We start from the raw sequence: 52,219 nt of genomic DNA, 5'->3' as shown, positions 1-52,219 counted from the left end.
AAAAGAAAAAGTCGCCACTTTTGCCGCCAGCGAAAAATTGGCTCTTGTTGAAGTCGTCGAAAGACACTTCAACATTGTCGAGAATAAAAAAAAGGGACGCGGCTTCAGTGGCTGAAAAGCGTGAAGAGTGGCGCAAAATAGCCACTGAATTTAATACCGTGTCCTGCCCTCACCCCAGGGAGTGGGAGGTCCTAAAAAATTGCTGGGAAAACCTGAAAAAAAGGCGATAAATAAATCATAAGGCGAAAGGCTTCAAAATCAGCACTTTTTGGGAACATGTATGTGCATTTTATTATAAATCTTGTAATGTGTACACAATATACCCAACTTGTAGACAATAAACCCAATTAATGTAATAATTTAAGCTTAACTTCTTAAAATAAAGTAAAAAAGTCAAAATAAGTTGCAAACAATATTAATGTGAATTAATTTATGATTACAATTAAAAGATTTTAATCTTTTTATATGCTTTATAAATATTCACTCTGTAGATTGTTTGTCCAACATGACTTATAATAACAACCTTACTACAACAACAAGATTAATTATAATTATTTACTTATTGCAGGTGGAGGACCACCAAAAAAGATCATTGACGATCCTGCCATTGAACGCGTGCTGCAGTTAATTCAGACAAGAGTGTCAGGCTTTGTTAATGAGTGTGACTCTGATAACATTCAGGTTATAGGTAGGTATTAATTTTATTGAAATACTAGCTGATGCCCGCGACTTCGTTCGCGTGGATGTAGTTTTTTAAAAATCCCGTGGGAACTGGGGATAAAAAGTAGCCTATGTGCTAATCCAGAGTATAATCTATCTCTATTCTTAATTTCAGCCCAATCCGTCCAGTAGTTTTTGCGTGAAGGAGTAACAAACATACACACACACACACACACATACAAACTTTCGCCTTTATAATATTAGTGTGAAGTGTGATAAGTATGTATAGTCCTTTGTTCCCATGTTTCTTTAAACGTTGTTGTTTGACAAAGATACCATGTTTTGTTGCGAAGCTGTCTTTATTTTTGTATGTTTATTACTTTTTTAAATGTTAACACTTTCTGTCAAAAGTTGACAGCGTTATGAAAGAAAGAGACAAAACAGTGTTTTAGCTAAAATAGGTTTATTAAGCGATTCGTGTTTTTATTAGTAAGGGGGTTAATTTTGATTTTTCTTGATTAAAAAGTATTAACAAAAACTCCTTTTTTATTTCAAAAAACATCACACTATCTGCTCGTTAGTAAATATGAAATGACGAGCTATATCTTTTAAATCTACCATTTAGTGTAAAATTATAGCAGGGTATACTGTAATAGGCTTCTTAGTATGTTTCTTTTGGGGCCACAGTTGTACAAAGGTTTTTTAGCAGGCTAAATAACTTTGGGCCTATGACACTTAGGAAAACCGTCTTCCCACCGGACAGCTTCTGATTACACTCCAAAAACATTTCAAAACGTTCTATGTAATCACTAAACTACTCACTTTCTCATAATCCATATTTTTGATATACATATTTCCTGCCATCTTTCACCTTCACTGTTTCCCTCTTCCTTAGTCCTGGCTGAGTGGCCTTTTAGAATCGCCTCAATCGCCTCGGCAGCCCACCCATCCGTCGCTGTTGGGTCGACTCCCGACCCTAGACCTCCTGGAGTTCGCGGGAGAGCTGCCAGACTGGATGGCCTTCTCAGCCTTATTTGACAGTCTGGTGGACTCCCGCTGGGATCTGACACCCAGCCAAAAAATGGCCTACCTCCTGGCCTTTCTTGAAGGGGAGGCCACTTGAACGTAGCCGTAGAAAGGGCTATGAGGATGAAAATTAAAGTTATAGTCTGTTATTGAAGCTGCGATCAGAGGATATTCCCGAGTTAAAGTCGTGGCTCGAGCGCAGTAAATATAAATGGTTGTCACACGATGTCACTAACGAACCGTGTACAATTTTGAGTCACGAAGTATTGAGTAAAATAATTAAACTAACACAAAATGCTGTCTATGAAACCAGTGATATTACCAATCACGAACAAGTCACATTCTGTTTTCGTTACGTGGACTCAAAGCTTAATATACATGAAACATTTTACGGACTCTATGAAACGCCGTCAACCAAATCTGAAACAAATATGTTAAATGGCCCATCCATTGTGATGACCGGAATGCCATCAAAGCTAAGTGAAAAATGTTACTTTCCAAGCTGTATTTTAATGCTTTAAATAACCTGAGTACTTTATAATTAAGAATGATTTTTCAGGTTCTATCAAAAATTTGGTATCCCAGGAGTCATGGGTTGCATTGATGGAACACATGTAGCAATAATAAGGCCACATATTCACGAGGAAAGATATTTTAACAGGAAGGGATTCCATTCCCTAAATGTCATGATTGTAAGATTTGTTTGAATAATGTTTTAAAATAATGTGATATACCTATCAATTAATTCTTTGCTAATTGTTCAATTTACAGATCTGCGACTCTGATCTTAATATCTTGGCCATGGATGCTAGCAACCAGGCTCTTCTCACGATTCAAGTCTGTGCCAGTGTCACCCACTCAGTCAGCACTTGAGTAAGCTATCAGAAAATGGGGAACAAGGATTTTTATTAGGTAATAATTATTTTATGAAAGGTATTTAAGCCGTATATCCCCCAGAATGGTCATGAGTTAATATTGGTTGGATTTTCAGGTGACAGTGGCTATCAACGAATTACCAACTGAACTTAAATCTAAAATAACGAAAAACAATATAAAGTAAAGTTGTAAGAATAATGTAAATGCAATAAATAAATAAAAAATAAATATCCTCTGAGGAAAACGATGATCACCCCAATTCTCAATACCATAGAGGGAACACTACAGCTCAATTTTTATTTGATGCATGTGACTGCACGCACAGTTGAACACTGTATAGGAGTTTTGGAAGTATTGGAAGTGTAAACGAAGCATTACGGAGTAGGTGGTTAATCTGTGGTGTTGCATTATCTTTACTCCTGTCAAAACGTCTATGTTCTCTCTGCCTCCGACTGACCACCGACTCACTGCGTTTTTTTTTATGTGCTCCCAAATAATTAAAATCAAGTTTGATCTATTTTTAATCTTTTCTTTTCACGGCCCACACCCTTCAGAAAGCACATTTCAGGTAAAGTAAATAAAATCCTGTTTGATACAGTATTTTAAAAAAAGAGTGTCCTAGACAAATAAACTAGAGCAAATATTGTAGTTTAATTGATAGGTGTTTTATTTAAAAACTAGAGGATGCCCGCGTCTTCGTCTGCGTGGATTTAGATTTTTATAGATCCCATGGGAACTGTTTGATTTTCCGGGATAAAAAGTAGCCTATGTCCGTCCCCGGGATATAAGCTAACCCTGTACCAAATTTCGTTAGAATCGGTTACACTGTTGGGCCGTGAAAAGGTAGCAGACAGACAGACACACTTTCGCATTTATAATATTAGTATGGATTACTTGGAGCACGTGCTCTGCATTACAATCTAATCACCGGAGGCAAGATTGTAAATGCGCCTTGTGATAATTTTCGGATGCTTGTATCCATGAAAGTGACAGATTTGGGGGCCCCAATGTTATGGTATGGGGAGGAATCTCTATGTCAGGCAGAACCGAGCTGGTAATTCTAAACGTAGGCACAATAACAGCTCAACGTTACATCGAGGAGGTCATATAAGACCCCATGTGGTCTCATATGCACAGAGAATCGGCGCAAGATTCCATCTGATGCACGATAATGCTCCCGCTCATACAGCTAGGGCCACCAGAGGAGAGGAGGCTGGTATTACACAGGCCTGCAAACAGTCATCTCAATCCCGTTGAACACATGTGGGATTTACTGAAACGCAGTGTTCATAAACCAACCCCACGCACAATGAAAGACAGCTAATAAACGTTTTAAAATCGAGCTGGGAACTAATTCCTCAACAAGCAGTGATACACCTGGTGGAAAGTGTGCTTTCCAGGCTTCAAGAGTGCATTAGAAAACGAGGAGGGCATACCAGATACTGAGGTAGACCAAAAACATATCAAGCAGCACTTAGTTTTTTTTTCACAATTTTTTTTTTCTCTCACTGATTTATTTTTGCTAAAATGTTAATTTTTAGAAAAGGTGGAGTAAACTTTTTTTTTTTATTGTTTCCATTATTATTTCTTGCTTTCTACAATAAAAATCAATTAATTTATCCAATCAAATCATTAATCAACCCTTAAACCTCAAGAATTCAGGAGAATACTGTAAAAACTTGGTAGCCTTTAAAATGAATAATAATGGCATTATTGAGAAAAAAAAACAGCAAAAAAGTACACAAAAGAAATTATAGATGGAACCGTCGAAAAACTAATGAGTTTTTAAAGATATAAAAATGTTTAAAAACCACTATTACAATATTAAACATCAGTATAAGTCATTTCGAAATTGTATCGAAAATCTGCGAACAGACGAAGTTGTCCTAGTACAGGGATGGCGAACCAATGGCACGCGTGCCATTGCTGGCACGCGACGAAATAATTTCGGCACGTCACTGATTACGAGTTTAAAGAAAAAAGTATAAATTATGATTATGATGTAGCATAAAGGCGCGATTCCGCACAACGCTGCAGACGGCAGACGGCAGCAGCAGACGGCAACTGCATGTGCTGCGACGGCAGACGGCATTACTTGACAGTATGAATTTGTATGAGACCGATTCCGATGTACGACTGCAATTACCGCGCGGCAGGTCGTAACTTGTATTGACGCGTAGCGGCAGACGGCACTGCCGTGCATACACAGTACTGCCGCTGCCGTCGAACGAAGATGGACGTGTTAACTGACGATGAAAGTGAAACTTTTATTAATTTAGTATCTCAACATCCATGTTTGTATGATTCCAAAGATCCAAATCATAAAGATTCACGTATAAAAGAAAATATTTGGAAAGAAATCGCCGATACACTCAATAAAACTGGTAAGTATATTTTTATTAATTTTATTACAACTATTGTGTGCGATTTACAATGTTTTCTTGCCACGATACTTCACCAGCTTGGGAACAAAAATATTCTTTTAATGTATCTCGAATTGCTAAGCCTCCGGCATTCGCAAATCCACCAACATTCGCCATTCTAATCATATTGTCAGATGGTATTTCTTCTTCACGGTGATATCTTGGAATCTGCTGGTTTTCTAGATAACCATCTCGTAGTATGTTGTGCAAACAACAGGCAGACATTATTAAGTCGTCACAAGTTTCAGGTGAAATCGGTATTGGTATGTAAAATACTCTAAAAACCTGAGATAATAAGCCAAAAGCGTTTTCGACTACACGTCGAGCACGACATAGCCTGTAGTTGAAAATATCTTTCTGCTTGTCATGTCTCGCAATTCTTTGAGAATATGGCTTCATCATAAATGTATCGAGAGCAAAAGCCTCATCTCCAATTAAGAAATGTGGCAAAATATCATTTGTTCCAGGCAATTTTTTTGGTTCTGGAAAATTGAATGTATTATTTTGTATTTTTTTTCCCACTTCTGACTTTTTAAATATATTACTGTCTCCTTCTTTCCCATATGACCCCACATCAACTGCAATGAATTTGTAGTTTGAGTCGGCTATTGCTAACAACACTATAGAGAAGTATTCTTTGTAGTTGAAAAAAAGAGATCCACTGTGCTGCGGTGCTCTTATACGAATATGTTTGCCATCGATGCTTCCGACACAATTTGGCATGTTCCATTTTTCCCAAAATTCTCTTCAATTCTTTGAAAATCGTTTTTAGTAGGGGGAGGCATACAAATTGCAACAAGTTTAAGTCGAAGCAAATGTAATACTCGTTTTACCATTCTTGATATATATGACCTTGATATACGATATTGAAATGATAAGGAAGCATAACTTTCTCCTGTTGCCATGAATCTGAAACAAAATAATTACATGATAACAAAATTTGAGATTTTGTATTTAAATTGCAGGTGATGGTTGTAAAAAACAATGGAAGACAATTCGCGATGGGTACATGCGCTTCAAACGAAAAAATAAACTGCCCACTGGGTCAGCAGCTCCGAAAAGTAATCGAACAAAATGGAAATTATACAGATTAATGTCTTTTCTGGATAATGTCTTACAAGAAAGGTCTAGTATTGGTAGCGTAGGTTCGGAGTCATCACAAAACTGGACCGAAGAGTCAGCACAGGATAATATCCAGCAAGAGATCGATACAATGCATTCTGAAGTAAATATCGAGCAAGAGAATGCTATCATGAACACCGAACGTGATATGGCTGCTCCTTCTACCTCAGCTGACCGGCAAACAAGAATAATTAATAAACGTCCTCGAAGCAATAGAAATGAAATTGTATCATATATGAGAGAGAGAGAGAAATCTCGATATTCGCTGTTGAAAAATATGTCTCGACCTGATGATGAATTCAGCTCGTTTGCTAATCATATTGAACATGTTTTAAAAAAATTACCAACACAATTACTTCAAATAAAAGCAAAACAAGAAATCTTTGCCATTCTCACAAAGTATGAGATACTGGGAGCAGAAAACAGTATTATATCGAGTCCTTCAACACCGTCTACTTCGACAGTTAATATCTCCGAACCGAGTACTTCTGATGACAGTCGATACACAATTGTAAATAATTATTCTCCAGTTAGCACTTATTCGGAACCAACTGATTTGACATTTACTGCAAATACGTACACAGCAAATGTGTCTGATGGTAATCGGTATACAATTTTAAACAATTATTCTACAATTAGTACTTCCAAACCGGAACCAACGAATCATACATTGCCAGATTTGTTTAATAATTAGTTTCATTAACACCATCATAACAACAACAAAAAAAAAAACTTGAGATGTGTCGAGGGACACCCGGATGGAACTACGTCCCTACACCTGGTAAATAAAAAGTCATTACGTAGTAGTAAATAAAAAGTCACTTACCTCAGCGTTATAAATAATTTTTCTTCTGGCGTTATTGTGTTCTTCAGTGTTTTTGGTTTAAGATCGTCGTAAATTAAAGAAAGTACAAAATTAAACTGATTTTTATTTAGCCGGCAATAACTCCTGAAAAGTTCTTCACTGATATTCAAGTGTCTCTTTATCAAAGTTTCATAAGAGCCTTCTTCTAGCCTATTTCTGTAGAATGGGAGTATAGGTCTACTGCTTGAGTAATACAATAATAACAAGTCATCGTCGTCTTCTTCTTCTTCCATTAAAATTTGCAGCAATTGATTATTCATAGCTCAGATTCACAGAGACACAACCACAACTCAATAATGCCGCGATGTAACTGCTGCCGGTTTCGGAATAGATACGACGGCAATTGAAGTCCGACAGCAAGTGACGTCAGCCGTCTGCTGCTGCCGCCTGCCGTCTGCAGCGTTGTGCGGAATCGCACCTTAATACCTATGAATCTTTAAGCAAACGCGCGCGAGCGTTCGGGTCCGGTGCGCGGGGTGGAGGTGGGGCGTAGTTGCTATGCTAGCGCGGGGAATGCGGCGGTGGCGCGGGGCGCGGGAACGCAGCGCGGGGGCTTGACTTGAGTAAATAATAACAAACGAGGCGCAGTGCCCGCGCAAATTGTTTGTTTACGCAAAAAATAGTTGAATTTCATTGTGACAGTGAACTTTAAAGTTTATTTAAGTTATTATTTGCTGTAATTTAATATGGCTAGTTCAGCAAAGAAACTAAAAGTGCAAAATAGCAAGGATACTAGAGAATTTCAGACTTGGTGGACTGGTAAATTCGGCGTGATTAATAAAGGTGACAAAGCAGTGTGTGTTTTATGTTCTGGCACCATGGTATGTAGAACATCTTCCGTTAAACGGCATTTTGAAACAAATCACAAATCAATTTGTCAAAAAAGCGAAGCAGAGCAAAAGGAATTAATTGCGAGTGCTTTGAAAGACAGAAACAAACAGTCAACATCAACAGTTGGCAAAAATTGTCATACAAGTGCGGCAAGTTACACGGCTGCAAATGTCATTGCTCGGCATAGTAAACCCTTTCAAGAAGGCGAGTTTTTAAAGGAAGCCTGGTTAGCATGCGCGCCTTCTCTTTTTGCTGATTTCAAGAATAAAAATAAGATAATTCAGCGCATCAAAGATACTCCTTTGTCCAGAAACACAATAAAGGAAAGAATCTTAAAATTGGCTGAAAATGTTACAGAGCAACAAAAGCTTGACATTCACTCTGCTTCATTTATATCGCTATGCCTCGACGAAAGCACTGACGTCACAAAATCTGCACGTTTAGCTGTTTTTGCTCGATACTGCGTAGGAAACGTCATTAAGGAGGAATTAATTGCGATAAAATCGTTACCAACAACTACAAAGGGCGCAGATATTTGTACGGCAGTTAAAAATTCGATAGTTGAAAAAGAAATTGATATAAAAAAAAGTTGTTTCTGTAACAACTGATGGTGCTCCGAGTATGGTGGGTAAAAAAATTGGTTTCATAAGTTTATTTCAAACTGAAGTAGGACATTCGATTCTTCAATTCCACTGCATCATTCACCAACAAGCCTTATGCGCTAAGAGCGGTTTAACATCTCTTGATAATGTTATGGCAGTAGTTACGAAAATAGTCAACCTCATCTCTGCTCAGGCTTTAAACAAGCGAAAGTTCGACGCTTTGTTGGATGAAGTCAACTCCGTGTATAATGGCTTACTCATATCTTTATAATAAAGTTCGGTGGCTGATGCCGGGTTTCTGAGGTACTTTTAACGACGGTTTATCTGTTCAATAGCGCTATTGGTCCGATAACTCGAGACAGTGCGTTTCTGAACAACGTAATGCAAGATAAACTCCGTTTAAACCTAGGTTAACTTAACTGACCAATGTGCGCCGTTTATCGATTCCATAAAGTTATTTGACGTTTCATCTGGTTCATGGTTTGTGTATTTTTAGGTTAAAAAGTATTTGTTCGTTAGTTTACTAATTTTATTGAAAAGAGAAATTGATAAATATTACAATAATGAATACGAGTAGCTCTTCAGAGTCTGATAAGGAAGTACTGGAGTTTATTCATCAAATATCAGTACCTAGAAACTTGAGATCTAGGAGGAATCCTTTCGAAATGTTTACGGAAGATGAATTAAAGTAAAATATCGCTTTAATAAGAACACTGTGGTGCACATAAGTGATATGATTAGCTCTGCTCTGGCTCCCGTGACGCATCGCAAATATACACTGTCTGTGTTGGAACAAATTTTCACGATTTTATGCTACAGGTACATTCCAAGTAGTAATTGCTTAATTATTAATGTTCACAAAACCACCGTGTCAAGAATGGTTTGTATCTTAGTTGTCGTTCATAAATCATACCTACATCTGCTGATAAAATAACGAGTTAGTATAATTTATTACCAAAACTGTGTTTAGCCACGTATTTAGCATAGAAAAAAAAACTTATAATAATCCAACTAGTATTGATGATAAAATAAAAGAATGCATTTCAAACTTGATCCCTGTTACAGACCCATCTAGCGACAGAATAAGAAAGTGGTTATCGGTTTCATAGTTATTGAACGGATGGTTGGGTATTCAGAAACGCATGGACAGTTAACTGACGTTTATCCTACACATAACTTTATTGAATCAATAGCTAATGAGAACATAACTGGCGAGTTCAGAAACCGGGCATAAGGAAATCAGTCATGATTATTACAATAAAAATATTAGATATTTGTGTATGTCAATGTAGTGTTTGTATTCTTGATGGTGGAAACTACTTCCAAAAGGGGATCTGTAGTATTGAAACCAATGGCAATTGTCCACTATAATAATTTTATGTCGGGTGTGGATCTTCAAGATCAGATGTTGGCTTATTACCCAGTCCAAAGAAAAACGCTACGCTGGTACAAGAAGCTGTTTGTGCATATGCTGCAAATGAGCTTCAGTAATGCATTGTACTTGTACAACAAATTTTCGACAAATGATAAAATGAATCTATACGATTTCCGTTTGAAGATACTGGAAAAGCTTCTACCTGATCGTAATGAAGTAAATCGAAGAAATGTTTTGAAAGTGAAACATGAACTCACTAAAATAGAAAAGACCCGAGCGAGACAAAAGAAGGTAGGAAGTGTCATGAAAGAAACTATCGAAGTGGCCCGAAAAGAATGCAAAGGCTGCAAAGCACAGAAAAAGAGAGTGCAAACATTTTATGAATGTAAGCAATGTGAAGGTTCTCCAGGCTTCTGCACAAAATGTTTCTGCCTGGCACACTCCTAAATTTTTCGAAACTGCATTTTTTATATTTAATTTTTTTGATGTCAAGAGATCACTCATTTTTGCCAAGGACAATTTTTTTTATTTGTATTTTATTTTAGTTCTTTTGTACTTTCTTTGAGTAACTCACTGTCATTCAAAAAGTAAAAATTTTCAATTTTAAACTTAAAGTTATAATAATTTTTGATTTAATTGTATTGCTACTTTGCTCAGATTTTTTAAAGTCTTCCTAAATAAATAATTGTCCAAATGCATGTATTTTATAATAAAATACATGCATTTGGACAATTATTAAAAAAAAAATAGTGAATAAAATTTTTATTCACTATTTTTTTTTTTTAATTACTACCACACCACCACCAGACCACCACATGATGATGACACGTTTGAATTGTACGTCATGTATGCGTGTATGTATGGTCTGTGTGTGTCCTATGTGTGTGTTCTGTGTTTGTGTTGTGTGTCATATGTTACAAGATGTTGGTCAAAGAAAGTAAAATAAGTTAAACACCCGTTTTGATTAGTTTCCTTAGATTATTTTGATCAAGATCCTGGAATTTGACCAAAGAACACGGGTTTGTCAAAATCTTGTGACATATTAGTACGCAAAAACGCACTTGCGGAACAAATATCTATGATAATATAAGTGAATGAACCATTGCCATCCCTAGCTCTCGGATCCGAGTATTGGGCACCCAGCGTGCTGTGTGCCGACCACTCGGATCCGAAAAATGTTTATTTTTATTAAATAATAATAATAAAAATGTACATTCATACATATTTTCAAACATTCATAAATCAAAATTCGCCATAAAAAGTTTTGGTTCCCGGCTATTATTTTCTATCCATTGTTTAAGCACTTAATGTGTAAATCGATTACCACGATGAAGTGATAGTGAAAAAGCATATTTTCTTATAATATCTTCTGCTTCTCCTGATAACTGTGCCTATGTCTATTAGTTGTATTAGAAATTGAGTAGTTTGATTAAGCATTATACATATTTTTGTCTTTTGCATTGACAGTCAGTTTCAAATTCAATCAAAAGAAACAAAATATGATGTACAAAACTAATCTTAGGTTGCAATGTGTTTAAAAAACACCTTAATCCTTGTCTCTGGGTAAGAGATGTAATACAATGTTAATTAGGGTGCATTCTAGGTAGTTTTGTGATCTGTGTGGTAATGCAACTTATGTAGACAGAGGTTACCATTTAACATCAGGTAGGCCATGTGCTACACATGTCCCGAAGTTAATCAAACATAAAATTGAAAATGATCAATTTCTCAGAATACACCTACCAATCAAGTGGTTTTTATTTTAGAAATCACCACCACCATCAGTACCAGCAAGCTTCCAGCCGATATCTCCATCTACCAGAGGGCATACTAGAGGAGGTAGTAAGTTTGTTTTACCACTTCATAATTTGACCCAATAATTATCTGCGGCGGGTTTCTCAGAACATACAAATTCAAATATGTAGTTTGATTATGCATAATAAAAAATTATACCCAAGTAACCGAAGATATAATTATTGCTCAGCAGACCCTGTGGCACAATCTGGCAAGCGAATGTGTGCATTTGCTGAGACAATTTTTAAATTGATAACTATCAATCAGCAAATCCATACTTATTCGGCAGACCTGTTAAGGTTACGTGAGTAACAATTATTGAGCAATTCTACTTAGAGAAAGGCCCCATACAATGATGGAATTAGATAGCGTCCATTCAACAATTGAACAGTATATCTAACCATTTACGCGCCGAGTTACATAGTTCGAATGCAGCAAGTTCGCCCGAGAAATCCTTACTATGTCAAATAGATTCAATTTGACTTCTTCCAGAACTATGAAGAACTTGCATCTAATTTCAGGTCTATAAGACCTCGTAAAAAGAAGAGGGATCCAGCTGTAGTGGACAAGGGCGCTCAAATATTTACCAGTGTTTAATACAAGCTGCGACATAACGATGAATGGGCCATCATACCCCAAAAAAAAAAGCTACTTGCCGAGAAATACCGCAACAACTCTACAATCGAGCCCCTAAAATTTCGGAAAGCAAACATAAACATTTACAAAAGTTAAAGTCTGTCATATATGTATGTATAGATGAAAACTTATTTTATATGCCATCATTTCTACCTTATACTGAACGAGACTTACACACAATTACCTCTTTGGAGTAATATAATGGTAGGTATATAATATAATATATATTGGCTTGGATATCAGGTCACGTAGGCATAAGTGGCAATGAGAATGCAGATACGTGTGCTAAACGAGCAACTGAGATATAGGTGCCTTATATCATTTTAGGAATCAAAACCCTGGACCTCTGTTCTCTCGCTAAATCTGACCTCATTGACACGTGGATATATGGATGGATTCAAAATCAGTTAAAGGTAAATTGTTCGGATCAACCTGACATTCCACGTCGTCCCTGGTTCTTTCTTTACCGTAGTTCGCTGGGTTTCATCAGTGATTGACCTGCGGATTGGCCATGCATGTATTTTGTTCATCTGGCTAAATTAAGAATCAGAGACAACTCTTTGTGTGAGTGTGGTCTCGGTGAGAGGTCGGTCACTCACATTGTTTTCTCCTGCCCGAAACTTCTCCACAAAATGATGTTTTCTCTCTTGATATCCCCCGTCCCATTAGTGTTGATTCCTTATGTTAGTGTTTGTCGGCATGTTAAATGTGTCTGTAAATATGTTAATATTAACAAAATAAAAGTGTAATATATGTATATTTTAGTGTGTATATTTTGTATATATTTTCTAGATCCCTTAGATGCCCTCCCTTATGTTTACAGAGGTAGTTTGCGTCCCGGAAATTGACTTAGGCGACATTAAAAAAAATCTATTCACTTTTCCTTCTTTTTTCTATTAGAAGATACGCCTGCATGGTGTCCAGACCTCAACGCTCCGCTACGAACATCGGCCGCGGCGAGCGGGATCTTCCAGGATCATCGGGACGTGGCACCATTACTGGAACCAACCATAATGAAAGTCTGTGGCATCGTAGCGCCTAAACGAATGAACCGATTTTAATTTACTTTTTTTGTTTGAAAGGTGGCTTGATCGAGAATGTTCTTAGCTATAATCCAAAAAAATTGGTTCAGCCGTTTAAGAGTTATCAGTTCTTTTCTAGTTTTCTTGTAGAAAAGAAGGTTAGATAACCCTTAGGTTCATAATATTTTGTCAATAGACAAATGTCAAGCTGTCAAGATGGACGTTGCCTAAATACATAATTATTTATTTGAAAATGATGTTTTGGAAAAATTCAGATACTTTAGATCGTAGGCGCGGAATAGTCCAAGAAAATCGGTTCAGCCGTTTGAAAGTTCTCAGGTCTTTTCGGTCTTTTCTAGTTACTGTAACCTTCACTTGTCGGGGGTGTTATAAATTTTTAATTTACACTTGTATTATTTTAATAAGACTAGTTTTTAGTTAAACAACATTCTATACAATGCCGCTATTGGGGAGTGTGATTGGCCTTCATTCAGTTCCAACCCTCGCAGTTACCATGGAACTCCAAGTAACAGTGGATAAGATTACAATACATCTGGCCCATCAGCAGTTAATCGAGCGATGACAATTCAACTCTCGATGAGATATTGCACGACGTTCAGCAACCACAAACATTCCCAACTGTAATATTTTCCTATACAAAGTCAAAAATTATTTATTTATCCCACCTGTATCGAGTCATAGGTAAGCTCACGTTAACCTATGATGAATTTAACACAACACTTTGTCAAATTGAAGCGGTCCTACATTCCAGACCGCTCTGCTTATTAAGTAATGACCCCACTGATCCAATACCAGTCGCTCGATCCGCGCGATCGCTGCACTCGAATCTGGATATACATATTTCGGAGATATTTTGCATATGGACCTCTAACGAAGCTAAGTTCTGGTGTGCAGGTCAGCCGCGCGTTCGCACTGCTCACCTAGCCGCAGGCGTCGCGAGAAAAACAATGCTAGATTCTCACAAAGGGCTTGGAGAGTAGCTAGATGTCCAATAGAGATACTATCATTCCTCTTCACAAATAAGAAAATCGTTTCCCTCCTGTCGTAGTCTGTTGACTCACTGACACATGATGGAAGAAACGTTGTGATCATCAAATGACTCATGATACACATGATGGTGCACATAGACGCGCGCGCCTTAGCGGATGTTAGCGCGACCGCACACTCAATAAACTTGGTTACAGGTAAGACTGTGGCTGAGGTAGTGAGGTCGGAAGGTGAATGAACCAAATCAGGAATGGACTGAGGTACAAAGAAAAAGATATCGGAATAGAAAGGAGGGTGTTAGAGGGAAAGCGGCTATCCAGGTTAATGACAAGTTTAGGCCTGCTGATATAAAGATTCCGTTATTTGTGTCTAACGTTCATAAGGATACGTTAGAAAAAGACATTGTGGAGTACATATTTCTTAAAACTAATGAGAATGTAATAATACAAAAAAAATAAAAATGAAGACTGAGAGGGGCTATAGTGCTTATAAAATAACTAGCTGATGCCCGCAGCTTCGCCCGCGTGGATTGGTCAGATCCCCTGCAGCATCAGGATTGAAGAGTTGGACTCCAAATTTTTTATGAAACAATGTCGCAAAGTTCCTCTATCGATTAAAAAAGAAATGACGCAAATCGGTTAAGAAATCTCGGAGATTTCGATGTACATAGGTAGAAAAACACAACACCCTTTTTGAAAGTCGGTTAAAAAAGTAGCCTATGTTACTCCCTGGTCAATTCTCTACTTGTCTGTGAAAATCCCGTCAAAATCGGTTAAGCCGTTCCCAAGATTAGCCTTTTCAAACAGACAGACAGACAGACAAACAGACAGACAGACAGACAGACAAAAATTTTAAAAACGTGTGATTCAGTGTTGGTATCGTTCAAATAACCATATGAGCTTAATATGAGGTAGTTATTTCGAAATTACAGACAGACACTCCAATTTTATTTATTAGTATAGATGGTAACACGACACAAGTTGCACATCTTTCTCAACGATGAAATCTGGCCTGACGGGGGAACTTGTCGTCGATTTATGCCGTACAGAAATCGAGGTCAAAATATTGATAAGAACAGAAACATCCCTGATTTGTAATGTATAACGCAACGATGGTAACATATAATTGCAAAAGTATAAAGCGCTCTGTGGAAGGTGTTCAGCAGCTGTGCAGCTTTGCTGATATAATTGCTCTCCAGGAGACGTGGTTGCTACCCTTTGTCCTATCATATCTGGCGAGCATTCATGAGGATTTCGGAAGTACGGGAACCTCTGCGGTGGATACGAGTGTTGGTGTTCTCAAAGGAAGGCCTCACGGTGTTGTTACTCACTTAGTTGTCTGTCTGTCCGTCCGTCTGTGTCCGTCATTACTTGACAATCAGAAAGACAGCTCTCGACAACTGTCACCAAGCAGTTCTACGCCTAGCAGACATGCTACAAGCAGCGTGTCTAGCTGTAGGGGGTCTTAAGCTAAAACGTACTCATAAGTACGCGGATCGAGTGTCATACGGGTCGCTTGCGCGTGCCCTTGGCACCGCGCTACAATAAAGAAAAGCAAAAAAAAAATCCTAAATAGCTTATAACAATATTCGTATCGATTTCTAATTTTTCTGAAAATACAGCCCATGTCACTCTGGAAAAATGCGAAAGAATTTTAAAAATTTTCACCTTGCCACTGGCGGAATGCACAGCCTGGGCGCCGCAGAGGCATCCATTATCGTTCATCTTGCGGCAGAGATCTATTACCAAGCGTGATAAACGCATCGATCACAAACAGCTATGTCCACACTGTGCCTTTTTTCTTTAATCATAGGTATGCGTCAGCGCAGTCAACAGCGCACGTGGGGCATGCCCTTGACGAATGCGTCATTGACAGTTGAAAGCACAGCGCGCGCTCCGCAACGTTTCTGGTGGATTTCTGTGCCACAAAGCGTTCAACAACAAGATGGCGGACGACGAAAAAAATATAACTTTGTAGTTTATCAAAGAAATCAGAAGCTTTCCACAACATTGGGATCAAAATAATAAGCTTTACACAAATAAAATAAAGAGAAACGATGGATTACAAGATTTGGCAAGGAAATGTATCACGGACATCGATGCTGTAAAAAAAAAAGATTAAAAGTCTACGCTCGTATTTTTCCAAAGAGCATTAAAAAAAAAATTATAAAAAAAATATTTGTGAAAATGATATTAATTATGAAATATTTTACATAGGTACAATTTTATGTAAGACAGAGATACACTCAATACGCTGCGGCACGTAGTGTTACACTCCTCAGCTGTATCCTAAAGGGCTGACTAAGGGGCAGCTCTGACTTGACCACAATCAAAGACCTTAAGTGTAAGGTCTTTGACCACAATCGAGTAAGGTGGCTTAGCCTCACGACAGTTCGGTCTGAAACCTCAAAGAGGTTAAACGTCTCTCAATTTCGATATCAGTGTTCTATTTCCATGTATTAAATATATTTTTATCAAGTGTAATTAAAGTATATTTTTATTTGAGTAAAATATATCTTTTTTAACCCCCGACCAAAGGGGTGTTATAAGTTTGACGTGTGTATCTGTCTGTGGCATCGTAGCGCCTAAACGAATGAACCGATTTTAATTTACTTTTTTTTGTTTGAAAGGTGGCTTGATTGTGCTTCTGTTCTTAGCTATAATCCAAAAAAATTGGTTCAGCCGTTTAAGAGTTATCAGCTCTTTTCTAATTTTCTTGTAGAAAAGAAGGTAAGATAACCGTTAGGTTCATAATATTATGTCAATTGACAAATTTCAAGCTGTCAAGATGGACGTTGATACATAATTATTTATTTGAAAATGATGTTTTGGAAAACTCAGAACTATTAACACCCATACAACCGGACCCTAGGCTGTCATCCATAACTCAAGAGACATGCCTAACTCTCTTCGCCCAAGAACTCAGAGAAACAACTTGGGGTCTCCAGCTTGAAGGTATCACAATGCCCGCCCAACAAGAGCAAACACAACTTGTTGTGTGGGACAATATCCCTTTGGACATGTATGACAAGGCCATATCGTTCTCATGCGAGGGAGAGACCACCCTCCTATGGAGTCTCGACAGGGGACCTATTCAGCCAACCAAGGTAAGGGCCAAACGACAGCCCTTGCAGGAGATGGAGTCATACAGCTTTACACAGACCTTAGCCCAGTCTCTCCACCTACGATCTTGGGTAAAAGGCGATGAAGGGTTGACCCGACTCCTAGACACCATCATACAAGAGAAAACAGACGCAAGCAGAGAGGAGCTCGACCGAAGAACATCACATGTATACTCTGGATCTCTTACCCATCGCCTACCGTGCCCCACCATGAGCCGCGGGGGCCAAAGCAACTCAACCAGCAACTTTGCATCCCACGTTAGGATATCATCTAGCACTGCAACCGCCTACGCAAAGAAGGGAGAAGACTACACTATATGCTTTCAGTCTGTATTCCTCTACGGGATAACCTGTCTCAACATATTATACCACAAATACGGATCTCTACCTCCCCATATGGCCCTGGTCATATCAAGAGGGTGCTGCACATGGACCATTCCACCGGAGACGTTTACTTTATCCAGTTCAACATATAAAGGAGTCACAATCCCATCTGCAGTCCTCCATGTGGAGCCAAGAGAGGAGACCAACCTTCCCTGGCTCCATAACTTACTTACTAGATACTTTGGATCGTAGGCGCGGAATAGTCCAAGAAAATCGGTTCAGCCGTTTGAAAGTTATCAGGTCTTTTCTCGTTACTGTAACCTTTACTTGTGGGGGGTGTTATAAATTTTTAATTTACACTTGTCTTATTTAACCCTTTCGGGAGAACCCCTGTAACAGTAGACACACGCTGACCTTGTTTTTTGTTACAGGTACATAGACGATTTTGCCAAAATGGTCTAAAAGTTTCGCCTTCTGAGAGGATGGAGATAAACCTCCCAATGGAACAAGTAATGAGAATCATGAATTTAATTATTGAAGATCCCACCTTATCCACGAAACGTGTAGGGGCAATAGTTGGCACAAAATGGTATGGAATTGTGGAAAAGGTCTTTTACAGAACGACAATTTTATAGTACGACAATTTTACAGACCGACAATTTTACAAGAATCACTTGCCAACGAATGAACGAGTACCTTTTACAGGATCCTGGTTTCATTATGAAAATTCTTTGGATGGATGAAGCCCAATTCACACGAGCAAGGGGTCTTTAATCCAAAAGCACCAATGGAAGGACGCAAACCCGAAAGCGGCGTGGGAAACATCCTACCAGCATGAATTTTCAGTAAACGAGCGGGAATATTCAATCAGCAGTGTTACACTATGTGTCGTAAACTTATTAGTCTGTGGTAAAACTAAAAATAAAGTCTCTTCTCTACGGCAACCTAATGGATGGACGACGTGTTTCATTTCCAATCCTGATAAATTATTTAAACCCAAAAAGTACAATAATCAGCTGGTGGGCTCCACGAAATACCACACCGCCTAAACTCTAACAAATGGGCTCTATTCCCGCCATAATGGAGAGCGCCGCGAGCGGAAACTTATTCCTGAGATTTTGTTCAAAAATAGCAGGAATAGTCATTAAAAGGAACAGAACCAGAAGGCGCAACGTTGTTTTTTATTATTAAATATAGAAATTAACATGGGCAAAAATTACAAGGTTCTGTTCCTTTTAAAACTGAAATTAAAAAAAATAACAATAAAAAAAAATAACTACAACTTTTAAAAAACGTCTCTGACATCATGTCAGGGATTTTCTTATATGTATTAGGTCAAAAAAAAAAAAAAAAAAAACTAGCAAATACTTAGAATTTGTAAGGAATGTAATAAATTCAGATTTTTTTGAAATATTGATTTATTAATTGTTCAAGCGTGGTTGGAGAGACTCCGACAAAAGGGCTGGACATTGGCAACAATACTTATCATTTTAACAGCAGCTTATAGTATATCATACTTGCCGATGTAACTGAAATGAGAGCACAAACGCCCTAAATATCAGGTAGCCGCAGGCTGCGTCGCTGTGGCAATTAAGACGACAACTCCCGACAACTATCATCAAGCAGTACAGTGCATAACAAGCATCTTTAACGTAAGCACCGTTAACATGGATATACTTACCGATGTAACTACCATTTTGGATGCAACCGAAATAAGAACAAACGCCCAAATATAACCAACTTCAAGAGTGTGAAGAATAAGAGAAGGTAGATTAAGAGGGCTCTCTCCGTCACTCGTTTCATACAATCGTAGTTCCAATTTCATTTGAATATTAAGCAACCAAAGTCCATGAAATTTTGCACACATATTCTAGAAACTAATATCTATGTCTGTGATTTTCCAGATTTCTGTTAAAATATCGGTTTCAAAGTTACGCGGTCTTAAAAATTTTCATACAAATCTTTGAGCCCCTGTAATTTTAAAACTACATATTTTTAGAAAAATCTTAAACACCACAGACACAGATATTAGTTTCTAGAATGTGTCTGCAAAATTTCATGGACTTTGGTTGCTTAATATTCAAATGAAATTGGAACTACGATTGTATGAAACGAGTGGAAACGAGTGACGGAGAGAGCCTTGTTAAGGTTGCCAAAAGTCACTAAGTATTTATTATGGAAAGAGATTAACATCCATCCATAATTGAAGTCGTAACCTCAGGATTTCCTCGACTCGGCCGAAGGTTTAATTATTTATCGCGTTGATATTTACGTGATGCAGAAAATCCGTTAAAGGTGTTTGGTGAAAATGAGTGAGATTTCGCTTCAACAAACTGTAATAATCGTGGATTGCTAATCCCACCTATAATTCAAGTGCTAGTAGCTTAGCGATTTTACGCATCAGGAAACTTTCAAGAGGTATACCCAAACACTCTTAAATAGGTACTCATTTAATTAGATTGTATGCAGGGCATTTGATCAATCATCAATCATCTTTTAAAAGAAAATCATATAAAAGATGTTTCTCTGAAGTATATCATTGTTTTTGCTTTTTTCACTAGCGTACTGTTGAATATTACAGAGATTTTTCCAAAAAAAAATATAAAAGAAAATCATATAAAAGGCGTTTCTCTGAAGTATATCATTATTTTTGCTTTTTTCACCAGCGTTATTCACGAAATATTTCTGATTCAACGTTTCGATTTTCAAGTATGAGTCGTTACTGGTGGCCGAATCGGTCATATTGCACGAAATAATTCCAATGCCTCCCGATGGAAGTTGTTTATTTCATTCGATTGCAATTTCACTATTTAATTCAAATTCGTTACGACTTTAAACATTACATTATCTCCATGTTGCATAATCTACTATTAAAATAAAAATAAGTTAAATAATAGTTCTTGGGTCTTGTAATTCAAAATTGTGTTTGCTAGATGAAACTATGTTAAAAAACCTAATAGTGTGGCGACCGACTACCGTAGGATGGTTAGACCGCGTTAGGTCGTCGCGCAACTGTTTGTTGTTAGACGATGGTGATTCGCAGCAAGCCAATTCCTAGAATTGCACCTGCAAATAACACCTGTGAATAACACCTGCGAATAACACCTGTAAAAGTGCACCTGCGGGCCTATTCTTGGGCGCTTGCCACCGGTATGAACCGGTATTTACTGAGTTTAGCGTAATCGAGGAGGATGGTTTGGGAAAGGCTATAAAAGGGCTTTTCCCACATTCCCCGTGTTCAGTTAGTTCTATTCGCCTCCTTGAGCGGTCGTTGCGTCCACCTTTTGGACGACTCGCAATAATAAATAGGACACTTCTGTTCCGTGTAAATAATATTCTTTATGTAAATACAAACTTTAGTGTAACTTATTATTTTGTATATAATGTGTAAAAATAGTGTACATAACTTGGGTGTATCCTTTACGATCTAACGGAGTCCACAAATACCCATACGGTACCCCACAATAGTTTTCAATATACTTTCAAAGTCACTGATAGTTCTATTTACTTTGACATCTAAAGAGAGCCATTAATACCATGGGAAAATTAAAACTCTTAACAATAATTAAAGCTCATTTCCCAAAAAAAAATAACAACAACCGTTTTAAATGACTCTACCAATCAGCATTTTATGGCAAAAATATAAATGATATAGACTGTGACCTAAACACTGTATAGATAAATTAAAAATGTTTCGAATACCTTTCAATATCAGTGATTGCCGATTGTGAAGTAAATACGAACGAAATACAATTGAATGAAGATTTACTAAGGACAGACTCAAATTGAAAACACTGACTTCAATACACCCAAAATATTATGATGTTTATAATTAAATCAATTACAAAGTAATTGTTCGTTTATAATACATCATATCACCCTATTTAGGCAAAAACACCCACAGTGAGTTTGTATACAAATACGTAACAATATTATAAAATCAGTGCAGCACGCTGATTTTTACCTGCCAATTTTACACAAAATAAAATTGACGCCATACTTAGAAACTCATGTGAAGAAGCTGCTGAAGGTAAAGAACCAGCTTCAACAGTTTACAAAAGACTAGTTAAAAATTCCCCAAGTTCAACAACTCTTAAGTGGACTTAGAGGCAGTTCAACTAGTGGGAAAAGAAATTCCCACTAGTTCAACGGTTGAACTAATCAGTTGAACAAGTGGGAACGGGCGCCTCTTTTCCTTGTTACAAAGCAAGCAAGTTGACACAGAAGTTGCAAAACGCGAAGTTAGAATCTTTCGAAAGATGGTTTTCTTTACAATTTAAAGAAAATTCGATAGTATTCTTCGGATCTGTGAACCACCCCGACGACGTCGCAGACTGCACTCTGACATAGACCCAAAAACTGATTTCAAGCGCCTTTATATGGAAATTATTAACAACATTAAATCACAGATATAGATCATTCTCTCAACTATCTTTCCTTGATTTAATAAATAAAACAAAATAGGCGCAGTACAGCCAGTTGTTTCCCGATGACAAAATATCATGACTTTACTCCCGAGAATTTTCTATTTCACGGCACTAAAAAAATAACTTAGTCTTATACACATCTGCATCATTTTATAAACACCACACTTATGGACTACATTTGCATTTAAAAAATACGTCATTGTGTGATGCATTTCTACAAGTGCTCACTTTAAGTAGTATGTTTTTGACTCTCCCTATAACAGTAGCATCCGCTGAACGATCATTTTCCGCTCTAAAACGTATTCAAACGTACGTAAAAATATCCAAAAAGAAGAAAGATTATCCGATTTAGCCATTATATGTCAATCGTAAAGCATTTGTTAATAAAAATCAAAAGTCAAAGCAAGTTTTATAACAACGTTTTAGCTCATTTCGTAAAAAAGAACAGGCGTATTGCTTTAAAATACAAATAATAGTCCTTTCCTGCCCTCTTGTTTTCTATTTATCACATTTTGTTTTATCTTTTAATTTGACTGAAACTAAAGACTGAAATGGTTATGGTTTTAATTTGGTTTGGGTTAAGGGTGTATTTAATAAAGCAAGCAAGCATGGATGTGTCTCACAGCTATTTACATAAAAAGGCTTTTTTCAAAGCCACAAAGACTTCGAAAATACCAGTGCTTTCATATACGGTGAAGGTGTGTCTTTAATGGGTGGGGAACAGCTGATATTCTTTTAGGAAGCACCTACGTATTTCCAGTTGGGCTAACATACGGCCGACGAGATATCTCGCGACGAGAGAGAGACATATTGTCGATGTCGACTGTTTTCTCGTTTACACTAACATGGTCGACACGAGAGACAAAGTCGTCGAAGACTTGACTTTATCGCGTAGACAAACCGATGTTGCGGTTTCACAAAATCATACGATATTCTAAAGGCGTGTCCAAACATAGCGCGGCAATCGTGAGCGGCATGCCGCGCGCGATTTCCGCGCTGTGTTTGGACGGCCGCCGCGCACGAATGCCGCGTGTTGCTGCCGCGCGCGAACGAGGTTGCCGCGCGCGTAGTGTTCGTTCGTCAGTGAAGGTGTGTGGACGTAAACGATGGATAACGAAACGGCAATTCGACTTATTGAAATATATGGTTCATTTAATGCATTATGGGACACCAGGCGCAAAGAATATCATAACAATAATTTAAGAGAAGACATGTGGGATGAAATCGCAAAAAATTTCGAGCAACCGAAAGCAGTTCTAAAAACCAAAATGAAAAGTCTTTTAAGCTCATACAGAAGGGAGAGAAACAGAGAAAAAACGAGTAACATTACTGGTTCGGGTAAGTTTAATCTTTTATTTAATGATATTGATGAAATGACAATAAGTACTCCTACAGCAAACAATAACAAAATGAAGTACTTGTAACAAAAGATTCTATTCTACTTACATATAGGTATCTAAGTTAAATGTATACTGTGGTATATGTAGTTCTTGGAATTTACGTAACCGAGTGAGCTTTATTTGTGGTTACGTCGTGTACATGTATAATTGTGTAAGTGTGCGTGCCTGTCGGAGCCTAGGTGAGAGCGGTCAGGCGCATGCATTGCGCTCGCTCACACTTATACAGATACGATACACACACAACCATGAGCCACCCGCCCTCGTGAATTGCAAGAACTATAGCAGGTAATGATAGTAATATGGTTCGTACGCAGTTCGCACGTTTGTAATGCTCAACTAAGTATAGTACGTTTTTTCATGCACGACCCAAAATATAAATAAATATGGCAAACCGATTGAGTTTGACATTTCTTAGAGCGCAAAATCATTGAATGAATGTTTTTAATAAATCAATGAATTAATGCAATTACGTAGATTGAATAATTTTCGAAATACGTATAATCATCATCGAAATATTTTGGTTAAAATATGTGACCGTTGTAAAATATGTTTAACGGTCTGATCAGCTGGTAAACTAGACTGATGGTCGTGAGTTTATACACACATGTTTAGGAAAGTATTTCTCACAAGCAGATGGATATAACAGAATTGACACTTTTATTGTTACAGATAGAAACAAGGCCTACAAGTCTAAATGGTTTGCCTACGAATCTTTCCACTTTTTGCATGATAGGGGTAATCCTATTGACACAGTGGTAAGTACGCTAATTTCATACATACATTCATGTATAACCATACTAATATTATAAATGCGAAAGTGTGTTTGTTGGTTTGTCCTTCAATCACGCCGCAACAGAGTTACGGATCGACGTGATTTTTTGCATAGGTATAGCTGAGGACCTGGAGAGTGACATAGGCTACTTTTTATCCCGGAAAATCAAAGAGTTCCCGAGGGATTTTAAAAAATAAATTCACGCGGACGAAGTCGCGGGCGTCATCTAGTTTCTCATAACGTAATTATTTAATATCTATCTTGCCAAATAATCGACCCGTTTGCCATAAAATGTTCTGCCAAAAAATTACGAATATCGGTTGGAGTGCCACCTATACATTCGTTCGGTGTTAAAGTAACTGATTCATTCATTGAGTTATTAGAGGTTGTTATTGAAGAGCTGTTTCGAAGAAAATTATGCAAGTGAACAGCAGCTAGAACTACCTTTTTAGCTGATGTTGGGTTTAACATAATTGCATTTCTCAGTACTCTAAATTTAGACGCCAAAATACCAAAAGCATTTTCAACTACTCTACGTGCTCTCGATAGTCTGTAGTTAAAAATCCGTTCTTTAGACCCTTTTGAATGAATTCCTGCAAAAGGTGTCAACATATATTTAGTTAAAGCAAAAGCTTGATCTCCTAATATGACATAGGGTACTTTTGTTGTGTAGGGTATATTTAAAATTTCTGGTGCTGGTACATTAAGTTGATTATTTTCTAACTTTCGGTACAATTCACAATGTTTAAAAACGCCTCCATCTGATATTCGACCTTGACTTCCAACGTTAACGTACATAAAATTGTAATTTGAGTCTACTAATGCTAAAAGTACAATACTAAAATATTTTTTATAATTGTAATACTCGGTGCCGCTTCTAAAAGGAGCCTGAATAGTTATATGTTTTCCGTCCAAAGCACCGATGACATGTGGGAAATTCCATTTTTCCTCGAATTCTTTAGAGACTATCTTCCAATCTTGTTCCGATACTGGTAACTGAAAAATATAAAGTTCACATTAAAAAAATGCGAAATTTATCTTAACACGGGTGGGGGTGGGTAACCTCAAAGAATCGCGTGGAAATCTAACTACGACATTCTACGACAGATATAAATGAAAACAGTCGGACATCATACGAAAGCATTTTAGTCCTAGCTGAAACGGAGACACTTCTTAAATCCCAAAGACTATACCTATATTCTACAAACACAACTAAAAATCGTTGTTTTGATTACAGGATTGTGGCTCATCGTCGCAGTCACATAATACAGAACAAGGAGCTACAGAACAAGGCGCTACAGAACAAGGCGCTACAGAACAAAGCGCTACAGAACAAGGCACTTCAGAACTAAATACGACTAACATGAATACTGCATCTACGATTCCAACTAAAAGGAAGCCAACAAAGAGAACACACGAAGATCCGGAGTATGATGCCGAGAATAAAATGTTAGAAGATGCATTGGAAGAAATGCGAAAACAAAGCGATAACAGCAACGATTTATACGTTGCTTTTGGCATGCACGTAGCGGCAGAGTTGAGAAAATACGATCCCATAACCTTAGCAAGAGTAAAACATTCCATAAATACTATAATATTTGACGCTGATATGGCATGTATAAACCAACTCAATCAGTCTACAATTCAAGAAAACGATGAAAGAAGACCAGGTTATTTTACTACACATTATACCGATATCTCCAATACGGCATCCTCTAGTGACTCTAGTATGGGATCCGGACTTACACAATTGATTAACGATTTGAATACTGAGAATAGTTTATAATTAAATAGTGATTGTTTCATTTTTATTGTCTGCACATTAAACATGCACATATTTATGATTGATTAAAAACTTAATAAAAATAATGTAAGTAATAAAGTTGTTCTTTTTTACCTTTATCACATCCTTCAGAGCTTTCACTAGGGCATCGCACACCTCTGGGACTATTTTTGAGATTGTTTGCTTTGACACGTGAAATATATATTGTAGACTAGTATATGAGTCTCCTGTGGCCAAATATCGCAAAGTTATTGCGAGTCTCTCTTTCGTCGTTATTGCTACACGCCAGTGTGTATCAGTTTTTTTAATAAATGGTTCCACCAGTGTATGTATATGTTCAAATTCTTCCAAGGTCAATCTTAAAAACTGTGTTGTTCGATAGTGGATTTCATAATTAATCACTTTCAAATTCTTTACCCTCTGTTGGAAAAGTGGTCGTATCCAGCATTGCCTTGTTTTTTTCAGTCTCTTCCTTCTGCGTAATTTTCGAATAATAAGTAGAGCTACAACACACGCGGCCGCTTTCATTTTGGATCGAATGCAAACTGAGAGCACAGCGTGTCTAGGACATGCCGCGCAGTATTGCCGCGCACACATTTCTGGGATGTCTACACTAGTCGCGCATCAGAGCTGTGTCTCGCGATTGCCGCGTGTTGCTGCCGCGCACTCGCAGCGCTATGTTTGGACACGCCGTAATGTTGCAACACCGATTTCGTTCATTCGTTTTTTGTCTAAAACCTATAGTCTGTGTTTAAAAATGACGTTTTATGTCAATTTGACGTCTCTTGAATTTGTTATTTTGGATGTTGGCGGGTTTCCGTCATAAGTTACTGTTTTGCACAAAGAATATACTACTCCCTTACGAGGTTTTGCAAAATGGAAAATAATAAGAAGTTGTAAGTAAATTATTTTGATGATATGGATATTATTAAGTGTACCTACTTAATATGGAGTCAAACATGAATTAATAAAACCGAAGCAACAAGGCGCAAATTTTATATTAGTGCCAATATATGGCGCGGCACCCCGGGTTCGCCGCTGGGGATTATAGGACGCCTTTAGGGGCGGCCACTAATAATTCCCAGTGGGAAACCTTAAAAGGAGAACTGGACGAGCTTGGCCCACAGAGGTCGGTGGAGCAATGGAAAATTGTAAGTTGAAGTACCTGTTTTCATTTGCATCAGTTACTAGTGGAATTCACTGGAAATAGGTTCAAAAGTTATGTTTAACATAAATATTCATTCATATACTATAACAATTTCCTCAAGATATACAGAGAAGCGCATTAATTTAACAACTTTTTGTTTCAAGTGCTGGCGAGACCAGAAGCGGAAGGCCCGAGATGAGGGTGCGGCCTTAAACAAGGCCAAAAATGCCACCGGCAATTGTGTGGAGATGCCTTCAATCTCCGACAACGCAGTGCATGTTTTGCATGCAATTAGCCAGGAGATGGCAGTGGGTTGTGGTCCTGAGGAGTCACCAATTGGTGTAAGAAATATACATATATCATGATCAACCCCATCGTCAGTCCACTACTGAGTCTCTCAGTAGATTGAGAAGGGTCTAGACTCTAGGCCATATTCCACCACGCTGGCCCAGTCCGGATTGGCAGACTTCACACGCCTTTGAGAACATGGAAAACCTCAGGCATGCAGGTGTCCTCACGATGTTTTCTGTTCAGTAATTTTTATTTCAGTATTTAAGTCAATTTAATATTTCTTGCAATGTGTTGCTATCTTAGCATACGCATCCAACTATTCAAGTGTCATAAGACTCAATTTTATACCCCATGAAAGTGAATCACTTTTGTCTTGAGGAGATTCCTGATCCTTCAGAATTGCCTTCCGATATACGCGTCGGTAATTCTTTGGCTGACATAACCAACAACTGGGTTGCAAATATAATTTATTAAAAAAAAAATGAAAAAAAAAAAATTGAAACGTGGGAAATTCAATAGGTACTTGTTAAAAAACCTTTTAATTCGTGAAATTTTTAACGAAACTCATGTTAACGCTACAGATAAAAGATACCCGTGACAAAAATTACAATTGATAAATCAATAAATAACCCACAATTGAGTTGAAAATAATTTATTAAAAAAAAAATTGAGATAATTGAAACGTGGGAAATTCGATACTTATTAAAAAAAACCTTTTAATTCGTGAAATTTTTAACGAAACTCATGTTGACGCTACAGACAACTATTTAATTACAAGCCAACTGAAAACAATGTCGTCTTGGTGTCACAACGGCAAGTATTACTTATTCAATAGTCACGGAGTAGACGAAACGAACAAAAGAAACAATCGCACGACTTTTTTGTTCGGAAAATGTACAAGCATTAGCAACATTAATGCTATTTTAAAACCAGTCGTAGTTCTGGAAAAATTAGACACGAGTACAATCAATGCACCGCAATTATCCAAAATAGGCAAATCTCTAAAACGATTAAAAGATGGCCGCGAAAAAATTACAATTGATAAATCAAATGACGTTAAATTAAATATAAACACAGTTGTTATTGTAAACAAAATTAATAGTGCTGTTTCCAAAAAACAAGTCGGTAGGCCTAAAAAACAACAACGGGGACGTGAACCAACAAAACAAAATGCGCATATTTAGATGCATTAAAAAATTCAACAAAAACAACCCAGCAATTTAGAAACAGCAGCATCAGCAATTAGACTAGCCACCCTTTAAATTTGGCAGAGAGTAAAAGTTCCATTCCTATGATGATCCGCTCTTAAACGGTTTGCGGAGACTGCTTCACATGTAAATAAGACGAGAAAAGACAAAAAACGTGACACTTTTGACTACGGTTAAATTCATTTTTAAAAATATCAAGGCATTTATACCAGAAAATCATGAAGCTATTCGCATATTCACAAGCTGAAGAGCTTCATTTCTAAAAGACTTGGCAATATCGTTGTATTTGCGTGTAATCAAGAGAAAAGGAACAAGGACATGTATTGGCGAGATGTACCTGCTGTTTTATTTATTATTATTATTATTTTGGCTGCTGTTGAACATTTTGGTTGCATGTGCTGCTTTTCTCTTTTTGAGTTTGGATCTGCATGGAAATTATAGGATGAAGAAGAATTCATAGTATTTGAGACCTCAACTGCCGAAGCCCTTCCGACTAAGTCGGCAAACGAGGACGAAGATGAATTAGACGAGTTCCGGCAGATTTTCGATGCTTCCTCTGACGAAGAAGGGGTCGAAGCGGAAGCGGAAGCGGGAATGGACCCGCAGATTTTAATACGTTCCGCGGGCAGCGGGAGGTGTTTTCCGAAACACCTGGTCCCAAGATTGAAGGAACAGGTCCAACAACCCATAATGGACACGATAGTAGAGGAGACCAACAGATATGCCAGGCAGGAACTTGAAAAGGCTGCGGAGGTAGGCATCGGCCCAAAAAGCCGATGGAACAAATGGATCAAAACGTCTATGTCGGAAGTTTACCGCTTGATTTCTGTGATGATTTTAGTGGGCCTTTGCGTAAGAGGCAGACGAATATTGGCTTACAGGGGTTACAGGAATGCCTGAATTTAGGGAGCTCATGAGTCTGGACCGATTTTTGGCTAATGATGAGATTTTTGCACTTCTTTAACAATGAACTCATCACCACGCGACCACCCCGATCGCAAATTAGAAAAAATAGCAAAGCTGCTGAACCATTTTAATCGTAAATTTTCTGATATATGTACCCCGAGCCAAGAAATATTGACGAATCCCTCCTCTTATGGAAAGGACATCTAAGTTGGGTACAGTGCATCCGTTCTAAAGCGGCTCGGTTTGGTCTTAAATCCTATGAGCTGTGCGAGGCCTTAACGGGGTACTGTGTAAATTTTTTTTTATGCAGGAAAAGGTCGCGTCAGCCAAGAACTGTATTAGTTTTAACCAGCGCCACAGCAAAAATAGTCATAAATCTCATGCAGGGATTTCTGGGGAATGGTTACACCCTTTTTATGGATAATTTTTATAACTCAGTGAAGCTGTGCAGGTTTTTAAAACTACACAAAACGGACGTAGTCAGGACTTCGAACAAGCGCAGGACCGACACGCCTCAAGCAATCAAAGATGTGAGGTGGTGAGTCGACAGTTTTAGCGTGGAAAGACGTAAAACAAGTCACCGCAGTGTCAACTTATCACAATTCAGACATGGCACCAGAGGCGTGCCGGCCGAGATTGTTTTTGAACAATTAGTACAAGCCCGTATTCGTGCACACCTACAATAAGTACATGGGGGGCGTTGATCGAAAGGATCAAAAATTATCCATGTACTTATTAATTATGAAAGGAAGAGAGGTATCAAATGGTATATCAAAGTATTTAGGCGAGTCATATATGTAAGCAAATTAAACGCTTACGTGACACATTACGCCAATGCGGGTCCAGGTCAAAAGCTAACGCACAGAATGTTCCGCTATCGTCTGGTCGATGAGCTGATCCAGACGTATGGCGTGAAGACAGCTCCGCGTAACCGCAACACCGTTGTTGATATTGCGCGGTTAAACGCTTCACTTGGTCTTGGTGGTTGGTTGGTTGGTTCCTGACCATCAGGCTACTGACACGGTGGAGCGTTCCGCGAAGCAAAATCGCTTTAAAAATGTTCACAGCCAAAAAACCAGTAATACATCAAAGAAGAACAAAAACGTATACAGCAAATAAACCAAAAATACATCATCTACAACAAAAGACTATGCAATATCGTTGTAATCAACGGAAAAGGATCAAGGACATCATGTTTTGGCTAGATGTGCCTATCATATTCCATTTAACGTCAACTAGCGTTTACGCACAGAATATCGCTTTCGACTGTAGGCTGTCAATCGAAACCATCTCACTGCTCGATGTCTCGATGTGGGCTTTGTTCGGAAAATGTAGAAGCATTTTAAGCAAGAGGGAGCTACATTAATAATCAAAAGTTATACGCATTCGAACGATCAATATCAGATCAATAAAATCCGCGTTGAAAATCTATCCGATTTTTATGAAAATTAACCCACAAGCTTACAGTTACAGCCAAACCTCACTGATCCAAATAAACCAGACATAGTTCCAGAAAAATTACACACGCGTAGAATTCAATCAGACACCGCAAATTACCAAAATAAGCAAATCTCTAAAACCAAAGGCTTCAAACGATAAAAAGATAGATATACCTGCGAAAAGGATTACAAATCTCCTATATAGTTTTACTGGGAGCCCCAGGTACATGAAATGAAAGGATTGGAATTCTATAGCTTAGATTAGGACAACCTACTTACTTTATTACAATTACTTGTAATCCAAATTGGGTTGAAATTAAACGGTCAGTCCCTACGCCTCCATCTGATATTCGACCTTGACTTCCAACGTTAACGTACATAAAATTGTAATTTGAGTCTACTAATGCTAAAAGTGGCCGACGGCCTTGGAGTGCTCTGGACGCGCCTGGTAGCGAACAGAGATTACTGGAAGAAAAGGGGGGAGGCCTTTGCCCGCATTTGGGATGACCTCTGAAGAAGAAAAAAAAAAAAAAAAAGTATATTTATACTTACTAATTTGAAGAAAAAAAAAATATATATTTACCTGCATATACATAATATTGAGAAAAAATATAAAAAGACAAAAAAGAAAGGAAAAAATATATTAAAAAATTACAAAAAAAAATAATAATAATAATAATAATAATAATTAAAAAAAAAAAAAAAAAAATTAGAGGTAGGCTAAAATAATAATAATAATAATAATGCTAAAAGTACAATACTAAAATATTTTTTATAATTGTAATACTCGGTGCCGCTTCTAAAAGGAGCCTGAATAGTTATATGTTTTCCGTCCAAAGCACCGATGACATGTGGGAAATTCCATTTTTCCTCGAATTCTTTAGAGACTATCTTCCAATCTTGTTCCGATACTGGTAACTGAAAAATATAAAGTTCACATTAAAAAAATGCGAAATTTATCTTAACACGGGTGGGGGTGGGTAACCTCAAAGAATCGCGTGGAAATCTAACTACGACATTCTACGACAGATATAAATGAAAACAGTCGGACATCATACGAAAGCATTTTAGTCCTAGCTGAAACGGAGACACTTCTTAAATCCCAAAGACTATACCTATATTCTACAAACACAACTAAAAATCGTTGTTTTGATTACAGGATTGTGGCTCATCGTCGCAGTCACATAATACAGAACAAGGAGCTACAGAACAAGGCGCTACAGAACAAGGCGCTACAGAACAAAGCGCTACAGAACAAGGCACTTCAGAACTAAATACGACTAACATGAATACTGCATCTACGATTCCAACTAAAAGGAAGCCAACAAAGAGAACACACGAAGATCCGGAGTATGATGCCGAGAATAAAATGTTAGAAGATGCATTGGAAGAAATGCGAAAACAAAGCGATAACAGCAACGATTTATACGTTGCTTTTGGCATGCACGTAGCGGCAGAGTTGAGAAAATACGATCCCATAACCTTAGCAAGAGTAAAACATTCCATAAATACTATAATATTTGACGCTGATATGGCATGTATAAACCAACTCAATCAGTCTACAATTCAAGAAAACGATGAAAGAAGACCAGGTTATTTTACTACACATTATACCGATATCTCCAATACGGCATCCTCTAGTGACTCTAGTATGGGATCCGGACTTACACAATTGATTAACGATTTGAATACTGAGAATAGTTTATAATTAAATAGTGATTGTTTCATTTTTATTGTCTGCACATTAAACATGCACATATTTATGATTGATTAAAAACTTAATAAAAATAATGTAAGTAATAAAGTTGTTCTTTTTTACCTTTATCACATCCTTCAGAGCTTTCACTAGGGCATCGCACACCTCTGGGACTATTTTTGAGATTGTTTGCTTTGACACGTGAAATATATATTGTAGACTAGTATATGAGTCTCCTGTGGCCAAATATCGCAAAGTTATTGCGAGTCTCTCTTTCGTCGTTATTGCTACACGCCAGTGTGTATCAGTTTTTTTAATAAATGGTTCCACCAGTGTATGTATATGTTCAAATTCTTCCAAGGTCAATCTTAAAAACTGTGTTGTTCGATAGTGGATTTCATAATTAATCACTTTCAAATTCTTTACCCTCTGTTGGAAAAGTGGTCGTATCCAGCATTGCCTTGTTTTTTTCAGTCTCTTCCTTCTGCGTAATTTTCGAATAATAAGTAGAGCTACAACACACGCGGCCGCTTTCATTTTGGATCGAATGCAAACTGAGAGCACAGCGTGTCTAGGACATGCCGCGCAGTATTGCCGCGCACACATTTCTGGGATGTCTACACTAGTCGCGCATCAGAGCTGTGTCTCGCGATTGCCGCGTGTTGCTGCCGCGCACTCGCAGCGCTATGTTTGGACACGCCGTAATGTTGCAACACCGATTTCGTTCATTCGTTTTTTGTCTAAAACCTATAGTCTGTGTTTAAAAATGACGTTTTATGTCAATTTGACGTCTCTTGAATTTGTTATTTTGGATGTTGGCGGGTTTCCGTCATAAGTTACTGTTTTGCACAAAGAATATACTACTCCCTTACGAGGTTTTGCAAAATGGAAAATAATAAGAAGTTGTAAGTAAATTATTTTGATGATATGGATATTATTAAGTGTACCTACTTAATATGGAGTCAAACATGAATTAATAAAACCGAAGCAACAAGGCGCAAATTTTATATTAGTGCCAATATATGGCGCGGCACCCCGGGTTCGCCGCTGGGGATTATAGGACGCCTTTAGGGGCGGCCACTAATAATTCCCAGTGGGAAACCTTAAAAGGAGAACTGGACGAGCTTGGCCCACAGAGGTCGGTGGAGCAATGGAAAATTGTAAGTTGAAGTACCTGTTTTCATTTGCATCAGTTACTAGTGGAATTCACTGGAAATAGGTTCAAAAGTTATGTTTAACATAAATATTCATTCATATACTATAACAATTTCCTCAAGATATACAGAGAAGCGCATTAATTTAACAACTTTTTGTTTCAAGTGCTGGCGAGACCAGAAGCGGAAGGCCCGAGATGAGGGTGCGGCCTTAAACAAGGCCAAAAATGCCACCGGCAATTGTGTGGAGATGCCTTCAATCTCCGACAACGCAGTGCATGTTTTGCATGCAATTAGCCAGGAGATGGCAGTGGGTTGTGGTCCTGAGGAGTCACCAATTGGTGTAAGAAATATACATATATCATGATCAACCCCATCGTCAGTCCACTACTGAGTCTCTCAGTAGATTGAGAAGGGTCTAGACTCTAGGCCATATTCCACCACGCTGGCCCAGTCCGGATTGGCAGACTTCACACGCCTTTGAGAACATGGAAAACCTCAGGCATGCAGGTGTCCTCACGATGTTTTCTGTTCAGTAATTTTTATTTCAGTATTTAAGTCAATTTAATATTTCTTGCAATGTGTTGCTATCTTAGCATACGCATCCAACTATTCAAGTGTCATAAGACTCAATTTTATACCCCATGAAAGTGAATCACTTTTGTCTTGAGGAGATTCCTGATCCTTCAGAATTGCCTTCCGATATACGCGTCGGTAATTCTTTGGCTGACATAACCAACAACTGGGTTGCAAATATAATTTATTAAAAAAAAAATGAAAAAAAAAAAATTGAAACGTGGGAAATTCAATAGGTACTTGTTAAAAAACCTTTTAATTCGTGAAATTTTTAACGAAACTCATGTTAACGCTACAGATAAAAGATACCCGTGACAAAAATTACAATTGATAAATCAATAAATAACCCACAATTGAGTTGAAAATAATTTATTAAAAAAAAAATTGAGATAATTGAAACGTGGGAAATTCGATACTTATTAAAAAAAACCTTTTAATTCGTGAAATTTTTAACGAAACTCATGTTGACGCTACAGACAACTATTTAATTACAAGCCAACTGAAAACAATGTCGTCTTGGTGTCACAACGGCAAGTATTACTTATTCAATAGTCACGGAGTAGACGAAACGAACAAAAGAAACAATCGCACGACTTTTTTGTTCGGAAAATGTACAAGCATTAGCAACATTAATGCTATTTTAAAACCAGTCGTAGTTCTGGAAAAATTAGACACGAGTACAATCAATGCACCGCAATTATCCAAAATAGGCAAATCTCTAAAACGATTAAAAGATGGCCGCGAAAAAATTACAATTGATAAATCAAATGACGTTAAATTAAATATAAACACAGTTGTTATTGTAAACAAAATTAATAGTGCTGTTTCCAAAAAACAAGTCGGTAGGCCTAAAAAACAACAACGGGGACGTGAACCAACAAAACAAAATGCGCATATTTAGATGCATTAAAAAATTCAACAAAAACAACCCAGCAATTTAGAAACAGCAGCATCAGCAATTAGACTAGCCACCCTTGAAGTTTGGCAGAGAGTAAAAGTTCCATTCCTATGATGATCCGCTCTTAAACGGTTTGCGGAGACTGGTTCACATGTAAATAAGACGAGAAAAGACAAAAAACGTGACACTTTTAACTACGGTTAAATTCATTTTTAAAAACATCAAGGCATTGTTTATACTAGAAAATCATGAAGCTGTCCACATATTCACAAGCTGAAGAGAATATTAGCTTCATTTCTAAAAGACTTGGCAATATCGTTGTATTTGCTTGTAATCAAGAGAAAAGGAACAAGGACATGTATTGGCGAGATGTACCTGCTGTTTTATTTATTATTATTATTATTTTGGCTGCTGTTGAACATTTTGGTTGCATGTGCTGCTTTTCTCTTTTTGAGTTTGGATCTGCATGGAAATTATAGGATGAAGAAGAATTCATAGTATTTGAGACCTCAACTGCCGAAGCCCTTCCGACTAAGTCGGCAAACGAGGACGAAGATGAATTAGACGAGTTCCGGCAGATTTTCGATGCTTCCTCTGACGAAGAAGGGGTCGAAGCGGCAGCGGAAGCGGGAATGGACCCGCAGATTTTAATACGTTCCGCGGGCAGCGGGAGGTGTTTTCCGAAACACCTGGTCCCAAGATTGAAGGAACAGGTCCAACAACCCATAATGGACACGATAGTAGAGGAGACCAACAGATATGCCAGGCAGGAACTTGAAAAGGCTGCGGAGGTAGGCATCGGCCCAAAAAGCCGATGGAACAAATGGATCAAAACGTCTGTCGCGGAAGTTTACCGCTTGATTTCTGTGATGATTTTAGAGGGTCTTTGCGTAAGAGGCAGGGTCGACGAATATTGGCTTACAGGGGTTACAGAAATACCTGAATTTAGGGAGCTCATGACTCTTGGCCGATTTTGGCTCATGATGAGATTTTTGCACTTCTTTAACAATGAATACTCCATCTTCGCGCGACCACCCCGATCGCAAATTAGAAAAAATAGCAAAGCTGCTGAACCATTTTAATCGTAAATTTTCTGATATATGTACCCCGAGCCAAGAAATATTGACGAATCCCTCCTCTTATGGAAAGGACATCTAAGTTGGGTACAGTGCATCCGTTCTAAAGCGGCTCGGTTTGGTCTTAAATCCTATGAGCTGTGCGAGGCCTTAACGGGGTACTGTGTAAATTTTTTTTATGCAGGAAAAGGTCGCGTCAGCCAAGAACTGTATTAGTTTTAACCAGCGCCACAGCAAAAATAGTCATAAATCTCATGCAGGGATTTCTGGGGAATGGTTACACCCTTTTTATGGATGATTTTTATAACTCAGTGAAGCTGTGCAGGTTTTTAAAACTACACAAAACGGACGTAGTCAGGACTTCGAACAAGCGCAGGACCGACACGCCTCAAGCAATCAAAGATGTGAGGTGGTGAGTCGACAGTTTTAGCGTGGAAAGACGTAAAACAAGTCACCGCAGTGTCAACTTATCACAATTCAGACATGGCACCAGGTCGGCGTGCCGGCCAAGATTGTCAAAGCCCGTATTAGTGCACACCTACAATAAGTACATGGGGGGCATTGATCAAAATTTATCCATGTAAACTACTCAAAACAAAATAGGGCCCACCACGAGTTAATATCGAATTTTGTTTATAAATATGCGGTATGTCAATCATAAGCAAAGTTATGCATTCTAACATCAAGTAGGCTTGTTTATGAAATCCTTAACGATATTTTAAGCAATAACTTACACGTTATCATTAAGTGGACAGCCAAAAAAATGCAAGTGCTTGAAATTTACCCCTATGCATAGATTCAGTCCAAGCGACTGAATCTATGCATAGGGGTTCCTAGTGTCATTTACAAGTTTGCTGTTGAATATCACTGTGTTTATTTGATTTCGTACTAGTCACGATTACAATGCCTGGTTCTCGTCGTCATATGGATATGGAAACTGCAACCAGAGCGGTAGTTTTGCTTCAGGAGGGAATGTCTCAGAGGTCTGTAGCAATACGACTCGGTGTGTCACGACGCGCTATCAGAAATGTATGGGAACGTTTTCAAGAGACAGGCAGTGTATCAAGAAGACGTGGATCAGGAAGAGTTCGAGCCACAACTGCCCAGGAAGACCGTTATATCCATCTAACTGCACGTCGGGATCGCACGGTAACTGCCCGGAAATAAAATAGAATAGACATTAGAATAGATTAAATTAGTTACTATAAACATAAACTATGTAAATACTTGTAATTGATAAGGAAAATAAAGGCTTAATAATAATAGTAATAATTATTAAGTACTAAACTACTAACACAGTTTTTAAGTTTTTTTTGTTACTAACACTATATGGATTTTTGTAGTCCGGTTAATAGATAAATTATTATTATAATTATAAATAGGCTTGACCAGAATCTAATACATGATGTAGATGCGACTGAGAATATCGGAGTACTCGTATCACAAAATCAACCGGTAATTCTCACCCAAGCAGCCGACGAGAAGGAAAGTATTTATGAAGAATGCATAATATATCCTTTACAAGAAAAAAAAATGTAGCAGCTACAGCTCTGTATCAAATGCTTAAAGTAAATGCGGCACCATTTGATAAACGCAACAAGCAAATAGATACTTTGTTCCTTCCAGACATTTTTGATGAAGACAAAGCCGGTCAGTTTCATCTACGAGAAAAAAATAATACTAGTGCTGAATTCATAAAATCGCTTAACATTAAAAGATTCCAGATTGTATTAAACAGATAATAATTGACGTTCGAATTAAAAGTTACTTTGATAATTTCTGTATTTTATTTGAATACATACAACCACGTAGTAAATAAGTTGGTACTTGTTTTTGGTACATGTTTAATCTTTAACATTGGAAAACGAGCACTTATTTAGAACTCTAACTAATGCTACAGATTTCAAGTATTGGTTCTAACTGCCTTTGAGACATTTGAGTGTATACATATTTTATAAACTAACTGTGACAAATCAACACCAAAAATTAACAGCTCAGAAATATTTAGACATGATAGATCAAGATGAAGTAGGAGTTTAAATAGCACTATTTAGTCAATTACGGAATACCATGCTATTAAGGAAAAAACTTAGAAGCGATGTCTTATTTAGGATTCGTCATAGGATCTGCTACGTGGTTTCTCAGATTGGGCATGGACGAACCTATATTCACCAAGGTCCCTAATATACTCGCCAAAGCTAAAAACAAATCTACAAGCGAGTTAATGACAATGCAGTATCACGATTTATCGACATAAAAATTAGCTCCCTTAGCTTACATTACATCATCTGAGGCACCTTTGGGTGATCTCATTTTTTTTTTTAAAGAATATTAGCCATATTAGTATGGATTCTAATCATGACTAATACTCCCCTTTCCCCTCCAATTAAGCGTAAAGAAGCTTGTGCCAGGAGTGGGTACGACAATAGTGCAACGGGTGGGGATTGAACCGCCGACCTTTCGGAATTCAGTCCAAAAAGTTATACGCATTCGAACGATCAATATCAGATCAATAAAATCCGCGTTGAAAATCTATCCGATTATTATGAAAATTAACCCACAAGCTTACAATTACAGCCAAACCTCACTGATCCAAATAAACCGGACATAGTTCCAGAAAAATTAGACACGCGTAGAATTCAATCAGACACCGCAAATTACCAAAATAAGCAAATCTCTAAAACCAAAGGCTTCAAACGATAAAAAGATAGATACTCGTATACCTGCGAAAAGGATTACAAATCTCCTATATAGTTTTACTGGGAGCCCCAGGTACATGAAATGAAAGGATTGGAATTCTATAGCTTAGATTAGGACAACCTACTTACTTTATTACAATTACTTGTAATCCAAATTGGGTTGAAATTAAACGGTCAGTCCCTTCAGGACAAAAAACTAATCCATTAACTTGTGCCAGTTTTTAATATAAAACTATCACAACTAATAAAGATATCCGGTTCCGGAAAATGGTTTGGAAACTTTATTTATCTCATGTACGTCATTGAGTTTCAAAAAAAGAGGCATACCTCATGCACATATTTGTTTTCGAGTGAAAGACAAAGGCCCGGTACGTAGACCGACATTTTAGGCCTGATATACCTAATTCCGTCTGAAGCTATACTCGATCAATATGATTCACGGTCCTTGTGGCCTTTCTAATGAAACTGATCTTCGTCGTAGGGATGATGAAAAAGAAAATGTTCTTAATTTTTTCCGAAATGCGAAACGTACACTACATTCTGCGATTTAACTTCGTCAATTTAAAATGCAATACTCAAAACGAAGCTGAAATAACAGAGCGGTAGAAACCAAAAAACCAGTCGTAGTTCTGGAAAAATAAGACACGCGTAGAGTCAATGTATCACGAATTTCCAAAATAGGCAAACCTCTAAAACGAAAAACGTCAAACGATGAAAAGGTACCCGTGACAAAAATTACAATTGATAAATCAATAAATAACCCACAATTGGGTAGAAAATAATTTATTTAAAAAAAATGGAGATAATTTTAAACATGGGAAATTCAATACCTACTAAAAAACCTTTTAATTTGTGAAAGTTTTACGAAACTCATGTTGACGCTACAGACAACGATTTAATTACAAGCCAACTAAAATCAATGTCGTCTTGGCGTCACAACGGCAACTATTACTTATTTAATAGTCACGGAGTAGACGAAACAAACAAAAGAAACAATCGCACGACTTTTTTGGTCGGAAAATGTAGAAGCATTTATAATCAAAAGTTATACGCATTCGAACGATCAATATCAGATCAATAAAATCCGCGTTGAAAGTCTATCCGATTTTTATGAGAATTTACCCACAAGCTTACAGTTACAGCCAAACCTCACTGATCCAAATAAACCGGACATAGTTCCAGAAAAATTAGACACGCATAGAATTCAATCAGACACCGCAAATTACCAAAATAAGCAAATCTCTAAAACCAAAGGCTTCAAACGATGAAAAGATAGATATACCTGCGAAAAGGATTACAAATCTCCTTTACAGTTTTACTGGGAGCCCCAGGTACATGAAATGAAAGGATTGGAATTCTATAGCTTAGATTAGGACAACCTACTTATTTTATTACAATTACTTTATTACAATTACTTGTAATCCAAATTGGGTTGAAATTAAACAGTCAGTTTCTTCAGGACAAAAAACTAATCCATTAACTTGTGCCAGTTTTTAATATAAAACTATCACAACTAATAAAGATATTCCGGTTCCGGAAAATGGTTTGGAAACTTTATTTATCTCATGAAAGTTATTGGGTTTCAAAAAAGAGGCATATCTCATGCACATATTGGTTTTCGAGTAGTGTTCAAAAAAAAACGTTCTTAGTTTTTTTCTGAAATGCGAAACAGACACTACATTCTGCGATGATTGAGACTTTGCCAATTTAAAATGCATCAGTCGAAACGAAGATGAAATAACGGTAGAAAACTAAAAATCAATCATCGTTGGGTAGTTCCATACAACACCGCCTTATTCCTTCGATTTTCTGGAATCTGGAACTGTCCGGAGCCGCCCTCCTCACGCGCCTCCTTAACCACCAACGCGCTGATCATTCTCGCGTAGCAGTTGTTTTAGATAAAAATCATAGAAATTGAAAAGAAAATTCAAGTTCCTGCGAAGGAACGTGGCGTATCTTAGATTTGATTTAGTTTGCCGGCGGCATGCACCAGCTGCTTAACCTTCCGGTGCTCAAGGAAAGAGAGAGACTGCGGTAAAATATCATTGACCTAGTGGTAGTCGCCTGCAACGCTTTCCGTCGCACCAGACCCGTGGACAACGTAGACCCGTGGACCAGTTTCCCTTTTGGCTGCTCCGGCTTTGAACTGCCTCTCAATCTTCGGATCCACTTTATACAACAAAAACTGTATAGAATAGTCAAAACGAAGCTGAAATAACATATAGAGGTAGAAAACTTAAAATCAATTATCGTTGGGTAGTTCCATACAAATTGAAAAACTACGAGACTAAAAGATTCTGCGAATCGACGTGGGGTATCTTTGAATTACAGTTAATTTGCCGCGAAACTAATGTAAAACAACTCTCTGTTCTCCTGGAATGGGAACAGTATATTATATTTTGAACCCGTTACTGAAACGCAACCTGCAAATAGAACAACTTCAAACTAATAACTTATTTCAATCAGCCTGCTGGGATGAACAACTTCAGATCTAATAACTTATTTAAATCAGGATAAACTTCGACGAATTAACATGTCTTTCAATTTTAATATATTGTTCATCACATCACATCCCCGACCTAAAAACGTGAAAATTTAAAAAAAATTTAGAACAATCCACTGCCTTTCGAGAAAACACGGTACATGTTTAAGCACTGTCAACAAACGACACAGACGTAACAACTGAGTAACTAAAAAATAATAATTGTAACAACTAAAAAATAATAGAAATAGACCTGCTTTAAGATACTTTTGCTTTTGGTTCCCTAAATTATCACCGTAATAAAATGAAATATTCGAATAAGTTAACAAACTGGTAACTACTTGTAATCAAAGTTTTCGGGAAACTCAAAACAGCGCAATTTTCATTGGCGGCCCCGGCAAAACCTTAATTTTAACACTTAAGGGGTAATTTATTAAATGGTATTTCGTTTTATGCACTTCATCGCCAGGTATCGCCGCGGATAACAAATGGTAATGGTGCAAACCCGCACATAGCATGTTCCGGTTTCCACTAAATCTCTAAATAGACGAATCTCGGGGTATTGGAATATTACAAACGGTTCACAAACAGTAGAACTGATATTCAATGCAAATCTTGTAATTTTCGACAGCTTTTAAGGCTCACAAATGGCTCATTCATTAATTAGAGCGATCTTTACGCGATTTGATGAAAAACGACAAATTTTTTGATAGAAAAATTATTACTTTTGCAGGTGCAAACAGGAAATAGAATTGCTTTAAAAGACTTCGTAAATAAAATTGGTTTCCTAAATTATCACCGGAAAAAAATGAAATATTCGAATAAGTTAACAAACTGGTAACTAATCAAAGTTTTCGGGAAACTCATAACAGCGCAATTTTCATTGGCGGCCCCGGCAAAACCTTAATTTTTAAACATTATTACACAGTTTAGGGGTAATTTAAATGGCATTTTATTTTATGCACTGCATCGCCAGGTATCGCCGCGCATAACCGTGATACTGGTGCAACCCCGCAGATAGCATGTTCCGGTTTCCACTAAATCTCTAAATAGACGAATCTCGGGGTATTGGAACATTACAAACGGTTCACAAAGAGCAGAACTGATATTCAATGCAAATCTTGTAATTTTCGACGAAGCTCCTAGGGCTCATTCATTAATTAGAGCGATTTCTACGCGATTTGATGAAAAATAACAAATTTTTGGTACAAAAATTATTGCTTTTGCATGTGATTTTCAGGGATCTCTTATTTATCTTGGTTTTGTAAACTTTTCATGTGATTTATGTATCTTAATCCTATTACAATGATGAGAAACCTTGGGGATAAAATGCTTTAAAAGGAGCTTAGATATAGATCTAATAAGTTTAAGTGATTTTGTGAAGTGGTGATAATAAAAAGAATATCCAGCTAAGTTTGTGTAAGGCTATTAAATCCAAGACAAGTTGGGAAACATACGTCTACAAAACGTGGAAAAAATGCGACTGCTTTTTACAATGAATGCTGGTTAGAGGTCATTTCGTATCATTACTTTGCGCGTCCCCCGGTCTCGAATAAATAAGAGAATAATTATTATTCTAGGAGAATAATGACTATTTGATGAATAGGCGACGCCCCAGCCAAATTGATAAAATATGCATGCAGACATTTTTCGAGCGGATGCGTCAGCTTACAAAATATGCGAGGCCGAGACAAAACAAGTTCTATTAATTCTAGTTGGGCATGCCAGTCAAAGATTTGGATGTCATTGAATTTGCTAGAAAAAACATAAGACTTCAACCACTTGAGAATTTGCTTGAAAAAACATACGCCTTCAAACACTTGTGAATTTGCTAGAAAAAACATATGACTTTAACCACCTGTAAATTAACTAGAAAAACATACGACTTCAAACACTTGGTCGAACATATAAACGTTTCATGAGAAACGTTTTTAAATCTGCTTACTGTATCGTTTGCTGATCCTACTGCCAGCATTAGACGCTTGGCTTTGCGTTTTATCAAAGACTTCGGTATGACGAATTTTGAGGAGGAAAAGAAGGGATTGCCATCCATACCATTCCCAACGAGTCCAGCACTATTATGAAAACGTTGACAATCGTTCAAGACGCGTCCTGTTTGCGTGGATTCAAAGAAAGATTAGAAACAATCCACAATTTTTAAAAGCTATTTTATGGATGGATGAAGCAAAATTCACTAGGAATGGAATCACAAATTGCAGGAATTTACATGAATGGCATTATGAAAATCCACACGTCTTAAAGAGGGTATTTGTAGATGCCCTATTTAAGTGTGGATTTTCAAGTTCTCAATAAATGTATGGGCAGCTGTAATCGATGACATTTTAAATGGTCCAGTTATTTTACCTACTAAATTAAATTCCGAACGTTTAAGAACTTTATTAAGAGACGAACTGCCATTTCTGCTAGAATTTTCACTGGCTACAAGGCGACGGGGGGTGTAAGTTTTTTCAAAAACAGAATCACATTTCATAAGAACGGAATTGACAGATGACATCCAGTTAAGGCGGCACCTGTTAATATCGTTCAATGACATTATTGACATATCTTCCATTAGAGATAGATCTACAGCTGAAATTGCAGAACTTTCGGAAGAGAATTCCAATAACAAATATCCAGCCATCATTTTTTATTTCGACATACAACTTGTATATCAGCGAAGATTGTTCATTGTAAGAGTACTAATTTTGTTATTTCATCGCTACTCAGTGGATGATTATGGATTAACAAATTAAAAGTTGCTCTTAAGTACCAAGGATCTAAATAAAAATAAAATCGTATCTCTTTTATGAAAACTCAGAGATGTCCTTTGATTTAATAAAAAAATTAATAAAATTACCACAAAGGAGAATGCCCATGGACAGTACTCTCACAAGAAGCATTGTACCTTAAATTTTTTATTCATTTATTAAAGCTAAAATAAAAACATAATTTCTCACTAGGTTTCATGAATATTTGTTTTGGGATTATTTTTTTCGTAAATAAAAGTGCTTTTAAACTTCCGGCTGTTATGTAAGCCATTATTGTAGTTAGTTTTAACTTTTAATTTTTATCCCCTTCAGGAAAGGCAAAGGTCGTAGACCATGCAGCCTGGTAAAAAGCCATTATTGTAGTTATTTACTGATTGCCATTCATTTGTCACAAAAGTACTGAGAAGGGATGTCCCTTTTTAAAAATGATATTATTGTTTATTATATCGATTTTTTTTCGTGGGTAGGCATCGAAAACGCACGCACGTGTTTTGCGAGTCTTATACTGTTTTATTTATTTAAAATTATCTTAGTATAGTTTTAAACATGTTTTAAGTGTTGTCATACCTTGCTAGCAGTGTTCCATTCATCAAATCCATAAATTGCAACATAATAATCCAAATAACTTTATCACATCACCATAACCTCAATCACTACAAAAGTTACCAAATGGAGGCCATTCAGCAGTCAGTACAGGCGTTGACGGAGCACTTTAACACACAGATGGCTGAGTTTCAAAAAAACTTGCAAGGTGCTATTCCAGCTGCGAGCCCCACCTCAAATATTGCAGCTCAATTTAATGCTTTCCGGACCTTCGTGTTGTCAGCTCTCTCAGGTCTACAGCAACAAGTGGAAGTCCTAGCCAAGCAAATGGATCAACTTGAGATGCGGAGCAGAAAAAAGATGCTATTAGTACATGGCATCCCCGAGAGCGATGACAGCAATCTAGCGGCCACGGTAAGCACATCTCTGTCTGATCATCTCAAGCTGTCGGCCTTCCAGGAAGACTGCCTCAGTCGTTGCCAACGGATCGGTCAGCCTAAGAGCGACAAGCCCCGGGCCATACTCCTTAAGTTCCATGACTTGTCAATGAGGAATCAGGTGTGGTTTGCAAAGACTTCACTCAAGAATACTGGCATAACACTGTCGGAATTTCTGACAAAAGACAGGCACGACGCTTTTATGGCAGCGAGGCAGAAGTTTGGGATTTCGAAGTGCTGGACGAGAGATGGTCTTATTATTATTGCGGGTCAGGCCAACAAGCGTTACCGCGTCACAACCATTACGGAAGTAAATTCCATTAGCCAGGCACGCGCTGACGAAGAAGCCACGCCTTCAGCGGCCGCTCCTACTGCCAAGCCGACTTCTAATGTGAATAAACCATCCTTTAATGCACCCTCGAGGGCCAAAAGAATCACTAAGAAGTAAGCAAATAGCTACTAATTAGGTACACGTTTTTCATTCGGCCGCTGGTTTCTTGTGCGCTGTTGTATTGCATCACTTCTCGTAGACATACCTACCTACTCAGTTAGTTATAGGTACAGTTTAGCACCGAGGTACCTACACCCTCACATTTGTGTATAACCCATTCTCTGTTGTAATACTTGTTTACAAAAGTTACTATAATCTATAATGCGTAATTGCGTACGGTAGGTACCTATCGTGTGTCAAACTTGTGTCTAAGTCAGTCAAAGTCGAAAATTAGCTAATTGACATTGACAGAAGACGACAGTGACATGCGTCATGATGTGAACTCGACAAATGTCTCGAGGTACAGTCGTTTCGTCTATGCGAACCTTGGATCTTATTTACAGGCATGGATACGGTAGCACTGGAGCCGACAATTAGTAGTTATTAACAGCTTTATGACATGGACCTACGACGTTTGTCGAGTCCAATGGTATTGGTTCGTTCATGTTTTTATTAGAAGTGTTCAAGAATGGAATATTTGAATATTACTTATTGTTATACGTAATTAATTATAACCCAACACTATAACAATAACACCATTGTATATTTAGATTTTCCGTTCTGCCAGTATTCACACTGGTATAGTAAAGTAGGTACCTATTTAATGTGCTTGTCCTGTAGTATAAATAGACAATTAACGATTTATCATTGTAAATATGTAGTTCTAAGGTTCAGCTTGTTATTGTCTACTTAGTTTAATTTAAGTTAGTAGTTGATGTGCTTTCTTTTATGCTTTAATTATTGGTTTTGTTTTGTATAATGTATGAATAATTAGGTTGTAAACGGTTCCTCCTATGATGCTAGCGGGTATAAATGTATATAAGTAGTCTCGTGAATTTGGTATTATTATTATATACATATATATATACAAGTATTTTTTTATTATAATTTATTTATTTTTTATATTTTTATTTTTAGTATATAGTTTATTTTCATAAAGTACTCTATTATGTCTGATATATTACCAATACATTGTGATGATGAATTCTTTTCATGCTCTTCCTCTGATGAATTTCAAAGTGTGTGTAGTGATTTCTCCTCTGACTGCAGCATCTCTCTTGAACGCCAACTGAATAATATATTTTCTGATGACTCTCGCTACCTTAATGTTGTGCATATTAATGCACAAAGCATTCCGGCACATTATGCTGATCTTTTGGCATCTTTTAGTGGCGTCCTAGTCGATTGTATTCTCGTTTCTGAGTCCTGGCTCAAACCTTCTCTCTCTTCCGAACTTTACAGACTACCAGGTTTTACTCTTATCCGTAATGATCGGACAGACAAAGGTGGAGGCGGTGTGTGTATCTACATTCGGAACAACTTATCATTCAAAATTATTAGTCAGTCACCTTCCGCCTACTCAGGTAGTCTAGAACATCTTTTCCTTGAAATCAGTACTCACCACTCTAAATTTCTTATTGGTGTTGTATATAGTCCTTCATCTACTATCAACTACTTTGACACTCTTGAACAACTTCTTGAGAATCTTACACCTTCCTATTCCGACGTTATTATAATGGGTGACTTTAACACGTGCCTATTAAAAAACGATAGTAGATCGCAAAAATTAAAATCGTTAGTGTCTTCCATTAATATGACTATCCTTCCTCTTTCAGAAACCCACTTCGCCCCGAGTTTTGTTCCCTCTCTTCTAGACTTGATAATTACTTCGTGTCCTCAAAATGTTCTTTTGCATGGTCAGCTCACTGCTCCCTTCTCCTACCACGATCTTTTATATCTTCGCTATAAAGTGCGCTCGCCTAAACGTAAGCATAAGGTTATTTTGCAACGTAATTTCAAAAATATTAATATTGAGTGTTTAAGGAAAGATGCGTCGGAAATTGACTGGACCTGTGTTTATAATGCACTGGATATTGATAATAAAGTAAAACTTTTCACAACTCTTCTCATTAACTTATACAATACTCATGCTCCACTGAGGCCTGTCAGGATTAGGCATTTACCAGCACCTTGGCTGACCGACTCAATTAAGAAGCTAATGTGTAAACGTAACAAGGCCAAGACTAAATGTAAAAAATCCCCGACTGACGAAAATGTGGCAGCCTATAAGAAATTGCGTAATCTCTGCAATAGGATGTGTAGGGATGCCAAGCGCCGCTATATCCATTCCTCCATAGATAACGCTTCTACATCCGAAAAATGGAGATTTCTTAAATCCCTAGGTGTGGGCAAATTTCATAGTACGTTAGTAGACTCTGTTGATATAAATGCACTAAACACACATTTTTCCTCCCCACCTGTTCTAGTTTCTGACTCTAAAAAAATTGTAACTCTTCAAAAGTTAACAAACATTACCCCACCTTTGTGCGAAACTTTCTGTTTCCAAGAAATTGCGGAGGAGGATGTCAAGAAATACATCCTTTCCATTTCAACTAAAGCTGTCGGTAGTGATGGCTTGAGCCGTGACATGATATTACTCATTTTAGATCTTTTGGTGCCTATTATTACTCACATATTAAACTTCTCCCTGGCTCATAAGATCTTTCCCACAGACTGGAAAAAGGCCCATGTTATTCCCCTACCGAAAATTGCTAATCCTAATTCCCTCTCACAGTTTCGTCCTATTTCGATTTTACCTATCCTATCAAAGATTATTGAAAATGCTGTTTTTAAACAATTATCAACGTATCTCTTTAAGAACAATCTGCTGAGTCCCCTCCAGTCAGGTTTTCGACCCTCGCACAGCACCGTTACAGCGTTAGTCAAAGTCACTGATGACATTCGTTATGCAATGGATAACAAACAAGTGACTATTATCGCCTTGTTGGATTTTAGTAACGCATTTAACTCAGTTGACTTTGATATCCTTCTTGGTATCCTTCGTTCTCTTAACATATCCTCCTCTGCGATTGACTGGTTTCACTCCTATCTTCATGGTCGCCTGCAGAGGGTGCACTCTGAAGAGGCTAACTCTGACTGGGCTTGCCTCTCTGCTGGTGTACCTCAAGGCGGTGTACTATCCCCTCTTCTCTTCTCAATTTTCATCAATGAAATCACCAAAATTCTTACTTCTAACTACCACCTATATGCAGACGATCTGCAGCTCTATAGGCATGCAACATTGTCAGACTTGGATACAGAGATAACTGCTTTGAACGCAGATCTAGTTGCCATCAAAAATTGGGCTGACTCTTTTGGTTTATTAGTTAACCCTAATAAATCTCAGGTTATGATTATTGGAAGTAGGCCGCTAAGAAATCGTATTAACTTCAATGATTTGCCTGTGGTTTCTTATGATGGCAAACCCGTTGCTTACACATTCACAGCAAAAAACCTAGGGTTGACATTGGATGGCAACCTCGCTTGGGCAGCACATATAAATCAGCTTAGTAAACGTTTGCATTATTCGATCCATTCCTTGAAGAGACTGCAGAATTTTCTTCCGCTACGTACCAAAATCATGCTAACACATTCTCTGTTGCTTCCAATTCTCGACTATGCTGATGTGTGCTACTTAGACGCCACTGAGGAGCTACTTGACAAACTCGATCGGCTTCAGAATCTGTGCATACGTTTTATATATGGACTGCGCAAATTCGATCACATTTCCGACTACCGTCGTCAGCTTAAATGGCTCCCTATTCGCTTTCGCCACAATTTGCATATTTTGACTGTTCTATACAATGTTCTCAATACCTCTTCCCCTGGTTATCTGCGAGAGCGATTTCAATTCTCGCTCCCTCCTACTAGGCCTATGCGGTCTTGTGTCTCAAAAAATCCTCTCGTCACTCCCCATTGTAACACAGTCTTCTACAGCAAATCTTTCACCGTACTAGCCACCCATCTTTGGAACTCACTTCCTGAGAATATTAGAGTGAATTGCCGTTCAGTACATTCTTTCAAATACAGAGTGAAGCAGTATTACCTATCATTACAATAGAGTATTTTATTATATTTTATATATATTATATTTATTCGTATTTCATTATATTATGCATAACTATTTATTATTATATTATTATTGTATGTAAGTATTTTATTCTGGTATTTATTGGAAGATATTTGTGTAAATATTATTGTGTAGCACTTGTATTAACCATTTTATAAATCTAGTACCATGGGACCTATTCCACGTATTTATGCACCTTACTCACAACCTGCACGGGGAAGCTGGAAGAAATCTCTGTTTAGAGATAAGCATTTCCTTTGTACATAGCTTAATTTATCTTAACTTTGTAACTACAATTTTGGTACATGAAAATAAATATAATATATCTAGGTCTACGATATCGATTTTTTTAATTTGAGTTTTGTTACTCTGAATTGTTTATTATTATTTTTAGAGCCTATTTTTACTGTGAATAATCTTTATTTTTACCGCATTTATGATTTTTTAACCCTTTCAAATGCGGAGTAATTAATAACACGTTTTAATGTAGGTACTTATATAATTCGAAGAAAAATAGTCGATGAAATTCGAATCGATTTATCTTTATCGGCAAGAGTACATAGCCCCAGTCTATACTGTCTATGTTCGAGATGCCTAGCGATATATGTATAGACGCCATATTTTTTTTTTGGTTTGTTTAGATTCTTTTTAGTATGTTTTTATTTCGGTTTGTGTATGTTACGCGCCGAGTTGAGTAGCTGTAGGACTTTGCTCATAGCAGAGTGAATTATCCGGTAGAGTGGTAACTAGCCACAGCCAAAGCCTCCCACTAGATGTATTATCTGGTTTCATAAAGCTAGGTATCCAACCATCATCATTATCAACCGCTAGACGTCCACGTCTGGACATAGGTCTCTTGTAGGGACTTCCACAGACCACGGCCTTGCGCCGCCTGAATCCAGCGGCTTCTTGCGACTCGTTGTCTTTCCACCTAGTGAGGGGTCTTTCAACGCTGCGCTTTCTGCTACGAGGTAGTGATGCCAACACTTTTGGGACCCAAACGCCTATCGTTTTTTCGAACTATGTGCCCTGCAAATTGCCAGTTCCTGTATCCAATACGGGTGATATATTATTTCCTAATTACTATCCAATCATTCATACTAATTATTACTACAGAACATGTAGAGTTCTGTCATCGGTGTTAATCGTGTAGGTCAGCGATGTACCTACTACCTATATGTGAATGGGTACTAGGTAGGTAAGTATTCGTAAAATAAAAGGCTATATATTTTTCTTTCTCTGCTATCAGTCGAATACCTACTCGACTATTTGGTTTAAAAAAATCTGAATCTGACTGTTTTATTAAGCCTATAAAGATCCTTTCTTACTTTTTAGCTGGACCTAACCTCAAAATATTGTAATTTGTTATGGTTAATATTTCTGAAATGCGGAAACCGTTTTCACTAATTTTTTCTACAAATATTCTGATGATGTCATTGAACAGATAGAACTTGATTTGATGGTGCTACAAAAATCTTGAAGACAGTACAATTGTTCATACTTGAATGGGCATTGTCTTTTTCTCTATTAATCATTTTCATTTAGGATTTAAATAAACAATAAAGGCTTTCAAAGAAGAAAATAAATCGTTTCGTGGTTAATTTTGATATTTTTAACGAAATATTTTGTTTTTAACAAACAAAAAAGACAATAGAAAATCCTCTTTGGTCAGAACCAATTATTTTATTTTTTGCTGCTACCATTTCATGAAATTCGGACTTATGGACCTCATCTTTACATAAACATGAAAATTTTTCGTTTTTTTTTTTTTTTAATATTCATAGTTTTTTTACGAAGACATTTCCACCAACAGAGCAAAAACAACCAACGATTTCATAATATTTGCTGGAACATTTTTTATGAAACTTTGACGGACTTATGCGACCTCACATTTATATAAAATACACTGGACAGCAAATAAACCGGGCCACCCACTACCTTGGAAGTCTGATTTGATTTTCTCAAAAAGTATAAAACTTACAACTATCAAAATTGTACCTGCAGAAAGCGCATTTCATGATGATTAAAATGAATGGAAATTCATTGCGATTAATCAATTAATTAAGTGTTTATTAAGGATTTTACAAGGAAGAGTCGTTTTCCAGCCATGTTAATCGTAAGTAATCATGAAATGAAAACAAAAATTAAAGCCAGAAACAAAGATAAAATTAAAAAAAAGTTTTTGGTCAGTATTCAGTATTCCCTCCCCTTGCTCGGATAACTGCCAGCATCCTCGTATTCATCCACATCACGAGCCTGACGATGAAATCTCAAGGAATTGCATTCCGCTCCTCTTCAATTGCGATTCGCAGCTTTGGAAGCCTTGTTGGAGCCGATTTTCGGGCTCGAACCCGACGTTTCAGCTCATCCCATAAGGGTTCTATCGGATTCAAGTCCGAGCTTCGAGCTGGCCAGTCCATTGTACGAATGCC

General features: G+C 37.4%; 6 protein-coding genes and 1 long non-coding RNA gene across 7 annotated transcripts; 6 read left to right on the top strand and 1 right to left on the bottom strand.

The window, feature by feature from the left end:
* Positions 1 to 2,113: 2,113 nt before the first annotated feature.
* LOC123878451 (putative nuclease HARBI1) lies at positions 2,114 to 3,244 on the top strand (the record flags this gene model as incomplete). The annotated part of the gene is given in 5 exon segments (XM_045925623.1): positions 2,114 to 2,166; positions 2,246 to 2,378; positions 2,458 to 2,497; positions 2,500 to 2,598; positions 2,678 to 3,244. Coding segments are annotated over 5 exon segments (357 nt in total), but the record flags the coding sequence as incomplete, so codon positions are not given.
* Positions 3,245 to 20,274: 17,030 nt separating this feature from the next.
* Positions 20,275 to 21,641, top strand: LOC123878907. The gene is made up of 3 exons (XR_006798910.1): positions 20,275 to 20,644; positions 20,876 to 20,879; positions 21,154 to 21,641. It is a non-coding gene; the product is annotated as an uncharacterized LOC123878907 (long non-coding RNA).
* Positions 21,642 to 23,047: 1,406 nt separating this feature from the next.
* Positions 23,048 to 26,488, top strand: LOC123878894. Its single transcript, XM_045926271.1, has 3 exons — positions 23,048 to 23,450; positions 24,182 to 24,267; positions 25,522 to 26,488. Exons 1-3 carry the CDS (start codon positions 23,219 to 23,221, stop codon positions 26,068 to 26,070), a joined length of 867 nt encoding a protein of 288 aa, XP_045782227.1. The 5' UTR covers positions 23,048 to 23,218; the 3' UTR covers positions 26,071 to 26,488.
* On the bottom strand, positions 24,417 to 26,664 carry LOC123878883 (putative nuclease HARBI1). Its single transcript, XM_045926261.1, has 2 exons — positions 26,182 to 26,664; positions 24,417 to 25,280 (listed from the first exon to the last, which is right to left on the bottom strand). The coding sequence occupies exons 1-2, from the start codon at positions 26,662 to 26,664 to the stop codon at positions 24,534 to 24,536; spliced, it is 1,230 nt and encodes a 409-aa protein (XP_045782217.1). The 3' UTR covers positions 24,417 to 24,533.
* Positions 26,665 to 26,771: 107 nt separating this feature from the next.
* LOC123878900 lies at positions 26,772 to 27,658 on the top strand. The gene is made up of 2 exons (XM_045926276.1): positions 26,772 to 27,218; positions 27,379 to 27,658. Exons 1-2 carry the CDS (start codon positions 27,081 to 27,083, stop codon positions 27,577 to 27,579), a joined length of 339 nt encoding a protein of 112 aa, XP_045782232.1. The 5' UTR covers positions 26,772 to 27,080; the 3' UTR covers positions 27,580 to 27,658.
* A 6,046-nt stretch (positions 27,659 to 33,704) lies between these two features.
* Positions 33,705 to 34,354, top strand: LOC123878901. The gene is made up of 2 exons (XM_045926278.1): positions 33,705 to 33,914; positions 34,075 to 34,354. The coding sequence occupies exons 1-2, from the start codon at positions 33,777 to 33,779 to the stop codon at positions 34,273 to 34,275; spliced, it is 339 nt and encodes a 112-aa protein (XP_045782234.1). The 5' UTR covers positions 33,705 to 33,776; the 3' UTR covers positions 34,276 to 34,354.
* A 10,516-nt stretch (positions 34,355 to 44,870) lies between these two features.
* On the top strand, positions 44,871 to 45,937 carry LOC123878896. Its single transcript, XM_045926273.1, has one exon. The coding sequence runs from the start codon at positions 45,077 to 45,079 to the stop codon at positions 45,833 to 45,835; it is 759 nt and encodes a 252-aa protein (XP_045782229.1). The 5' UTR covers positions 44,871 to 45,076; the 3' UTR covers positions 45,836 to 45,937.
* Positions 45,938 to 52,219: the final 6,282 nt, after the last annotated feature.

This window comes from Maniola jurtina, chromosome 26 (assembly GCF_905333055.1).
Source record: "Maniola jurtina chromosome 26, ilManJurt1.1, whole genome shotgun sequence".
In the NCBI taxonomy this organism is placed as follows: domain Eukaryota; kingdom Metazoa; phylum Arthropoda; class Insecta; order Lepidoptera; family Nymphalidae; genus Maniola; species Maniola jurtina.
This window is presented reverse-complemented; position numbering and strand designations above follow the sequence as displayed.

What these genes read in the sequence shown, in the direction of transcription:
- LOC123878896 (XM_045926273.1), top strand. Translation starts at nt 45,077, where the DNA reads ATGGAGGCCATTCAGCAGTCAGTACAGGCGTTGACGGAGCACTTTAAC.
- LOC123878901 (XM_045926278.1), top strand. Translation starts at nt 33,777, where the DNA reads ATGGCGCGGCACCCCGGGTTCGCCGCTGGGGATTATAGGACGCCTTTA. An exon ending in CGGTGGAGCAATGGAAAATT is followed by an intron (nt 33,915 to 34,074) that starts GTAAGTTGAAGT and finishes TTTTGTTTCAAG; the next exon opens with TGCTGGCGAGACCAGAAGCG.
- LOC123878900 (XM_045926276.1), top strand. Translation starts at nt 27,081, where the DNA reads ATGGCGCGGCACCCCGGGTTCGCCGCTGGGGATTATAGGACGCCTTTA. An exon ending in CGGTGGAGCAATGGAAAATT is followed by an intron (nt 27,219 to 27,378) that starts GTAAGTTGAAGT and finishes TTTTGTTTCAAG; the next exon opens with TGCTGGCGAGACCAGAAGCG.
- LOC123878883 (XM_045926261.1), bottom strand. Translation starts at nt 26,664, where the DNA reads ATGTGTGCGCGGCAATACTGCGCGGCATGTCCTAGACACGCTGTGCTC. An exon ending in CTCTGAAGGATGTGATAAAG is followed by an intron (nt 25,281 to 26,181) that starts GTAAAAAAGAAC and finishes TATATTTTTCAG; the next exon opens with TTACCAGTATCGGAACAAGA.
- LOC123878894 (XM_045926271.1), top strand. Translation starts at nt 23,219, where the DNA reads ATGGATAACGAAACGGCAATTCGACTTATTGAAATATATGGTTCATTT. An exon ending in GAGTAACATTACTGGTTCGG is followed by an intron (nt 23,451 to 24,181) that starts GTAAGTTTAATC and finishes TTATTGTTACAG; the next exon opens with ATAGAAACAAGGCCTACAAG. An exon ending in GTAATCCTATTGACACAGTG is followed by an intron (nt 24,268 to 25,521) that starts GTAAGTACGCTA and finishes TTTTGATTACAG; the next exon opens with GATTGTGGCTCATCGTCGCA.